Raw genomic sequence first — 72,089 nt, 5'->3', positions numbered from 1 at the left:
TCCAGGTAATTCAGCCAGTCAGCGCAGTCTGGCCTCATGCCGCTTTCACAGCCGGGAGCGTTCTGCACCTGCCCAATAGTGCTGTGCAGGTGTAGTACGCCCCCGGCCGCGGAGTGTGTGCATGCGCACTACACCAGACTGGCTCAAGTACCTGGACTCATTGCAGAAGATCCAGGTGGCGGAGGAACGAGGGACTGATTAGCCTGAAGGGGGCAGGAGGAAGCCCCAGGTATGTATAAAACTTTCATTTCATCTGTCTCAGGTTTACTTTGTTACACAGTAGTACTATACTCTACATACTGTATGCACTCCCCACAGAGCTACAGGGAATGCACTAAGAATGTTGTGCACATTGAACACAGAGGTGTTGTCTATCACCCATAAACCTTGTTCAAATTGTGCATGAAGAATGTGTAATAGAGGAAGAATCTCCTTATTCCCCTGCAGAGTACCTGCACATCACTCTTACATGTACCCACAGTTACATTGCCCAGGGCCTGATAGATGTTCTTTGTTCCGGTCTGTACCTTTTACAAGTACTCTTACCAAGGACTAGTTTTAGTCTATGACTAAAGGGAATAAATATAGCAGTCTACATATCCTTCTTACTTCAGTTGTCTTGTATAATTCCTAAGCGTTGGCAGTTAAAGCGGAATATAACCCTGCATTTCAACTTTGCTCTAAAACATTATTTACAGCAGGGGTGCCCAATGCGTCGATCGCGATCTACCAGTAGATCGCGAAGGACTGCTGGGTAGATCGCGGTCGGATGTTTTAAAATAGTCCGCAGGACGCTGTCAGTGCAGCGCAGGCGTACTATCTAATTGTGCTGCTCTGCTGCGCTGTGCAGAACACCACGTGGCCAGGCAGAGGAGGGAAGAGAGAGGCCTGGCAAATGAGAGCCAGTGTCTGTGGCTCCTCCCCTCCAGACTCCACAGAGGGATCAGCGGGGCAAAGTGAATGCCGAGACAACTTTCTGCACGGAGCTCCAGGAGGGGATGAAGGGAGACTAGACAGGCTGTTAGAAGTGGAGAGCTGCCTGCAGAGTGCAGAGAAGGGTGAGCGAGTGGACACACAGACATCTCACCCCGGCTGGTCTGCAGCTGCTGGCCGATCTGAGTGTCATTAGGCTTCATTAACACAAATATGTCAGCTCAAATACAGAGAGCTGTTTGCAGGAGTTCCTTGGACTGCTTTCTTTGATCGTCTAATTTACAAGTTAATAGTTCAGAGTTCTGTTTGCATTGTTGACTGGGTTAATTAGGAGTTAATAATGGATCCTCTTTGTTAAGGATCTCTGATAAGGTATTGTAAATAGTTCAAAAGATTCCAAATACAACATACTAGCTAGCATGTAAGTTGAAGCCCTGTCTATACTTATTTGTATTTTTGGGCATACGAGGACAGTTTCAATCCTATCTCCACTTGATTATACATTAAATACACTAAGAATTGTAATCAATATTCTACAATTAGCTTTATAGAAATCAGAGGGATTAGGGGATTCTGCAGCCGCAATCTTTTTTTCGGGGGGGGGGGGGGGTTGCGATTGGTGGTCGGTAGATCTCTCGGGCTCTGTAATTGTCAAAGTAGCTCGCAAGCCGAAAAAGTGTGGGCACCCCTGATTTACAGCATATTATATGCAAAAAGTATTTTTTTTTACTAGACCAGCATTGGAAGGGTTAAGCACAGAGGTTTAAAGTTCCGTGGAGAGATATGCAGAAGTTCAGATAGATACATTTTAACTAAATAGAATGTAACAAGTTATAAATGTTACACACTCTTTGGCTGCCCTCCAACTCCTTCTCAGTGAGAGATGAGTCACATTCAACACTTAGATACATTTATGTAAACAAAATGTATCTATATCAGCTTCGAATGCGTCTGCAGAAATCTCCAGGAACTTTAAAGCCCTGTGTAACCCTTCCAATGCTGGTCTAGTAAAAAAAAAATGCTAGTTGCATATAATATACTGTACATAATGTTTTAGAGCAAAGTTGAAATGCAGGGTTATATTCCGCTTTAAGAGACAAAAAGACCATTTCATATTCAACATATGAGAGGAGGAGAAAAGCACGGAACACTTCTCAATAATTATTTCAGGGCTGTGGAGTCGGACCAAAAATTCTCCGACTCCTCTAATTTGCATATTACAATTTTGTTGATTAACAGTATGTAACGTGAAATTTTGGCTTTCCGTTTTCCATCCCTGGGCCTGCTTTCCCTTTCTCTATTTCCTTTTCCTTTCCCTCCCTTCTCTTTTCTATCTTGCTCTCCTTGGTCCTTTTCTTTAAAATGGGTATATAATATTAAGCTGCTATAAAATCTAAATAAAAGCTTTGTAATGAATGAGTTGCGACAATACGATGCGGTTTTGCATATGTTTTTATATGTAGTTATGTGCACTGCATTGGTTCACACCATTTTAGATGTTCATGTCTGTAACTTTAAGGCCATGATGGACACCCACATGGGTGTGGCCCTATATGCTATATAATCTGTGCAATACTTGTATTTGTAAGCTATGATTAAGGAGCCATCTACTGCTCCGATACGCGTGAGCTTTTATCTGTAACATGTATATGGATTAAAAGAATAAAGATTTTTTCACTTTACCCTTCCATCTGGTGTAGCGGGATTTTACCATTATTCTTGGACTCTTTGGGTTTGGAACTCCCTGCTCCCATTTGGGCAATACATGTGAGTGTAGCAGTCTCCTTTTTCTCTTTTTTTACACAATTGTTGTATCTGCCGTTGGATTGGTTATACTTCATATACTGTTCTTGCTGTAGCATATCACCCTACTGGCTATGTTGAAATATACAAACAGTTCCTTGCTTTCTCCCAGCTGAATTAATTATATTTATATTCAAACGTCCAATAGGGCCTTCCACTCGATATTATAATCTTGCACAGATCAGACTCACTGTACTTTCTGACACTTCACCCAATCATGTATATTACTGCAGGTATACAGATCGTTGCATGTATCTCCCACCTCAATCCTGGCATTCCATGTGTGGTTAATTTAGGAGGCCATGCACCCAGTTACTTACAGGACCTTAATTTTCCAGCACTTCATGTGAGGGAGCAAAGCTCAGGGCTCTCCATCTATTTTCGCCCGACGTCATACATCACCTCCCTGCCTCTGCCTGCTGTCGATAATGTTACGGGGGAGCATGTGGATGCTGTACGGATTTGTCGTGAGCGCTCACGTGGTAGAGACCATGCCCGCCTGCTATGACGGTTGCTGCTTCACAGCATGCTGGATATTTTTTTTATTCCATTAATAAATTAAATTTGTACAAGCACAAGTACTAAGGTTTAGTGGATTTTTGAGTAGGTAAAGTGCTGTCCCAGTATTAGTAGCAGGGTGCCCCCGGTATAGGTAGAGTGCTGCCCCCAGAATAGGTAGAGTGTTGTCCCAGTATAAGTAGCGTGGTGCACCTAGTATAGGTAGAGTGCTGCCCCTAGTATAGGTAAAGCGCTGTCCCAGTACGAGTAGCGAGGTGCCCCGGTATATAGGTAGAGTGCTGCCCCAGCAGCTGCATGCATCAGCGAAGAGACCATGGATACCAGACGCCACCACCCCATAGGAGGAATTGGGTGGTACGTATGGTTCCAGTCTCTCCCTCCCCAACTCATTCTCTTCACTGCTCACATGGCCGCACAACCACCGGCACCCAGACCACACAGGCAGGCGGGCATGGCAGCAAAGTATCTGCTGGCTACCGTTACGTCAGACAGACATCTTTGGCTGCCTGGAAAAGGGGGGCCCCCAAGGGCTCTGGGCAATTGCCCCCTTTGCCTTACTTGTAGCGCCGGCTCTGCCCCTCTCACCGCTCCAGACCTGGAATCTGCAGATTTTCCTCAGCCCCACCTAGGGTCTGGAGTTCAGGGCTGCGGCAGGCATCTCTCATCATGTGACTTTCAGGCACGTACAGACATGTACACAGAATGAAAGACGTGGCTACAACAGCCATGGAGACCGGCTGGGAGTGGTGCTGGGGGAGGAGAAGCTGAGCCTGTGAGGGAACCTGGAGAGGTGAGATCTCCACTTACAACTCCGCAATACTGTGGCCGGGGAGGGGTGGCACTCAGGGCTTCTGGCTGGAGGATTACTGGCAAATGATGACCAGGTACAAATTAAATTAACACCAGCTGGGTAGCAACACAAGTCACAGCAGTTATATAAAAGTCTCTTGTATGGCAATTACTTCAAAGGGGGTGATCAGGACAGTGACAGGTGTACTATGCCCTCCTCTGTAACAAAGTATGTCCAGCCCGACCTCTGCTCTGCTCAATATATAACAACAATCACACAATTACCTCTTCCAACAAATGTCTTCTTTCCCGCTCCAGCAAATTCTCCTCCTACCAGTTACATCAGATCCTGTTTTTGGTTTTATTACTTCCTGCCTGTGCGTTCCAACTGCGAGATGTGTGGTCGCCATCTTGTGGTAAGTAGGCTAACTGCAGCATTTATTTTTGGAATCACCTGCGCTCAGTGAGGGAAATCCGTGCAAAAATATTTCAGACATTTTAGGAAACCTCAAGAAGGTTCAGTTTCCTTCTTAAAATGTTCTAAAAAAAGAAGAAGTTTCTCAGTCAACTGCAGCAGTATTATACATATTATTATATTATATATTATTATTGATATTATTGTATAAAAGTTAATGTAAATCGAGAAAACAAACAAACTGATACTCACCTAAGGAGAGGGGAGGCTCTGGGTCCTATAGAGCCTTCCCGTTCCTCCTATGGTCCCCTTGTTCCAGCGCTGCCTGTCACCATTGCACCAATCTCATACCTCCCAACTTTTTGAGATGAGAAAAAGGGACACTTAAGCCATGCCCATACCACACCCCTAATCACGCCCCCAACACAACCCTAGTCACACATACTATAAAGAGTTCATAAGAAAAATATGTTGTTTTATAATTCAAACCACACTGGTCCTTTCTATCATGGTTAATTTTCCTTCATATTAACATTTGAATATAAAAAATATAAAAAAAATGATAAAAATACATAATAATAATAATATAAATATAATAATAAAATAAAAAATATATAAAAATTAGCCTACCACCATGGTCTGATTTTAAGGTAATCACTGAATCACTCTTGGATATCCTTTCAAAACCTTTGCCAGACTACCTGCGATCTGGCCCCTGGCCCCACTAAGTTCATGTTGAAATGCCCTGAACTATTTACACCAGCATTCCACAAAATAGTCAACGGTTCCTTACAAGAAGGGTGGTTTCCCTCTTGTCTGAAAGAAGCAATCATCAGGCCACTACTCAAGAAACCATCCTTAGATCCAGATGCTCTAAACAGCTACAGACCTGTCTCAAACCTCCCCTTTCTGGGAAAAGTTATTGAAAAGTCTGTCTACCTCCAACTTGAAGCCAGGCTCTCCAGAAACAACATCCTTGACCCTCTTCAATCTGGCTTCAGGAAATATCACAGCTGTGAAACAGCCCTCACCCAGATTTGCAATGATCTGCTCATTGCAAGAGACAAGGGTCAATGTTCCATCCTGATTTTGCTCAACCTCTCAGCGGCTTTTGACACAGTCGATCGTGAAATCTTGCTCAACAGGCTACAAGAGTACTGTGGCATAGATGGCATTGTTCTCTGGTGGTTCAACTCCTTCCTGGCTGGCAGAACACAAAGGGTAGCCTTAGGGCCCTTCCTCTCCAACCCTGTACCACTAAAATACGGTGTACCTCAGGGCGCAATATTATCCCCTTTACTTTTCACTATATACATGCTGCCACTTGGAGAAATCCTACAAAAACATGGCCTGACATATCATTGCTATGCTGACACCCAGCTATAATTGTCATTCAAACCTGGCGTCACGGACCCTACTCCACAAATAAATGCATGTTTAGCTGAGCTTCAGGAGTGGATGAATAATAATTGGCTAAAACTTAATGCCGACAAAACTGAGGCTCTTGTTATTGAGGGTCAGGGCCCAACAGCAAAGCAGCCCCAATACTGCTAAGGATAGGGAGCTATGTGCGCAGCCTGGAAGTACTGATTGATGGGAAATTAAGCTTTAGGAATCAAATCTCAGCTGTTGTGAAACATTCCTTCTTTCACCTAAGGAATATTGCAAGAATTAACCACTTGCCGACCGCACGCTTATACCGTGCGTCGGCAAAGTGGCAGCTGCAGGACCAGCGACGCAGTACTGCGTCGCCAGCTGCAGGCTGATTAATTAGGAAGCAGCCGCTCGCGCGAGCGGCTGCTTTCTGTCAAATCACGGCGGGGGGCTCCGTGAATAGCCTGTGGGCCGCCGATGGCGGCTCGCAGGCTAAATGTAAACACAAGCGGAAATAATCCGCTTTGTTTACATTGTACGGCGCTGCTGCGCAGCAGCGCCGTAAGGCAGATCGGCGATCCCCGGCCAATCAGCGGCCGGGGATCGCCGCCATGTGACAGAGGACGTCCTGTCACTGGCTGCACAGGACGGATAGCGTCCTGTGCAGCCCGGATCACTGGGGGGACAGGTAGGAGAGGGAGGGGGAGGGAATGTCGCCGCGGAGGGGGGCTTTGAGGTGCCCCCCCCCCGCAACATGCCACCAGCAGGAGCGATCAGACCCCCCCTGCACATCATCCCCATAGGGGGGAAAAAAGGTGGGCGATCTGATCGCTCTGCGTGCCCTCTGATCTGTACTGGGGGCTGCAGAGCCCACCCAGCACAGATCCCTTCAAACAGCGCTGGTCCTTAAGGGGGGGTAAAGGGTGGGTCCTCAAGTGGTTAAACACCTCATTCCTTCAGAGGATCTTTCAACCCTAGTTCATGCCTTCATCACATCGAGGTTGGACTACTGAAATGTCCTCTACACAGGCCATTTATAAGAAAGACCTACGCCGCCTGCAATTAGTACAGCATGCCGCCGCAAGGCTGTTAACGAGCCAACCCCGCCATTGCCACATAACACCAACTCTGTGCTCACCCCACTGGCTACCGATAAAATGGAGAATTTTGTTTAAGATTGGCTGACTGACATTCAAATCCTTGCACAATGTGGGCCCTGGATACCTGAAGGACTTGTTGCAACTGCATCACACCCCCCACAATCTTAGATCAAAAGGACGCAACACCATGGTCACCCCCAGAGTCCACCTCAAAACCTTTGGAGACAGAGCCTTTTGTCATGCTGCCCCTACACTTTGGAACTTCCTGCCACACACAATCAGGACAGTTCCATCCCTGGAAGCATTTAAGTATAAACTGAAAACCCACCTCTTCAGACTGGCATTCATGAACACCTGACTATCTCCTCTGTAATACAGCTCAGCCTGCAATCCAGTATTGATCTGAGACACAACTATGCGCTTTGAGTCCTATGGGAGAAACGCGCTTTACAAATGTGATTGTATTGTATTATTGTATTGTATTGTATTGTATTGTATTGTATTGTATTGTAAGACATATATCCATTTAGAGGACGGGAATAAAGTTTAGAGTCAATTAAACATATTTTTCATTAGAAACATACAGTACATTTACACAGATCTGTATATCAGTCCTGCAAGAGGGACAAATGAGGGATATGGTACCCAAAGAGGGACAGATGGGAGCTATGTAAAGGTAGTCCCTGGTTAAAGAACGAGATAGGGACTGTAGATTTGTTCTTAACTTGAATCCGTTCTTAAGTCGGGATGTTTGAAACTGCTTCTCCAAACTTCCCCCACGGAAATGACATTATCGCGACGGGATCGGGCTGTTCATATTGGTAGGTCATTCGTAAGTCGGGCATCTGTAAACCTATCTGTATACAATCATTTCATGCACTGTGGAATGAAAGAGACAATGACATCCTGAGCAGGGAAATGACATGCAGAGCCATGTCATCGGATGACTGAAAGCCCCATCCCCCCCTCTCCTCTGGAATTCAGTGACAGTGTGCTTCCCTAAAATAAATGACTCACCAGTGTGTGAAAAGGCACTCAGGGAGCTCACTCAGCTGGACAACGTCACTCTCATCTGCTCTGCAGCACGTGGAGACAGGCTGTCACCCATCCCAGGGGATTTCAGCAACACTTTTCAGGGTCATCAGAAATGAATCTGGCTGCCCATGCACATGTATCCAGTGCAGAACACAGCGCAGGGATTCTTTGAAATAATACCCCTCCCTCCTCTTCTTAGATGGCCACAGCAGTAACAGCATTGGCTGCTGAGAAGTTGCTGCTGCTGCCATTGGCCAGATTCTCCTGCTCTGTGAGGAGGGACTAGTCTCCTAACCCGTGACAAATGCACGCTGCCCAGTGACAGCGTGACAGCTCAAAACGGAACTGCCACGGCGAAATCATGGCATTCGGACTCTTTTTAATCTGCTGCCACGGGAGCTCCTGAAAGAGGGATAAATGAGGAAGAAAGGGGGCGTGGCTTGGCGCGCAATGGTGATGGCTGCTTAATCCAGGAGCTCCCACTTACCCTCCGCTAAAGCTATCCTTTCCACGCTATCCAACTGATCCAGGATGAGTGTTCGCTCTACTAGAAAGCAGCAAGGAACTCTGACCGACCCAGGAACCACTCCTGCGCACACCGGTAAAACGGTACCAGAGATCTTCCAAACACACAAACAGACCCAGCAGGCCGCAAAGATGGCGCCGGCCGGAGGAAACACTGCATCACAGCCGTCTTCCCCAGAGTCCACCGCAAGCGTAAGTAGCAAGAAATCAGACCAGCTACACAGATCCCCCACCCTGGCACACATGCATGCCATGGCAGAGGATATCAAACGCACTTTCCAAGATGCTATAGCAGACATGCGAACTGACATGGCGGGCATCAGTAACAGACTCCTGGTGGTAGAGTCAGAGGGCAAACGAAGAGACACTCGCATAGAGAAACTACAACGATCCTCTAAACAACATGACACTAGGCTTGCCGAACACGCCAGACAATTAGAGGACCTTGACAATAGGGGAAGATGCTGCAACATTAGGGTCAAGGGAGTACCAGAATCTGTGGGAGCAGACCAGATCCCACAGGCCCTGGCGGCCATATTTAACAACCTCCTGCAACGTTCAGAAGATGCACAAATCACATTTGTAAGAGCACACAGAGCTCTCAGACCGCGAGGAGGGGATTCTGAACTTCCAAGGGACATTATCTGCTGCTTAGAATCTTTTCAAACAAAAGAAAACATCATGCGGGCTGCTAGAACCCAGGACGAGATCCTATTCAATGAAACCCCGGTGCAGCTATTTCAAGACTTATCATTGATTACCCTCAATAAACGCAGAATCCTGAAGCCTCTTCTAAAAGCTATCAAGAAAAAAGGGCTCTCCTACAGATGGCGTTTCCCATTCGCTTTAACAGTGCTCTGCAATGACAAACTAATCGCTTTACGGTCCCCAACAGGCCTTTCTGATTTCTGTGACGACATAGGCATAGATCACATTGATATTCCGAACTGGGAAAATACTCCACTGTTCCCCCGCCCGGACATAGCTTCTAACAAAGGGACACGACGAAGCCAGGGTAACACTAACCGCATCAGACACAGATCTACCAGCAGTAATGGAGACGAAGGGAACAAAAGACCCGTCCTAGAGCTTCCAGATCAAGAATCCTCGGGTGAAGACTGAGACAGTCTGCAAATCTCCTGCAGGTGTAACATTTGACCTCCCTCATACTGTATCTCCTGCTCACGGAGGCTTTCTTCTTCTTTTTCCAATATTGTAAAGGTGCAGCAGAAGCGGGACTATATTCCCTACCTCATGGAAATGCAGAACTCACCCTACACAGATGATAAGTGTCACTCCTAGAAGAGGAGAAAAGGACAGCGCTCCACAATAAACAATTACTATAAACTTAGCACCAATGTCACCAGTTTTTTTGTATAGGGGATCCGCACACTTCGCTCGAGTATACACACTCTCCAATCCAAATCAATCCGCCAAATGAGAAGCTGCGATCACAATCCCGACCTCACTGCTGGGGCATAGGATTACCCTGTAAAAAAGCAGGATATAGTGCAATACTGCCTCTTATGAACCACCACGTGATCCACTCCAATAAGTTGTGCAAATAAAGGCCTCCACCCAGGACTATAGAAAAGCAAGGGGGATCTTTGCACCCCCTTAGTGAGTCTCACTCACCAGATTCCCTCTTGAGCTTTATGCATACAAGCCCTCCATCCTGGGCAGCTAGCAGCAATAGCAACAGCAACAGTAATCACCTTTAGACAAAAAGCGGAACTCGCATAGTGTAAAAAACTTTAAGATTTATTGCTACAATGCATAAAAGATCTGCGTACCAGATTGAAGATCAAGACAGGCGTTTCTCTATGTGTGCCAGCACCGCCGCGGTCGGATCTCCGCTGCACGCCACAGTCCCCGCTCTGCTCAATTCCCCCTTCCGTCCTGCGTGACTCCTAGCTCCGCCCTACGCGTTTCGTCATTCGACTCATCAGGGGCATGGAGTCACGTTGGATTAGGACGTTATTTGTATACCTCAGCGTACCCTCCCTCTTCCCCTATCTCCATCCAGTGCCCACCCACCTCATGCATATTCATGCATCCCGCCCTATCCTTAACCACTTGCCGACCGCACACTCATAACGTGCGTCGGCAAAGTGGCAGCTGCAGGACCAGCGACGCAGTACTGCGTCGCCAGCTGCAGCCTAATTAATCAGGAAGCAGCCGCTCGTACGAGCGGCTGCTTCCTGTCAAATCACGGCGGGGGGCTCCGTGAATAGCCTGCGGGCCGCCGATGGCGGCTCGCAGGCTAGATGTAAACACAAGCGGAAATAATCCGCTTTGTTTACATTTGTACGGCGCTGCTGCGCAGCAGCGCCGTAAGGCAGATCGGCGATCCCCGGCCAATCAGCGGCCGGGGATCGCCGCCATGTGACAGACCACATCCTGTCACTGGCTGCACAGGACGGATAGCGTCCTGTGCAGCCCGGAACACCAGGGGGAGGCAGCAGGTAGGAGAGGGAGGGGGAATTTCGCCGCGGAGGGGGGCTTTGAGGTGCCCCCCCCGCCACCCACAGCAGGCAGGAGAGATCAGACCCCCCCAGCACATCATCCCCATAGGGGGGAAAAAAGGGGGGCAATCTGATCTCCCTGCCTGCACCCTGATCTGTGCTGGGGGCTGCAGAGCCCACCCAGCACAGATCAATCAAACCAGCGCTGGTCCTTAAGGGGGGGTAAAGGGTGGGTCCTCAAGTGGTTAATGGCAGGCAACGGGATCCCCGTTCAGTGCGAACACTACAACAAAATTCCCTCCCACCTCCCTCAATTGTTCCCCCACAACCCCCCTCATATATACCTTCAATTCATTAAACATTCTCATATTCTATCCTCCACGTATAGTTCAAAATATCCAATTCCCTCGAGTAATCCCAGAACACCATCTAGTGATCTCTAATAAAAATAACCTCTAAACTTTTTTTCTTTTTTACTATTCCTTATCCTATAGCACCATCTAGTGACCTATAATATTAATAGCTTACACTCTTATTTTCTTCTTTTGGTTTTCTAGCACCCTCTAGTGACCCTTAAATGAATAGCCTTACATCCTTTTACTATTTCATTTCTTATCCAATACTACCCTCTAGTGGCAATTTCATTAGTCAACCTACTATACTTTTATCATGTCTTATAACACCATCTAGTGAATTTGAGTTACATTACATCCCTCCAATATCCGTATATCCTATTACTCTACCTTCACCTCATTTAATTAGACCCCACCACTTAGTGATCTTATATATCATTAACAATATGTATTAAACACATGGAGGTCTCAAACATTTTCCTCCACACAATTCCAAAACACACAATTTAGATCAGAAATTTATATAAAATGTTAAACATGCACAACGAAAATTTCATATAACACGTGATACAACCCCCCTACCTCCATCCCAATCCCAGAAGGAGACTTTTTAACTCTTTGGTACTTTTTTTTATAAAATTTTAGTACTTTTTTTAAAAATTACTAATAAAACAGTTAACATCTAGCTCCACATTCAATCCATATGGGTATGATGAATTTAACTTAAATATCCATTCAGTTTCCTTTTTTGATAATTCTTGCAGCCTATTGCACCCCCTCCAATTCGGTACCAACTTTTCAATGGCCGTAAATTTCATTTGTGAAGGATCACAATTATGTTTTTTAGCAAAATGAGCAGAAACACTGTGATTCTTGTATCCTTTCTTGATATTATATACATGCTCATGCATACGTTCCTTCAATGTCCTAGTAGTTCTCCCAACATATTGTAAATCACAGCCACACTGTATAAGGTACACCACATGATGGCTATTGCAGATTATACACTCTTTTATCCTATATTTTTTGTTTTTATCATTCACTGTTGAACAAAAACTTTTAACTATCTTGGGGTTCACCTCCCGGCAAGCGTAACAGTCTCTGCACGGGAAGTAACCCTCACTCTGCCAAGGAATCTGCCTCTGGACCGGGGGTTCAACACAACTAGGGACCAATTTGTCCTTCAAGTTGGGTGCTTTTTTGTATATAAATTTAGGGTTCTCTGGTAAGGCTCTCTGCAGGGTGGCATCCTGCATTAGTATATCCCAATTTCTCCGTATACTTTTTTCCAGCTGTTTATGCTGGAAAATTAAAGGTGGTGATGAAGGCCACACCATCTTGTACCCTCCCATCCCTCCTATTTCCTCCATATAAAAGCTCCTCCCTCCCCATTTCAGACACCTCCCATTCTACTCTAGCAATATCTTCCCTGGAATAACCTTTATCTATAAATATTTTCGTAAGGATGGGAACCTGTTCCCAGTATTCCTGAATTGATGTACAATTTCTCCTAAGCCTTTGGTATTGGCCTTTAGGTATGGCCTTCAGCCATGTTCTATGATGGCAACTTTCCACTGGGACATACCCATTCCTATCAGTCTTCTTGAAGAAACACTTGCTCACCAATTTTGATTCCTTTTTATATATTTCCAAATCTAAAAACGGTATTCTGTCTACATCCATTTGTGCTTCAATTTTTATATTGGTGACCAGTCCATTGCATTCTTCAACGAAAGCACAAGCTGAGTCCAAGTCTCCATCCCATACTATGAAAAGGTCATCTATGAACCTGTGCCAATACTGTACTCTCTCAGGTTCCAGTACTATGGCTAATTCCTCCCACTCCGCCATATATATATTTGCCAGGGATGGCGCATAGGCCGCCCCCATCGCACATCCCTTTACTTGGTAAAAGTATTCCCCCCCATACCAGAAATAATTCCTTGACAGAGCAAATTTCAAGAGCTCCAACAGAAAAGAGATTTGTTCACCTTGCAGATCTGACCAATTTTCCAATGCTCTTTTTACTGCACCAATCCCCCCCTCATGCGTTATGTTTGTATAAAGTGAAGACACATCAGCTGTAATCAGCATAGAATCCCCCACCCCCTCCATTTTCTCAATCAACTGCAACACATGCTTGGTGTCCTTCAGAACCCTTGGGAGCCTACAAACAATTGGCTGCAAAAATTGATCAATGTACTGGCCCACTCTCTGTGTAATGGAGCCGATACCATTGACAATGGGCCTCCCTGGTGGGGCCTCCATACTTTTATGTATTTTGGGAATCTGGTATATTATAGGGATTTTTGGGGCTTTGGGCAACAGGAACTGGAACTCCCTATCATTAATCAGTCCCTTATCCAGACCCTTTCTCAGTATATCTGCTAATTCCCTCTTTAATTGTCCCGTAGGATTGAAGAATGCAATGGACTGGTCACCAATATAAAAATTGAAGCACAAATGGATGTAGACAGAATACAGTTTTTAGATTTGGAAATATATAAAAAGGAATCAAAATTGGTGAGCAAGTGTTTCTTCAAGAAGACTGATAGGAATGGGTATGTCCCAGTGGAAAGTTGCCATCATAGAACATGGCTGAAGGCCATACCTAAAGGCCAATACCAAAGGCTTAGGAGAAATTGTACATCAATTCAGGAATACTGGGAACAGGTTCCCATCCTTACGAAAATATTTATAGATAAAGGTTATTCCAGGGAAGATATTGCTAGAGTAGAATGGGAGGTGTCTGAAATGGGGAGGGAGGAGCTTTTATATGGAGGAAATAGGAGGGATGGGAGGGTACAAGATGGTGTGGCCTTCATCACCACCTTTAATTTACAGCATAAACAGCTGGAAAAAAGTATACGGAGAAATTGGGATATACTAATGCAGGATGCCACCCTGCAGAGAGCCTTACCAGAGAACTCTAAATTTATATACAAAAAAGCACCCAACTTGAAGGACAAATTGGTCCCTAGTTGTGTTGAACCCCCGGTCCAGAGGCAGATTCCTTGGCAGAGTGAGGGTTACTTCCCGTGCAGAGACTGTTACGCTTGCCGGGAGGTGAACCCCAAGATAGTTAAAAGTTTTTGTTCAACAGTGAATGATAAAAACAAAAAATATAGGATAAAAGAGTGTATAACCTGCAATAGCCATCATGTGGTGTACCTTATACAGTGTGGCTGTGATTTACAATATGTTGGGAGAACTACTAGGACATTGAAGGAACGTATGCATGAGCATGTATATAATATCAAGAAAGGATACAAGAATCACAGTGTTTCTGCTCATTTTGCTAAAAAACATAATTGTGATCCTTCACAAATGAAATTTACGGCCATTGAAAAGTTGGTACCGAATTGGAGGGGGTGCAATAGGCTGTAAGAATTATCAAAAAAGTAAACTGAATGGATATTTAAGTTAAATTCATCATACCCATATGGATTGAATGTGGAGCTAGATGTTAACTGTTTTATTAGTAATTTTTAAAAAAAGTACTAAAATTTTATAAAAAAAGTACCAAAGAGTTAAAAAGTCTCCTTCTGGGATTGGGATGGAGGTAGGGGGGTTGTATCACGTGTTATATGAAATTTTCGTTGTGCATGTTTAACATTTTATATAAATTTCTGATCTAAATTGTGTGTTTTGGAATTGTGTGGAGGAAAATGTTTGAGACCTCCATGTGTTTAATACATATTGTTAATGATATATAAGATCACTAAGTGGTGGGGTCTAATTAAATGAGGTGAAGGTAGAGTAATAGGATATACGGATATTGGAGGGATGTAATGTAACTCAAATTCACTAGATGGTGTTATAAGACATGATAAAAGTATAGTAGGTTGACTAATGAAATTGCCACTAGAGGGTAGTATTGGATAAGAAATGAAATAGTAAAAGGATGTAAGGCTATTCATTTAAGGGTCACTAGAGGGTGCTAGAAAACCAAAAGAAGAAAATAAGAGTGTAAGCTATTAATATTATAGGTCACTAGATGGTGCTATAGGATAAGGAATAGTAAAAAAGAAAAAAAGTTTAGAGGTTATTTTTATTAGAGATCACTAGATGGTGTTCTGGGATTACTCGAGGGAATTGGATATTTTGAACTATACGTGGAGGATAGAATATGAGAATGTTTAATGAATTGAAGGTATATATGAGGGGGGTTGTGGGGGAACAATTGAGGGAGGTGGGAGGGAATATTGTTGTAGTGTTCGCACTGAACGGGGATCCCGTTGCCTGCCATTAAGGATAGGGCGGGATGCATGAATATGCATGAGGTGGGTGGGCACTGGATGGAGATAGGGGAAGAGGGAGGGTACGCTGAGGTATACAAATAACGTCCTAATCCAACGTGACTCCATGCCCCTGATGAGTCGAATGACGAAACGCGTAGGGCGGAGCTAGGAGTCACGCAGGACGGAAGGGGGAATTGAGCGTGCAGCGGAGATCCGACCGCGGCGTGCAGCGGAGATCCGACCGCGGCGGTGCTGGCACACATAGAGAAACGCCTGTCTTGATCTTCAATCTGGTACGCAGATCTTTTATGCATTGTAGCAATAAATCTTAAAGTTTTTTACACTATGCGAGTTCCGCTTTTTGTCTAAAGGTGATTACTGTTGCTGTTGCTATTGCTGCTAGCTGCCCAGGATGGAGGGCTTGTATGCATAAAGCTCAAGAGGGAATCTGGTGAGTGAGACTCACTAAGGGGGTGCAAAGATCCCCCTTGCTTTTCTATAGTCCTGGGTGGAGGCCTTTATTTGCACAACTTATTGGAGTGGATCACGTGGTGGTTCATAAGAGGCAGTATTGCACTATATCCTGCTTTTTTACAGGGTAATCCTATGCCCCAGCAGTGAGGTCGGGATTGTGATCGCAGCTTCTCATTTGGCGGATTGATCTACACAGATGATAGGTACTTCCATGGAGCAACTTCACTATCTCCATCTGCTTTCAAATCCAAGGTTGTTTTTACTATGATATGTTTTAGTTCACTGTTATAAAGAAGGGATTATCTGTTAATATTTCCAAGTTACCCGCAAAATACTGCATATATGCCTAGATATAACCCCTTTATTTGATCTTTAATAATCTTTAATAATAATAGAATGTCTTATTATATGAGGTTAACCTCCCTCGACCTGCCATTGATAATCTACACGATTAGAGGGAATAGAATGTGCATCTAAAGATGTTTGGGGAAAAATTAGACTAGAAAAGATTGATAAGATATGGTGGTTCCTTTAAGTGTTACAGGCTTTATGTGACCTGATGTCCGGGTGTGCTCCCTCCTGGGGTGATGGCTCAATTTAGACAGCTATTATATCATAACCCTTGGGTTGCTCGCTCCTGGGGGGCGCACATGAGGACACTGTATTAAAATTTAAGTGGTTACACTGCATGCTGGCCACCTATATTCCATGGTTCTGCTTTCTATAAATATATTTAGTTTTACCTGCTAGTTTCAAAGCGGAGGTTGCGGCTTCCCATACATATTTTTGCCTTAAACCAAAACTTTATATCTGTCTGACTGTATTGCACAGTTGTATCCAGTCATTACAGATATTGTGTGTCTTCTACACCCCCCCCCCCCACAGTGTGTGTGTTATTTATATATACACTGACCAACCTTCCCTGTACTAAAGTAAGTGTTGATCAATTACATCATTCACACTTACGCTGGGAGTATTCTTTTTTCCTTTTCTGCGCAGATCTAAACAAACTGTACTAACCTTAGCTTGGTCACGCCGACAGGATAGTCCTCCTGATGCAGCGCAGGACTCTTCAACTCTGGGTATCTTTCAATCTATTCTTGCTCTATTCTCAAATACTCTTTCCTTTCCTTTCATCTCCCTCCTTTCATTTCTCATCTCGGCCTATCACCCTTTCCTCAGCGCATAGGGACCTAGTCCTACTATTTCCTAAAATACAGGGAAATCTTCCTCTATACAAGATGCCCGACGCCACAAATACCTACCAGGCCCGAGTGAAGTGGAAATTCCTTTCACTTAACGTGAATGGCCTAAATATTCCCACTAAGAGAACAATAGTATTTGACTACCTCAAAAAAGAAAAAGCTCACTTTGCTTTCCTGCAAGAAACCCACTTCAGAGCAAGCCACATTCCCTCAAGATTTGATGGCCACTATCCAACTGCCATACACGCAACATCCCAAACTACCAAATCTAAGGGCGCGTTGATATTTGTTCACAAAAATGTTCCTTTTCAAGTCGAGGAGATTGAGAGAGATCTGGAGGGAAGATTCTTGTTTGTGAAGGGAAAGCTTAAAAATAGAATCTTCACACTAGCTACATTATATGCTCCCAACAGGCAACAGCCTTCCTTTATAGCATCAACTCTCAATCGCCTTTCCTATTTTACATCGGGCATCTTGATTTTAGGAGGTGATTTCAACATCCCTCTAATACCTCTGACTGACTGCTCAAATGGCTCAACCACTCTATCCTACAGAGCTTTAAAATTTATTACAACTAATTTGGAAAAATTGACACTCATGGACCCCTGGAGAATATCCCACCCCCATGAAAAAGACTACACGTTTTTTTCTCCCATCCACCAGAAATACTCACGTATTGATTATTTCTTTGTCACACAAAGAGACTTGAATCTCATACATACCTCCACGATCGGCACTAAGACAATATCTGATCATTCTCCCATCTCTCTGATTGTAAGCTTCCCTGAGAATGCAAGCAAATCTTGGTGCTGGAGACTTAATCCTCACCTGCTAGCCGACGAATCAAGAATAAATACTATCTCAACAGCCTTAGACAACTATTTCCTTGATCATACAAACACTGACACACCTGCTCTCACTATTTGGGAAGCCCATAAGCCAGTCATCAGGGGACGTCTTATACAGATAGGAGCCAGACTAAAAAGGGAAAGAGAGGAAGACATAATCAAACTCTCAGAAGAGGTCTCTAATTTAGAGAAGCTCCATAAACAATCTCTTGCTACACAAACCCTAGAAACCCTTACTGAGCGCAGGGCTAGACTAAACTCCCTATTATCTACTGAAGCCAAACAAAAAATCCTGTCTTGGAAGAGGATTTTTTACGAACTGGGAAACAAAAGTGGGAAATACCTAGCAAAGGCACTTCGCCAAAAAATGTTGCACTCTCATATCCCCACTATTATTGACTCTAAACAAACCAAACTAGCTAAATCTGAAGAGATAGTAGAAGAATTCCGCAGATTCTATAATACATTATATAATCTACAGGATACACACCCAAAAAAAGACCCCACCAATCTAGAGTTAATAAAATTGAAGAATATCTATCCAAATACTCCTCGCCTTTAAAGATCACCCCAGACGACTTAAAAGACCTTGAAGCCCCAATCTCCTCAGACGAATTCTTAACGGCTGTTAAAAGCTTAAACTCTGGAAAGGCACCTGGCCCAGATGGGTTTAGCTCTCAATATTACAAATTATTCACCAAAAATTTGGCACCAGCTTTCACTTCAGCTTTTAATGCAATTACTTCAGACACAATCCCATCCCCTCAATTTGTGGAGGCCCATATAACGGTGATTCCTAAGCCGGGGAAGGATGCTAAGCTCTGCTCAAATTATAGACCTATCTCCCTCTTGAACCTTGATGCCAAGATCTTTGCTAAGATCTTGGCGAACAGACTCCTACCATACATTCCAGACCATATTAAAACTGATCAATCAGGGTTCGTGCCGGGAAGAGAGGCGAAAGATAACGTGATGAGAACAGTAGGTGTCATGGCCTTAGTTAAAAAGCTAAAGCTGAAAGCTTTTATTCTCTCAACAGATGCTGAAAAAGCATTTGACAAGGTGGCATGGGATTTTTCTCGTGCTGCCCTGTCACATTTAGGCCTAGGTCCTAACCTCCTAAACTGGATAAACCTGCTATACTCCAACCCCTCAGCTAAAGTAAAGGCCAACGGCTTGCTTTCCGGCAAACTTACCATCACTAACGGCACACGGCAAGGATGTCCTCTTTCCCCCTTCTCTATATAGTGACTCTTGAACCCTTTCTTAACGCAGTTAGAGCAGACTCCTCAATCAGAGGAATACAAACGAAATTCTCTAACCATGTAGTGGCAGCTTTCGCTGATGACTTATTATTTTTTCTTCAGGACCCCTTAACATCAATCCCTAATCTAATGAAACAGTTTGAAATATTCGGATTCCTTTCCAACCTTAAAATCAACTTTCAGAAATCAAGAGCGTTAAACATCTTGCTTGATGCAGAAACAGTAAACCACTGCCAGTCCACATTTGCTTTCTCCTGGTCACGAGACTCACTACACTATCTAGGCATAGGCATTCCCCATAATTTAAACAACATCTTTAAAAGTAATTTTATTCCCCTGAGTGTAAAACTTAAATCAGACTTGTTATCATGGGGTACCCAAAAGAATCTATCTTGGTTTGGAAGGATAGCCTCCATTAAGATGACTCTACTCCCAAGATTCCTCTACATTAGTCAATGTCTTCCAATTACGCTACCACACTCCTATATCAAGGACATCCAATCTGCCATTAACAAATTTATTTGGGGAGGGAAACCTTCAAGAACTAAACAATCTACCTTGATACTTCCCAAGGAATTGGGAGGAATGGCACTTCCTGACTTGCACACGTATCACCTGGCTTCCCAACTAAGTAGAGCCGTAGAATGGTCCAATATGCTATCACCCAAGCTATGGGCACAAGTAGAGGGAGAAACTTCAGAAATCCCAACTCCTAATCTGGGCTGGGCAGACTTTCTGACCGCAACACGCTTACAATGGGAGAACCCCCTAATCGAAGCCACCATTAAAAGCATGTGTAAGGTTTTACCACAAAGGGGCTTGGCATCCTTCCCTGGTAGACTTACTACTCTTTCCAACAACCCCGCCTTTTCCCCGACACTAGACATACCTTTTCTTCAAAATTGGCCAAACGACAACTGCCCTAGAGTACAAGACTTTGTCAGAAATGGAGCAATCAAATCCCTTACAGAAATCAACACCTTAAGAAATGATTGCCAACTTTCTCAGTGGCAATTTTTTCAAATTCGCCATTTTCTACAAACCTTTATTAATAAGGTAGACTGGTCTACACCGTTGTCCTTATTTGAAAGGTTAATTTGCAGTAAGGGACCTTATAGACACCTCATATCCCAACTCTACCAAATACTTCTCACAAACCCACAACCTGGAAAACTGAGATTTCAGACAGAATGGGAAAATGACCTACAAAAACAATATTCCTATGAGCAATGGCAAAAAAATCTCTCCCTTAATCACAAGGGGTCCATGAGTGTCAATGTACAAGAGCTAGGATACAAACTTATTACCAGATGGTACAGAACACCACAATTGCTACACAGAATTTTCCCATCATGCTCACCCCTATGTTGGAGATGCAGTCAGTCAGAGGGCTCACTCCTACATATCTTTTGGGAATGTCCAAATATCCAGAGGTTTTGGTTACAGATTCACCCACTAATTGAAGAAATAACATGGGAAAAGGTTGATTGTGCACCTGCCTCGCTTCTTCCCCATGACACCCCAGACCCAACCAAATCCTATAAAAAATCACTTGTAATCCACCTGCTGAACGCAGTAAGAGCGCTTATTCCCATTTTCTGGAAACAAATAAAAATTCTTTTCAGTTAAGGACTGGATTGGAAGAGTGGAGTCTGTGGAGTCTATGGAGAGAATTATCGCTTGTGCCTCTGATAAGATGGATCGCTTCAATTACACATGGGCTCTATGGAGCGAATTTCAAGTCTCTCAAAAATATAAGCTTCTAATGGGCCAATAAATATATGCTCTTAAACACTCATCACTTTCTTAAACTGTCCTCCTTGCTACATCTTATCTTTCCTAAAAATCCCGCCGCCAGAACTCTTTTCTGTCTCATCTACCACCCAGAGTGGAATGAAGGCCGAAACACGGCCACTGCATCATAGGTTATTGCCTTTTGAAACTTGTGACCATTCCTACGCCATTACCTTGTGTTGCATACAAGCTGTCAACTGCAATTGCCTCATCTAAGTTTTTCTATACTTAGGAATATCTCAAAATATTAAGATAAAGTATGCTAACAGTTTGTTATTGATAGATGTTGATATTCATGAATAACTGTATGGATTCATGCTACTTGTCTCATTTTGGATCTATTTGCTAACGCTTATAGATTATTGTTAACACATTTACCTTGTTTTCCTATCTTTTAATAAACTTTAATAGTAAAAAAAAAATGAGGAAGAAAGAGGGACAGGGGAAGTTGGTTCCCAAAGAGGGACTGTCCCTCCAAATGAGGGCCATTGTGAGCTATGGCGTACCGAACACCGAAAAATGCCGAATAGGAGGAGACAGAGTCGGGACAAGGTCCTCCAGCACTCAAGGCTGAGACACCAAAGTGCCATCCCTCCCACCCCAGCCTTCACACACTTATTGATATTAGACTAAGAGGCACCCCAGGGCCCCCAACCCCCTCAACACCTTAATCTCTAGTTCTCTGGCTTTCAGTCACTGCCAGTGCCATGTATCCTTTTTCTAATTTCTCCCTGCTTTAAATACAATAGGGGAATGATAGCTGAGTGCGTTGTGCACCCCTCCTATACTGCGCCCTCTCTCGCCTCTGCCTTGGCCCGCCCATGGGAGGAGAGGAACGAAGCCCAGCACTTGAATCCACTGTGTCTGTGCTCAGGGGGGTGGGGGGGATTGGAAGGGGAGGGGTTGGCGATCCTGGCCGGAAGCAGTGCAATCTCCCATTCTGGTGTCTCTGTAATTCCAGCATGCCAGAGTGTGGAGAAGAAGTGATAGCAGACACTCGTTACACAGCTGTGTGCTTAGGAAGGAGCTGGTACTGGGCTGACTGGGAAAAAGAGGAGATCAGCCCTTTGAAGCCAGAGGTCATGGCAGGGACAGAGAAACCAGCAAAGCAAGAAGCTGCTGCACAGCACAGCATACATGTGTGACACTACTCAAAGCTCAATGCAACTGGGTGCTACAGAGTCCAGGGATAACCAGCAGCTCACAAGTGCTTATTTTATAACCATCTAAGGTCTGGTCCTGATGAAACTTCACAGATTGAGGCAGAGTGACAATACAGGATCTCTACTGGGATATTTCCCAGATAAACTCTCCATGATTATCAACTCCATGTTGCCAGCTGTGGGTCCATGCAATGATCCATTGCTGGAAGGACATTATTATTATTGCATATTCATGCAGTACTGACATCTTCATCAGTTCTGTCCATAGTCATGTCACTGTCCCCAGGAGCTCACAATTTAATCCTACCATAGTCAAAGTCTAATGTCCTACCATGTTATTTATTATGTATTTATATAGCATTGACATCTTCTGCAGCACTTTACAGAGTACATAGTCATGTCACTGACTGTCCTCAGAGGAGCTCATGATCCAATCCTACCATAGACATAGTTGAATGTCCTAACATATTAGGTATTATTATTATTATTATTATTTATTTATATATTGCACTGACATCTTCTGCTGCACTTTACAGAGTACATAGTGAGAGGGGCTCGCAATCTAATCCTACCATAGTCATAGTCTAATGTCCTACCATATTATTATTATGTATTTACACAGCACTGACATCTTCTGCACCACTTTACAGAGTACATAGTCATGTCACTGACTGTCTTCAGAGGAGCTCACAATCCAATCCTACCACCAACATAGTCGAATGTCCTACCATATTAGGTATTATTATTATTATGTATTTATATATTGCACAGACATCTTCTGCAGCACTTTACAGAGCACATAGCCATGTCACTGACTGTCCTCAGAGGCGCTCACAATCCAATCCTACCACAGACATAGTCGAATGTCCTACCATAGTAGGTATTGTTATTATTATTTATTTATATAGCACTGACCTCTTCTGCAGCACTTTACAGAGTACAAGGTCATATCACTGACTCTCATAATCTAATCCTACAGTCATATGTCCATAGTAGTCTAGGGCTAATTTTAGGGGAATGACAATTAACTTATCTGTATGTTTTTGGAAAGTGGGAGGAACCCAGAGTGCCTGGAGGAAGTCCACACAGATATGGAGGTAACATACAAACTCCATGCAGATAGTGCCCGGGATGGGATTTGAACTGGGGACCCAGTGCTGCAATACAAGAGTACTATCCACTATGCCACAGGGCTTCCCACACATTCTAGCCACATTATGCTAGAAAAAGACTAACAACATTATAGAAATTATTAGAAGAAGGCTGTTAGAAGGCTGAGAGCACCATCAAACAGGGATAGGGATGATCAAAGAGATGCAAATTCTTCTAAGTTGATGCAAATTTATACAATTTTTTATGCAAATTTATGCAGTTTGAAAATGGACCAATCAATTTAAACCCAGGTTTACATTGATTGGTTCTTTTTTCAAGATGCATTTATTTGCATAAAAAAATGACATAATTGATCATCCCTAAACAGAGACCACTAGGCGACCAGGGAAGGAGCAGAGCAGTCGGTACACCCAGATAGGCATCCAGTACAACAAGTTAGAACTCTTTACTGAAGAGAAAACATGCAGATATATATCATGCACCACCATCAGGTAATTCAGGTTACATAGAACATTGAGGAACACAGAACGAATACAGGAAATCGCAATACCATAGAGATCATTGCAACACAGTGACATCTTGTGGTTACTTTACTACACTGCAGTTTTGGTATATACAACATTAAAAGCTCACTCTCTAATCCCTAAACCCTATCTACAGGCTTGGGCTACCCTGCACTACTATTACAGCTAAGCTAACCTAACTGAACTCCTATACCTATGCACACACTGACTACACTACACTGACTGACTATCAATCACTAGCTAACACAAGAGGAATCAGGTAGCTATGTAGGCAATGTGGAAAATAGTGAAAATGCTTTGTTTGGCATAGTAAACACACCTGCTTTCAGACATATAACACTGGAGATGCTCTCAGTGTAAAGTCACCCAGCAAGGAGGGAGCTCTAAGATGGCCACTGCCCCTGGTTAGGGTTACAACTCATAATTACAAATTGTAACCTGGAATTACGGGCTGGATCTGAATACAATTACGGATGCATTCCAAATCACCATCCGTGATTGCGGCCGATCACAGATGGTGATGATTCCGATTCCTTAAATGCTCAAATCAGCCAGTAATTATGGGATAGCCATAATTACGAGGTCGTAATAAGCAACGCTAGGACCGATCTTTGCCTGGAATTGGATACTCTCTTGCCTGCTTCCTGATTACTGTTTGGATTAATCTTTTTTGTATGACCCCTGGCTAGTTCAGGAGTTCTGCTCTCTACTGTACAACTCCCGGCACTAATTACTGTAGCTTGTATGCCCTGCTCATCATACAGAGGGTGGGATCATCAGGAAGCAGCAGAGGACTGTCATCACACAGCGCTCCCAGGAAGTAAGGGAGATGCTGGGAACTCTGGAATTCAGGCTGCCGGCAGTGTGTGCAGAGCAAAGCAGGGCAGCTGCAAACCAGTTGAGATGATATACTTTGACATGTGGCCTCTTGTCTCTCCTGAGTCCTGCCACCCTTCTGCTTTTTCCACCCAAGGCCATGGCCTTTCTGGTGTCCCCAGAAATTTAGCCCTGCCAATCCATTCCAGTGTCCACTATTTGTAATCTTGTTATAAGGCTTGCCCGAACTTTGCACAAATTCCTCCTCCCACCATGCCAAAGTTAGCAAAAATCTGTGCCACTGAAGTCCCCAAAGAAACTCCGGACACTTGCTTATACCAACAGTCACTAAGCTAAAAATGCATTGTGGGAAAATATAAAGCACAGAAACTCACAAGGAAAGTCAGTCCATTGTTCCTCTTTCCCGTTTTAGCAAAAATACCTTCCCACAGCAAATACCCAGAGCTTGTGGAATCCTGGTATACAAACTTAAATAACCTCCTTGGGACTCAGTGTGGGCTATTTAATAGAACAACCACATAAATTATTGCGGGATATCAACCAATTAGATAATTGACCACTCTGCCTCACCTATTAACTTAGTACAATTCCAACAAACACATATAGGGAGCTGAGATGTCACATTAACATATTTATTAATCAATTAGCATATATCAAAAGCACATAATTGTATCCACATAATTAAAATCAATTAAAACTCATGACCTATAGGGCAACCTACGCAGGATATATATTCAGGGTAATTTGGTGCACCAATTATACCGGTATATGCATATATATATATATATCTCTTCGGGCCCCTTTAATCCTGTTCAGTTGTACTATAGAACGTCATCCAAGCAAGAAAAGCAGTATCTTCAATCCACCTTGTATAAACTTATTAATAAACAAGCCTCTATTCAATTTGTACGATACGCCCCCATTACATGCAGCCAGCGGCTACAAAACCTTGCTCGCCTTAGACTACCACCAGAGCCTCAGCAGATAAAGTAGCTTTAAGCAGAGTTATTTTGACTGCAACAGGGATTGCTTGGCTGATTATTCAGAGGCGCATAGCATTGGGTCGGGTCGGCCAACCAAGCCTGGTAAAATTAAAGATATAGTACAAAAATTGCCATCTTTTGTGATGGATACAAAGGCTGTGTTGGCTGCGATCGACGGTGTGCATCTGGGGGAGGACTGGCTCCTTGTAGGCCTGGACGTGGAGTCCTTATTCACGTCCATCCCTCACCAAAAAGGTTTGGAAGCCCTGGGCTATTACTTGGAAAAGAAATATGGTGAACAACAAGGCCACTCTGATTTTGTTGCTGACATGATGAGGCTGGTATTAGACCATAACTATTTTGAATTCAAGGGAGAGCTGTATAGACAGAAAAGGGGCGTGGCTATGGGGGCGGCATGCTCCCCGTCCTACGCCTGCCTACACCTCGGCTTCTGGGAGAGGTTCGTGGTCGGGGGCATGCGTGGGTACCGGGAGCACGTCGCCCTCTGGCTAAGATATGTGGACGACATTTTTGTCGTCTGGAAGGGCACTGAGAGTCAACTTCATGAATTTGTGGGAGAGTTAAACAACAATGAGAGAAACATCTTCCTGACCTATACATTTAGCAATGTTGAGATTTCCTTTTTGGATTTGAGAATTAAAAAGATGGGGAACTCCCTGGTCACGAGCACATTCCGTAAGGAGACTGCAGGGAATACCCTTTTGGCTGCAAAAAGTGCACACCTGCCAGCACAAAAATGGGCTGTACCAATAGGACAATTTATGCGACTGCGTCGCAATTGTAGTGACATTGAAGACTTCCTCCTCCATGCCTTATCTCAATAGGGATCATACATTTTCCTTATAGGGATGGGTAGAATCTGCTGAAATTGTACATAGAAAAGATCTTCCCCTTCTAGCTCATGTAAGACCACCTGTATTTAATGGTTATGTGAGATGACAACAAGGTTTCCCATTTTTTCACCAGTACATCTGTGTTAGATTTGAACCACTGCAAGTCCTTCCTTCCTTCTGTAACAAACTTACCTGGTATTGTCTCTGGAGGCTGCTCTGAGCAGCTGTAGGAAGCTTCCTCTTCCTCTTTGGTCGGTCGCATCCCCGGCTTCCCTGTAGACGTGAGTCAGCGTGTTCGCATCACCGGCTCCCATGTAGATGTGGGTCAACATGTTATTTCTGGCAGTCTCTCTAGGAGGACGCGCACAGCTCAGAACTGCCTTTATAGGTTAAGGAGGCGTGTCTGAAGTGTATCAGCTGATTCCTGTGGCCAGCTGACACTTGCTGCAGGGATGTTGCTGATTGGTCTGATTTTCCTGGGGGCTTGGTCTGTGCTCTATTCCGGCTATATAAACCCTGGGCATTCAGTTACTCACTGTCCGTTTCAGTTCTCTGAGCTCTGGACCTTGCTATACTACTGAGTCTAGTTAGTGATCCGCAGAGCTACGTATATATGCAAACACTGCCGATATATACTGTACGTACTCTAGTTAGTTCAGTATTGTATATTGTATATTGTAATCATCCTGATTGTTATTCTGTGTATGACCCGGCGTGCCCTCCACTTTGATTAAAGTCTCATCCTTCTGTACTATAGTCATCTGATATTCGATATTGACCTCAGCTAGCCTAACAACCCTGTCTCTGTCTCATCCCTGTTTGTACCTCTACCATCTGATCTTATGTGTATGACTTCAGCCTGTTTAACGATTTAGCACCTGTCTCAGCCATTTGTACTTTAGCCATCTGATTACCAGTGTATGGACTTAGCATGTTAACTGACCTAGCTCTGCCTTAATCCTTTTGTACCACATATTTCTGACCTCATGTGTATGACCTCAGGTGACGATCTGACTTCGAGTTATAGTATACTCAGTGTACACTTATACCAGCGTTACACCTTCCTTCCTTCCTATAGATCAATGCCTTAACATCAGACAGAACTTTTTTTTATATCTGTTTTTACTATTAACATTTAATAAAGGAATCCATCTGGTGCTTGACCTCCTTGCTTACATGTTTGTACTCTATACCGACACAAGGACAGCATCCCACCCCCCTGCAGTGTCCGCTCTACTAGCAATTATCTCCTGTCTTCTTCTCTAGTCACCTCTTCTCACTCCCACCTGCAAGACTTCTCTCAACCCTCTCCTCTCCTCTAGAACTCCCTCCCTCAACACATCGCCACTCACCCACACTTACCCTTTTTAGGCTGAACCTGAGAACTCACCTCTTCAGGCAAGCATGCTCTCTTTTTCACTCTTAGGACACCCTGGCAACTGACCACCATCTTACCATCTCATACACAGCTTCCCTCTATTTTACGATTCCTTAACTCTTTAGACTGTGTAAGGCCAATAGGCTAGGGATCTTTTCCTCCTTTGTGTCACAATGGCCTCAATTCTGGTAGGGTTATCAAACAAATTACCTCATGTGAGGTAATTTACCTCATGAGGTAATGACATTCAGCAATTCTGGTAGGGTTATCAAACAAATTACCTCATGTGAGGTAATTTACCTCATGAGGTAATGACATTCAGCAATTCTGGTAGGTTTTAGTCATGTTTTACCTCATGCGGTAAATTATGAGGCCATTGTGTGGTAATTTGCATTACTTTTACCGAAAATAGCGATTCTCATGGAAATTAGGGGGCATGTTAGCACATCATTTACCGATCAGTTTATGACCTGCCTGTGTCTGGAGGTAAAGTCAGTTTGTATGCATTTTGCAGTTTTTAGTGGAGTTCCTATTGCTGTTTTAGTGGAGTTCCTATTCAGGCTGTGTAATAGAAAAGAATAGAAGAAATAAAACTCCAAATATTTACCAGATTTTTTTTTATAAGGGATGCCTGTAAATATACTTTTTATAGGTGGCTACATAATCAAATGCACCTTCTCCTCTCAAAAAAAATAAATCTTCCAAAGACTATTCTAACTTATGGAAGACAATGAAAGACTACTGTTATTTATTTATTGCATTCTTACCACCGAAATACCTCATGTTTTACCGTACATTATGCATATGGAACAGGTTTTACCGCATGTTCGGAAATGCAGAAAAATCTTTCAGAATTGTAAAAAAAAAAAAAAGAGGAAAATAGCACATGAGATATTTTACTTACAAAAAAATATTTACCTCAAATAGCTACCAGAATTGAGGCCAATGTGCGCAATGTGCGCGATGTGCGCGCATGTCTTCCACTATTATTGGCTGAATGGTGTAATGGTTAAGGGCTCTGCCTCTGACGCAAGAGGATAGGGTTCGAATCTCGGCTCTGTCTGTTCAGTAAGCCAGCACCTATTCAGTAGGAGACCTTAGGCAAGTCTCCCTAACACTGCTACTGCCTATAGAGCGCATCCTAGTGGCTGCAGCTCTGGCGCTTTGAGTCCGCCAGGAGAAAAGCGCGATATAAATGTTCTGTGTTCTATTATGTAAAAAGATGTAAGTGATTTGTTCACTGCATAAGACAATTGTCTTGTACTGCTAGCTGATGTATTGTTTATATTGTATTGTATTGGTATACCCTGCATTCTGTTGTACAGTGCCATGGAAGATGCTGGCGCTATATGAATCAATAATAATAATCGAGGCCAGGCTTGATTGGCTGGCATTTATGGCTTTCAGAACCTGAGACAAACTAGGCCGGGCATTTAGTGAAAAATGTAGGATCATTGCCTGACGTGGGTTGTGACCCCAACTTGGAGCCATCTTGGTCTCTTGCCAAAATTTCTGGAGCTTTTTTTACTAGATCTGACATCCGGGGAGTCAGCATTTCAGCTCTTACAGGAATCCAGAAGACTTTGGGGTTGATTCAGTATTGACAGCGCAGCGAAACGTTGCCAGTAAGCTACTGTTATGCACGCTAGTCAATCACTGCAACTTAATGAGTGCTCTCTGCATGCTGCATGTACTAGTGGCAGCATAGCGTGCGTTACCTAGCAACAGCTGATGCCTTAATTTTCCGTGTGGTATTGATGAATCACTGCCACGAAACTTCACTAGCGTGGCTGGTACTATGCTACCATACTAGTTGCCACGCTAGTAAAGTATCGCGGTAGCGATACATCACAACTACACTGCAAATTAGGGCATCTGTCATTGCTAGGTAACGCACGCTATGCTGCCACTATTGTGCGTGGCGTGCAGGGAGCACTCACTGAGTCGCAGTGATTAACTAGCGTGCATAACAGTAGCTTACTCGCACTGTTATGCTGCGCTATCAATACGGAATCAACCCCTATGTGGCGTAATCAATGTAAAAATGACAGCAGTAAGGCCTATTAGTTTCAATAATTTTTATTGGTATTGAAAAAGTTATATAACATTAAATGACTCTATGGGGCTGATTTAGTAGACATCGGTACCGCACGGAGTATGGCAATATTACTGTTACTTCCGCGCATAAGTACCGCGAGATACGCCAGTAGTGTGACCTGCAAAAAGTAGAAAAAGAGGCCTTGCACATCCCTGAATAAAAACTTAGCTTTTATTAGAACAAAGTTAAAAGGCATACATTACTTATCCCAAGCAAGGCAGAGAGAGGTACAGGAGGGTGGGGAGGTCCCCACCCGCCTGTACCTCTCTCTGCCTTGCTTGGGATAAGTAATGTATGCCTTTTAACTTTGTTCTAATAAAAGCTAAGTTTTTATTCAGGGATGTGCAAGGCCTCTTTTTCTACTTTTTGGATTCATAACTCTACTCAGCTTGTTGCACTCCCTCAGTGATTCAGCCTCCTGTGCATGGTCATTTTCTCTATTTCTCTATTGATATATACTAGAAGTGTGACCTGCGGTACTCCAGTAGTGCGCATGTTACAATGGTAACCTGCCGCTACTGGAGCACGTGGGTCACACTACTAGTGGAAGTAACGGTAATAATGCCTTGCGCTGTGCGTCCGTGGTAATATTACCGATGTGTAATGAATCAACCCCGATAATTGCAAATCAAAAATAAAGTATCACATTTTGCATATAATTTGAGCAGTATTACAGAACATATACATATCAAAGGTCACAGTAATTATTAACAATTCCATCTTCCTTAGTGGGTCTGTAATGGGGGCGTTACCATGGTACCTGGGACATTGCCCTACTATTATGGGAAACCATGGTTTACATCCTTCATGGGGGAATCAATCACAAGGAAGGATTGGATTAAACGCATTTTCTATCATTCTAAGCAACACATAACACTCAAACTGCTCACACAAATGATTAATAGCCTATGTGCTGGCAAGGCCAGCATCCTTTAACTTAATAGGCGTTTGTATAATTATCCTCGGTAATTGAGCAGGTATTGAGAAGAATTTATCTAAATGGTTGAGCCAAGTGGCTAAATGAAGAGGGAACAAATAATAGAGTAAAGAAGGAACACTAGAGAGTATTGAGGAGATACTGGGAACATCACTGGGGCAGGGGGAGGGCCTACACAAGGGGCCCCAGAGATGGCATTGTAGGTGGGTGGTTATAAGCTACAGATACATTGGGGCGCGCTAGGGCACTGCCCCCCCCCCCCCCTGGAAATCACTGTGCCCTGCTGAGTGCCCCCCGTGGTCAGTAACATACAGTTAACTGTTTCCAGGCTCCAGCAGCATACAGCGAACATGATATAGTCTGTAAAAAACGCTCAATGACAGTCTATGTAGGCATTAACCACTTCAGGACCACATGCTTTACCCCCTCTAAAGACCAGGCCATATTTTGCAAAATAGGCCACTGCAGCTTTAAGGCCTTGCTGCAGGGCCATACAACTCAGCACACAAGTGATTCCCCCCTCTTTTCTCCCCACCAACAGAGTTCTCTGTTGGTGGGGTCTGTTCGCCTCCACAATGTTTATTTTTTTATATAAATATTTATGTAATTTTTTTAATACAATTTTATAATTTTTTTTACATTTAGTTACTCAGTCCGCCCTCCCTCCCCCCACTAGCGAATCCCTGTGATCAGCTGTCACAGGCTTCAGCCTATGACAGCCGATCACTCCTGATCCACTGGAGGGGACAGCCATGTCACACGGCTGTCCCCAGTACAGTGCTGCCCTGGATTGCAGCACTGTACAAGCTAATTAGATGGTGGTTTTGCCTTCTAATAGTCTCCTAGCGAGGCTGAAGGTGGAGCAGAGCTCCACCTACCAAGCGGAGATACGCGCGCATCAGCGCATGCAATCTCCTGCAAAAGAGGCCCCAAGGACCAATCGGCGTTAGGCGGTCCTGGGGCTGCCGCTGTGGCCATGCCCACTGGCTATAGGTTAAGTAGACCAAAGGCCTTATCTATTTGCCACAAATACCTCACAATCCTTGCAAGATCCCTTATAATGAATGTATCTGGGTGACACTTATATTTGCAAAAAAATTATCTCTACCTCCTTCTGATCTGTTTGTCTGTCTGTTCTAACATTTTCAGTCAACAGGAATAGAGTCTTAAAAATTCTTACAAGCTGAAAGCTTACCGTTTTTATTTTCAATTAGCCAAACTAGAGTTTGTATTTTACAGGCAAGAAGTTTTGAATCCGTATAATAATCCTGATTCAAAAACTTCCTGTCTATAAAATACAAGCTCTAGTCTCTAGCAATGCTTAGCTACTAAGAGAAGAAATAACAGTTATGTGTTTATCTCCCTCCTACCTCTTCCCCCTCCACTTACTTGGAGAGTGCTTCGACACAGGCTGTGGGCTGGAATGATTTGTCTGTGATCTGTTCACACAGGAGCAGCTTGCTAGCAAGTAAGGATTAAAGCATGCCAGCAAACTTGCCAAGTAAATCTGTAGGTTTTCTTCCATGATGGCACCATCATTTAGACAGTCTGCTCTGCTCAAAGCCTCTGAATTCTGTTTGTGATGTTTACATTTGGTTCCTATCATTGCTGAACTCAATTGGGCAAAAAAAACATCTAACCCTTGTCCTACAAACATCGATTTTGATCACCCAAATGGGACCCACCAGCCAGCCATCATGCCCCCTTGGTGACACACAAAAATTTGAAGCTGGAGCCGCTACTGGTGATAAGCCATTAGAATTAAGTCTACTGTAAAAGGGGAGTATTCCTAAAGTTTTCAATCAAGTCAAAAGTAACAGTAATATATCTTCTTCACATACATATTAAAAAAGGTTCAGTCCCTAAGGTAACTATTTCTGTATTTTTTTTAAATTGTATATTATTATAATTTTTTTTCAAACATTTTTTTTGGGGGGGAGGGGGGTAACTATTGGGGAGTGTGGGAGATAAAGGGTTAATTTTAAAAAATGTATTTTAATGAAAAAAAAAGTTTGTAGATGTAATTCTACTATTTGGCCACAAGATAACTTGTGCATAACTTTAATTTGCATAGTATTACTATGCAACCCGGAAGTAATGTGTGGACGTGTAAGTATCGGTTCTTATGAATGACGCGCCATCTCATTGATTGGCGGTAGTCATTCATGAACTCAGTGAATCCAGCGCAGGAGACTTGGGCGCAGCCGGCGCCACCATAGGCAGTAATAGGAATTACGGCACTGTCAGAAGATGGAACTGAAGTTACTTTTAAAACACAATAATTCGGGTTCCAGCAATTGCCGGAAGCTGAATAATGTTATTCCCCACCATCCCTGGCGGCCTGGGTACCTGTGTAGCAGCAGGAATCAGCCATATACCGGCTGTATCCTGTCCCAGGTCTCCAGCGCCGATTCCTCTCGTACGTGTCATTGATACGGGTACTTAGATCAGTGAATGGGAACAGTGTTCCCATTTATTGATCTACCGTAGTGATCGGTGGCGGTAACTGCGGCAGGAAGGGACAAGTACTAATGTCTCTGCAAGAAGATATGGGGAAATGCAGGGATGTAGATACTCAAGGGGGAGGTGAGGTGGTTAAACCTCACTCAGAATTAAGAAGTTGCGCACCGTAGATCATAAGAAGGGGTATCACCCCTCCACCTAGGGTGGACTCGTACAATCTGCAGGTGATCAGAGGCACCAGTAGAATAAAAGTAGGGAAACACTTCTAAAACTAGAGGAGGTAGCAGTGCTCTTACCTTCTCCAAGTAGACACAAAATCGTATTGATACGTGTTGCACAGAACCTTGGAGGGTATTATAAAAATTTCTCTATTGATTTAAATCAATAGAGAAATTTTTATAATACACTCCAAGGTTCTGTGCAACACGTTTCACAGGATTATCCCTGCTTCACCAGGCAATGGGGTAGGAGTATATAGCAATAGCAGGTGAGCCAAGTGCTTGGCTCAGACATAGACCTGCTATAGCTATATACTCCTACACCATTGCCTGGTGAAGCAGGGATAATCCTATGAAATGCGTTGCAAAGAGCCTTGGAGTGTATTAATACCATTTCTATATTGATTTAATATCAATACGATTTTGTTTCTACTTGGAGGAGGTAAGCCCACCGCTACCTTCTCTATTTTGTTTTTTAATTTTTTCGCTAATTGTATTTTACTGGAGCCTCTGTTCACCTGCATACAAACATTGTAAAAGAACACCTATGGCCAAAACATTTCCCACACTCAACACAAATGTCTAACAAGGCTTGATTTATGCGCAAAACATTTCCCACACTCAGCACATGAATAGGGCTTCTCACCAGTGTGAGATCTTTTATGCATTACAAGCTCTGCCTTCTGAACAAATCATTTCCCACACTCAGTACATGAATAGGGCTTCTCACCAGTGTAAAATCTTTTATGCATTACAAGCTCTGCCTTCTGAACAAAGCATTTCCCACACTCAGTACATTAATATGGCTTCTCACCAGTGTGAGATCTCTCATGTATGACAAGGGTTCCTTTCTGACTAAAACATTTACCACACTCAGCACATGAATAAGGCTTCTCACCAGTGTGAGATCTCTCATGTGTGACAAGATGTGATTTATGCGCAAAACATTTCCCACACTCAGCACATGAATAGGGCTTCTCACCAGTGTGAGATCTCTCATGTCTGAGAAGATGTGGTTTACGCCCAAAACATTTCCCACACTCAGCACATGAATATGGCTTCTCACCAGTGTGAGATCTTTTATGCATTACAAGCTCTGCCTTCTGAACAAAACATTTCCCACACTCAGTACATGAATATGGCTTCTCGCCGGTGTGAAATCTCTCATGTGTGACGAGCTCTGACCTCTGAACAAAACATTTCCCACACTCAGTACATGAATATGGCTTCTCACCAGTGTGAGATCTCTCATGTATGACAAGATGTGCTCTCTGTCCAAAACATTTCCCACACTCAGCACATGAATAAGGCTTCTCACCGGTGTGAGATCTCTCATGTGTGACAAGATGTGATTTATGCGCAAAACATTTCCCACACTCAGCACATGAATAGGGCTTCTCACCAGTGTGAGATCTCTCATGTATGACAAGACTGGATTTACACTCAAAACATTTCCCACACTCATCACATGAATAAGGCTTCTCACCAGTGTGAGATCTCTCATGTGAGACAAGACTGGATTTATAACCAAAACATTTCCCACACTCAGCACAGGAATAGGGTTTCTCACCAGTGTGAGATCTTTCATGTGTGACAAGATGTGATTTATGCACAAAACATTTCCCACACTCAGCACATGAATAGGGCTTTTCACCAGTGTGAGATCTCTCATGTGTGACAAGATGGGATTTATGCCGAAAAAATTTCCCACACTCAGCACATGAATAGGGCTTCTCACCAGTGTGAGATCTCTCATGACTGACAAGTTGTGATTTACATCTGAAAAATTTCCCACACTCATCACAAGAATATGGCTTTTCACCAGTGTGAGCTCTCTCATGTTTGGTAAGAGTTCCTTTAGCTCCAAAACATTTCCCACACGAGGCACATGAATAGGGCTTCTCACCAGTGTGACATCTCTCATGTATGACAAGCTCTGACTTCTGAACAAAACATTTCCCACACTCAGCACATGAATAGGGCTTCTCACCAGTGTGAGATCTCTCATGTTTGACAAGATGTGATTTATGCCCAAAACATTTCCCACACTCAGCACATGAATAGGGCTTCTCACCAGTGTGAGATCTCTCATGTTCCACAAGGTTTGATTTATGCCCAAAACATTTCCCACACTCAGCACATGAATAGGGCTTCTCACCAGTGTGAGATCTCTCATGTGCCACAAGGTTCGTTTTATACCCAAAACATTTCCCACACTCAGCACATGAATAGGGCTTCTCACCAGTGTGAGATCTCTCATGTTCCACAAGGTTTGATTTATGCCCAAAACATTTCCCACACTCAGCACACGAATAGGTCTTCTCACCAGTATGAGATCTCTTATGTGTGACAAGAGTTCGTTTCTGAACAAAACATTTCCCACATGTGGAACAGGAATAAGACCCTCCAGCAGGGGCAGAGCTGTGCTGGGTATGAGGCCCCTCAGGGTTAGACAGATGAGGGGAGTCTGGGGGAATATTTTGGGTAACCAGAATATCTGCAGGAGACTCTTGTCCAATGTCATCATCATCCATTGTACAGTGTGTGGATACAGAGAGACGATTCTCTGAGTGGTTCCTGATGCCGGGACTCCGTGCTGCAAATAGAGAAACATCATCACTTCCTGTTAGAGAATTCTGAGGGGAGGAGCAATTATCATTAGGGATGGTCAGTGAGCTGCTGAGAATTCCAAGATAATGCAACGTTTATGCAGATTGGAAATGGACCAGATGCAGCAGCTGCATAGCTTTGCATATAATTAGCATACAATCTGCATATCACTGACCATCGCTAGTTATCAGCAAGGCAGAGAACTGCACGAGGTTGAGCTCAGTACTGGCGGCCAATCACATGACTATAACTTTTGAATGCAAATTTAGTGTATCTTGGAATTCAGCCAATCAAATGCATTTACTAACAAATATGATTAGCTACATACAATTTGCATTATATTTGCACAGAAGTTGGAATTATTGCATCTCAATGACATCTAAAGCATTGGCGATACATGGAAAAGCAGTAAATTGTAGAGCTTGGTGAGACAATGGAAGCAATGTGTTACTCCTGTGACAACAGACCTATATGTACTTATAGCAAGAGATCTGTGTTATGTTTGTAGAGCAATGTGGTGTCACTTACACATTCTTATTACCATTGTATCCTCCTGTCACTCATATGCCCCTTGTAATGTACCTCTATCTCTCTCTTGTTCCCATTTGTGCACATAAAGATATTGTGATATTACACAACATAAATTATAGGAGCTGCGAGGTGGAAGAATTATCCCTTTACTTCATGGAGACCCAAAACCACTGATACTTCTGTAGCTGGGTATAAGTACATACATATATGTGCCTATATATCTTGTTACCACTGCAGCTATGTACACACACTACAATACTCCATAAAGATCCCCAACTTAACCATTTCCCACCACACTTTTTTTCTCTTAAAGGGAAACCGAGGTGAGAGGGATATGTAGGTTGCCATATTTATTTACTTATAAACAATGCCAATTGACTGGCAGCCATGCTGATCTTCTGGCATAAGTAGTGTCTGAGTCAAAACCCTGAAACAAGCATAAAGCTAATCCTCAGGCAGCTGAATCAGAACTCCTGATCTGCTGCATGCCTGGTCAGTGTCTCTGGCTAAAAGTATTAAAGGCAGAGGATAAGCAGGACAGCCAGGCAACTAGTATTAGTTAAAAGGAAATACATATGACAGCCTCCATACCCCTCTCACATCGGGTTCCCTTTAAAACCAAGAGCAATTTTCACATCACACTCCTCCCATTAATTTTCCAATAACTTTATCGCTACTTATCACATCTAAATTACCTATCTATTGTGTTATTTACCACAAATTAGGCTTTCTTTGGGTGGTATTTTTGGCTAAGATTTATTTTATTTTATATGCATTTTAAAGAAATAAAATAAAAAATCATTATTTCTCAGTTTTCAGCTATTATAATTTTAAAACAAAATATGCTATTGTAGATAAAACTCACATTTTATTTGGCCATTTGTCCCAATTATTACAACATTTAAATGTTATCCCTAGTACAATATATGGTGACAATATTTCATTTGGAAATAAAGGTGTTTTTTTTAGTGATTTTTCTATACTATATCATTAATTACAAGCCTTTATTTACAACAATAACAGTATTATACCCTTATGACATACATATTAAAAAGCCCTTAACCACTTTATCCCCCGCGGCACGGATTTCTCCTTCCCTTTTTCCACCCTTATAAAACCAAGGGACGGAGAAATCCATACCTCCCATGCTACCGCCACTGTCCGCGCTCCCGCCTCTCGTGCGCCCGCTCCCGCCGCTCGTGCAAGCCGCCGCCCGCTCGCCCGGTGATAAATGAACGGGAAAATCTATTCCGGTTCGTTGATCTAAGCCCCCGCAATGATCTGCTGCTTCTATGAGAAACAGCGCAATCATTGTGATCTTCCCAGCCCCGTAGTGCTTCCTGTAAGCATCCTTCTGGACGCTTACAGGTCGCAAGAACACAAACTCACTGTGGCCATCTTGTGGCCAAATAGTAAAACTACACCCTAAATCATTTTACATATACAAATACATTAGTTTTACACAATAAATTAACTCATTACCTCCCACACTCCCCAAATTATTATTTTTTGTAATTTAAAAAAAAAAAATACAATAAAAAAAAACCATAGATAGTTACCTTAGGGACTGAACTTTTTAAATATTTATGTCAGGAGGGTACAACACTGTTACTTTATAAACTATGGGCTTGTAATTAGGGATGGATGCAAAACTGAAAAAAATGCACCTTTATTTCCAAATAAAATATTGGTGCCAAACATTGTGATAGGGACATAATTTAAATGGTTTTATAACCGGGACAAATGGGCAAATACATTTCATGGGTTTTAATTACAGTAGCATGCATTATTTAAAAACTATAATGGCCAAAAACTGAAAAATAATAATTTTTTCCCCACATTTTTTCCAATTTTCCCATTAAAACACATTTAGAATAAAATAATTCTTGGCATAATGTCCCACCTAAAGAAAGCCTAATTGGTGGCGAAAAAAACAAGATATAGTTCATTTCATTGCGATAAGTAAAGATAATAAAGTTATAGACGAATGAATGGAAGGAGCGCTGAAAGGTGAAAATTGCTCTGGTGTTCAAGGGGTAAAACCCCTCAGTGGTCAAGTGGTTAAGGTAACTTTTTTAAATGATATTACTTTTTTACAAGTTTTATTTTGGTAACTATGGTGTATGAAATTAATTAAAAAATGTATTTTCTATAGAATAATGTATGCGGGTGCATTTTTTACTTTTTGGCCACTAGATGGCACTACACTTAATTCCTGAGTACTGTAAACAGTACATGGAAATTTTAAGTGTAACTGTTTTTGTTTCACTTTGTGAATGAGAGGCTGTGTCTCGCTGACGCTGACTTTCATTCATCACAGGCACTGTGATCAGGTTTGTGAACAAGCTGTTGCAATTCACGATCATGGAATGGCGGGACTGCGATGGAAACAAATGGCAGTGGTTCAGCAGTCGGGAACAGTGAGGTAAATAAAGGAGTCTGTATATCTACACCCCTGGTTGTTAAAGTGAACCTCCAGACTAAAAAATCTACTCGGCAGCATAGAAAAGGAAAAGGCTTGGTGTTTCTTTAACATTTACACAGCATCAGAGCTTTGTTTTTCTTACCTAAGCCTCTTTTTTAGCTGCACAGAAACGAAGCTCCGCCCCATCAAAGAAAACTGCCCGGGCATTTTCCCCTGATACTGTGCAAAGCATGATGAGATTTCCTATGTTGTAGTTCTTGTTGCCTAGTGTGCAGCTGGGAGGGGTGATCAGGACACCGGACAGTTGGAACTGTGTCTCCTGCTCCCTGTCACCTTCTTTCAACCAAAATGATGGCTGCTCTCATGAAATCAAATATTTGCCTGTTCTTTTAAAACAGGGTGGGTAAGAGATTATGTTACCTATCTATTTTAATTAACATAACTAATGTAACTTAATGACAGTATGTTTGTTTAGGCTGAAGTTCCTCTTTAAGTGAAGCTTCCAGGGATGTAAATATACATACCAGTGGTGGGGTAATGGTTAAAAATGGTGATCTGTGCACAATAATCTTTTTCAACTTTTTATAGTCTGTTAACACCAATATACCCTGTACAGGACTCCAGGGATCGGTACTGGATGGGCGATATGTATCACCAGCTTTTCATGTATGTTTTTTTTAAGACAGCCCCAAAGCTGGGAAATAGGGGTCCAGGGTTTTTGTTGTTAACCAGAAGGTGGCCAACATCTTTTATTTCTTTTCCCAGAGCCTGGATCCTGGAATAGATGGAAGGTTGGGTGGGTCCATCTATTCCTCCCAGCAAGGGGGGCTGGACAATGAAGGTTGGTGGGAGAGGTTATAAATGCACAGCCAGTTTGTGAGCTGTGAGGATATGTGAGCTAAGGCTGGAGTCTGTACTGTGCTGCCCAGAGACCTGTGGATTACAAAGAGCTCTTCAGACTGGTAAAGAGTACCCATGCAAGTGTGCTGGACTGTATTCTGTGTGTTGTACTGAAGAGAATCTGTTTTGTTGCCTTATTGCTGAAGATAAGCTGCTGTTTTTGTTTGCTGGCAGGAAGCCAGTTTGTTTAACTACTTCGCCCTATCTGGACAGATATATCCGTCCAGATGGGCACTGCTGCTGCAGCCGTGTGGTGCGCGCGATCGGGCGCGCGCTCCCGCTGCCTCCCGCTGCCCCCCCGATCAGTGAATGGGAATATAATTCCCATTCACCGATCTAAATCTCTGGCAGAAATGCCGACGCTTTCTCATCAGAGAGCGCGGTATTTCTGCCCCCAGGAAACATCACCTTCTTCTTATAGTTCCTAGATGCGAGATCGTTCGCATCTAGGAATTTTTTGAATGTGGCCATCTTGTGGCCAAATAGTAAACTGCACCCACATACCTAAATTAAATTAAAAAATACATTATATCACATCTAAAATTAGCTATTTACCTCCCAAACTAAAATTACCCAAATACATTTTTGTATTTAAAAAAAAATAAAAAAAATTACAATTAAAAAAAAAAAAACTATATAAATAGCTACCTAAGGGTCTGAACTTTTTAAATATACATGTCAAGAGAGTATCTTATTACATTTTTTAAAATTATAAGCTTGTAAATAGTGATGGACGCAAATTGAAAAAATGCACCTTTATTTCTAAATAAAATATATAATAATAATAAAATAAATTGTGATAGGGACGTAATTTAAACGGTGTAATAAGCAGGACAAATGGGCACATAAAATGCATGGGTTTTAATTACTGTAGCATGTATTAATTTTAAACTATAATGGCCAAAAACTGAGGAATAATGATTTTTTTCCATTTCTATCTTAATCTTCCTGTTAGAATGCATTTACAGTAAAGTGGCTCTTAGCAAAATGTACTACCCAAAGAAAGCCTAATTAGTGGCGGAAAAAACAAGATATAGATCAATTAATTGTGATAAGTAGCGATAAAGTTATTGGCGAATTAATGGGAGGTGAACATTGCTCGGATGCTTAAGATTTTCGACGCTGTAGGCTGAAGTGGTTAATAACCAATAAATAGACTGTTTTTGAAACTGTACAGCTGCCTCCCTGTGTTTGCATTGATCCCCAAAAACCCCTGCATATCACAAGTGGTGGATGATGCGAGCAAGCCGTTAAATTAAAGGAATAAAAATATGTTTTTTCTGAAAAACTGAAATTTAAAGGGCCAGTATCATACTTGCAATGGAGGAGTTGGTGCGACAGTTGGCCTTAGCTATCGTGCAGTTGCAGCAAAGCATGAGGCACAGTTGGCAGCCCTCCGAGAGACTACTGAAGCGCAAGCAACTGCCTTGCGGGAATCCACAGCGGCTCAGTCCAAGATGCTGGCCGAGGCAGTGCAGCAGCTATTTCAGGGGCAGAGTCAACCTGTTGTTGCCCCTAGCAACCAGACATCTATCCGGGCTAGTCATTTCCTGCAAGAGCTAGCACCCTCTGATGATGTTGAGGCATTCCTAACCACTTTTGAGACAACTGCAGAGCGGGAGCAGTGGCCTGAAGAGCAGTGGGCAGGCATCATAGCGCCTTTTCTAACTGGGGACTTAAAAGAAAGCCTACTTTGACCTACCACCAGAAAAGGCTAAGGAGTATGATGTCCTCAAGATAGAGATCTTAGCCCACCTGGGCATAACCACAGCAGTCGGAGAACAGCGTGTACACAGCTGGAGGTATATTCCAGATATGCCCCCTTGGTCCCGAATGCATGATTTAATCCAGCTAGTGAAAAAGTGGCTACAGCCGGAGACACTGACTGGACCCCAGATGGTGGAGCGCATTGTCCTGGACCGATACCTGAGGTCCCTTCCTGGTGCATTGCAGCATTGGGTCAGCCACGGGGATCCCCAGTCTGCAGATCAGCTGGTCGACATGGTGGAAAGATTCACTGTTGTGGAGGAGTTGCTGGGACCTACCAGACACCGGGACTCTCCTGCTACATGGAGGACAAAGCCATCCACCGCATATAAGGAAGGACCTCCACAGAATCCTGATCTGGGCATGCGGCCTGGCAACCGTGAGGACCTCAGGCATTTGCTTTACCCAGGAAAGCTGGCCCTGTGCAGTGCTGGAAGTGCCCCTGGGGAAATACTAGTGCTCAGTGCCCCTTGCAGGATGTGCCAATCCAGTGCGATGCTGCTCGCCGTGTTTCTTTCTTTGCAAAGTTAGCTTGCACGGCATGTCCTGAGTATGAAGGGCAGTTTGAGTGTGCTGCATTAATTAATGACTTACCTGTAAATGCCTTACTAGATTCGGGGAGCATGGCAACTCTGGTACATGCCCGACTAGTGAGGAAAACTGAACCAGCAGGAAAGACCCTCCGGGTCATTTGCATACACTGTGACACTAGGGCATACCCCCTGGTGTCAATCTCTGTCTCCACTGCTTGTGGAAGTGTGACTCATAATGTATGATTTGATAATAGGACGTGACTTTCCTTTGTTTCATGAACTCTGGGGAAAATCCAAAAATGTCTTAAATGATTTGGGTTGTTGTGATGATGTAAACAACACTTCCCCGGTTCCTAGGCTAGACCGGATGAAACTGTCAACCTCGAATGATGTAAGTGAGGTTGGTCAAGAGGTTGTGTTATACTCTGAGGATGAGTAAATTTCCCCTTTACAGGTGATGATAGGGGAGGAGGAGGAGGAAGCCTTTCCCAATCTCATATGTCCAGGTCTCAATGTTTCTAGAGGGGCCTTTGGCACAGCTCAAATGCGGGATCCCACTTTAGTTCACGCTCGTGACCAGATTTCTGTAGTGAATGGGGTGCCACAGAAGCCTGGTGCTGAGCAGAGGTACCAGCACTTCTCTATGGATTCTGACTTGTTATATCGTGTCACTCAGGGGCGCTCAGAGGTGGTACAACAATTACTGGTTCCTCAGCCCTACCGAAAGATAGTCCTAGAAATGGCCCACAATGAGGTATTAGGGGGACACCTAGGGACAGAAAAGACAGAGGCAATAATTGCTGACAGATTCTACTGGATAGGGTTGAGGGCTGATGTTAAGAGGTATTGTGCTTCCTGCCCTACATGCCAATTAACTGCTCCCGTGTCTCACTTCCATAGCCCCTTAGTGCCACTTCCCATAATTGAGGTGCCCTTTGAGCGCATTGCGATGGACCTGGTAGGCCCCTAGTTAAATCAGCTAGAGGTCATCAGTATATCCTAGTGGTTTTGGATTAAGCCACTAGGTACCCAGAAGCAGTACCCCTGAGGAATACAGCTTCTAAAACTATCGCCCGGGAGTTATTTCATATGTTCAGCAGGACTGGGTTCCCCAAAGAAATCCTTACTGATCAGGGCACCCCTTTCATGTCTAGGTTGATGGCAGACCTCTGCAAGCTTTTCCAAATCAAGCTGCTGTGGACGTCTGTCTATCACCCACAGACAGACGGATTGGTGGAGAGATTTAATAACACCCTTAAGTCCATGTTAAAGAGGGTGGTGCAAATGGATGGTAAGCAGTAACGTACGGTAAAACATGCAACTCCAGATGGCAATCAGATAAAATCCCTCGATCAACACCACTGGGCATTACCGCCCTCCATGCTCCCCCCTCAGATGCAGAGTGATTAGCGCAGCAGGTAGCGCTGTACACAACTACTCACCTCCCTGCGTTCCACTCGCCGCTCACTAGCCACCGATCTCCTCTTGGCATAGACTATGATACACACGTTGCTTCCTGTTTAGCAGGAAGCAGCGTGTGTATCAGAGTCTATGCAGAGAGGACTGGAGGAGACCGGCGGCGAGTGGAACGCGGGGAGGTGAGTAGTTGTGTACAGCGCTTCCTGCTGTGCTAATCACTCTGCATCTGAGGGGGGAGCACAGAGGGCAGCCCGGGGAGAGGGAGGGAGAGGTCGGGCTGCCCTCCCAGCGGCTCCGGCTCCCCCCTTCATTATGGGGGGGAGGGGACCTACCTAACCTATACTTGGGGAAGCGGCCTATCTAACCTATACTGGGGTGCACCTACCTAATCTAACCTATACTGGGGGACACCTACCTAATCTAACCTATACTGGGGGGGGGCACCTACCTATCAAACCTATACTGGGGGCACTTACTTATCTAACCTGTATTGGGGGCACCTACCTACCTAGCCTATACAGGTGGCAACTATACTAGCTACCTATATTGCAGGCACCTACCTAACTAACCTATACTGGGGGCACCTACCTATCTAACCTATGCTGGGGGCAACTATTCTGGCTACCTATATTAGAGGCACCCACCTAGCTAACCTGTACTGGGGCACCTACTTATCTAACTTCTACCGGGGGCGCCGGCCTATCTAACCTATACTGGGGGCAACTATACTGGCTACCTATACTGGAGGCACCTACCTGGCTAACCTATACCGGGGGCAACTATACTGGCTCACCTATGTCTGGCTACCTATACTGGGGGGACCTATAGCTGGCTACCTATACTGGGGTACCTATTCTTGGCTACCTATACTGGGGGACCTACACTGAGTGCAACTAGACCTGGCTAACCTATACTGCGGGCACCCATACCCTGCTCTGGGGGGGGGGGCGCAATTTTTACACCCTCGCCCTGGGTGCATTTTAGCCTAGAAACTGCACTGGATCCATTGACCACAACTCTTTGTTTTCTGTCCATTAGCCAGCACCCTATCCAAGCACACAGACTCTTCCCCAGTCCTTGCATCCTCAACTTTTGCACCAGACTGTTGTGGGGAACAGTGTCGAAGGCCTTTGCAAAGTACAAGTATATCACATCTACAGCATTCCCAATATCCACATTAGTGTTATGACATTCACAAATTGATGCAGATAAATTGACAGCAATAAAAACCATCAGTGTTCAGTGATAGTGATGGTCAATGATGAGATGCAAATCATTTCTCCTTTACGGTTTCATGTAAATGTTGTGCAGCTTGAACTTGGACCCAATAAAATGTTCAGAAAGTTATTCTGATTGGTCCAATTTCAAACTGCAAATAATTTACATGAAATTTGAATAGGTGAAATGATTTGCATTTCATTGACTATCTCTAGTCAGTAGTTGTAAGCCCGGGACTCCATAGCTTCCATAGAGCTCCACACTAATCTTACTTTCAGGACCAGCAGTCACATGGTTCAGCACATGGTTGCAAGTCAGCTAACTGTCAGAGCCCAAACACACTGATTAAGTACATTGCTGCCATGTGATCCTCCATACTGCTTTCTAGTTTACAAGAAATGAAAGTCTCCTCTTACCTGGTGATGTCAGGGGCGGCTGATTCTCCATCATGGTGTCCTTGTAGAGGTCCTTGTGTCCTTCTATATACTGCCACTCCTCCATGGAGAAATAGATGGTGACATCCTGACACCTTATGGGAACCTGACACACACATTGATACAGTCACCACCAAGACACACCCCTTGTTGTTACTGGATAATGTCCCATAATTCCCAGCCCTGCTCACCTCTCCGGTCAGCAGCTCCATCATCTTTCTAGTGACTTCAAGAATCTTCTGCTTGTTGTGTCTCTCAGATATCAGGGGTTGAGGTGGGGGCACAGTGATGGTCACATGATCACCAGACTTCACTGCTGGAAAACTCTGTAAGAAAAAAAGACCAAAAATAATGTTATCCACAGAAGAGGTTGGCACCATCCATTTATATTATATTTTATTTGATTTAACATCAGGCTGTCACAGTAGTACGATGATTCAGAGTATGGACTAGCTCCTTTCTAAAGTTGTGACAGTCTAATCGGCTTTACATACATCAGCAGCTTTTATAACAGACTATGTGTAATTCTAACTAATCACATGCTGCATGTGCCCAGCAGCCAATTACAGGTCACCGCTTAGTGCTCAGAGGGTGGAAGCTTTCATAAGACAGTATAACATTGCGATCAGTCGGTTTAATGTATAAATCGGTATTTAATTTACCATCTGCCAGAAAAAACATGCTAACTATCCAAGTAATTCATGTTAATGCTGTCACAATGCACTGTCAGTCTGATCTCATCAAACTGTGGGCTTGATTTACTAAATCGTGATAACTCAAATATCACATCTTATCAAGATATCACACCTTATGAAAAGATCTCACACCTTATCAAAGATATCACACCTTATGAAAATATATCACACCTTATCAGAGTAGCACAACGAGTGATACGAACCCGCAGGGGCTCAGGGCAGGATGAGTGCCATTGCCAACTAGCAGGCATAAGTTCGTAGCGCTTGCTATGCTACTCTGATAAGGCGTGTCAACTTTGATAAAGTGTGATATCTTTTCATAAGGTGTGATATTTGAGTTATCATGGTTTAGTGAATCAAGCCATGTGAGTGTAAAGCGGCAATAAACTCCATTAGGGCTGAATGTGGCCTCGCCCACATGCAAAATATGTAATATGCTGTCCTATGAAAGCTTTCATCCTCTGAGCACTAAGCGGTTCATTCCTAAAAGTCAATTTCAAAGAACAGGCTGCATAGTTGGTGATGGTAGCAATCAAGAGTCCTGCTTTGATGAACTGTCATGTACATTTTTGAATAGATCTTATCCTGCTGATTTGGTTGAGGATGCACACAGAGAAGTTACCATGCCAACCCCCCCCCCCCCCCAAAAAAAAACAATTTCCACAGGGGGGGGGGGGGGGGGAACAGACGGATAGCTTTTGTTTCTAGGTACAACATTTTGAGTGCTTCCATTGGTAAAATTGTAAAAAAACATTGGCATTCCCCTCCATTGTGGAATTTCGAAATTCTCCATTGTTGTCATACAGAAGGGCTCCAACTCTACATGATCGTTTACCGCATGCGGAGATGCGGACACTTGTGAGACCTCCAAAAGGATGCAGTAGGGGCACCTTCCCCTGATTAAACTGCGTGCAACTGCCTGAATTGTTCTAAGGGTATGCTTGAGCTTATGTAGCAGTTGGTACAGGTGGATTTAACTGAAATTGATAAGAAAATTAATGAGATATTGAAATCACTAGACATGGCACAAGACCATCCATTATTTATAACAAGAAACAACAAATTAAAGTCTCATATAGAGAAATATAATAAGGAGATTGTCACTAGAAAAGATAATAAATTTGAACGTAACAAAACTGCCTACAAGCTGGGATACGCCTATAATTGGGGCAAGTTGCCCAAAGGCAAAAAAACCCATACCTGGCAGAAATCCGCCAAAAAATCAATTACCACATCCACCTGTCAAGACTCCCGTAAGCTCTAGTGCAGTGGAGGATTCCGATTCATCGGTTGGAAGCAAAAGTGGTGCTTCAATATCCTCCACAGGTCATAATCCACAGGTTCCCAATCGCCCTCTGACAAGATCTGTCACAGGAGGCAATCTACCTAATACTGGTAAAGACAGGGATAATAAGAAAAAGAAAGACAAAGACAAGAAAAATAAACCACAAACAGGCCCAATTAATAAATATTTGAAGCTAGCGCAAGCGCAAGTGATTCACAAGAGGACGAGAGTGGGTCTGAATTAGGAGCATGCGCTTCTTCAGCCTCACAGTCCTCCTCTACTGTTTTTTTAGGGGAGGATGTGGGACCGATTGCTTAGATGTGCTAGGTCCTTCACTCACAAATCAGTCCAATAGTCAAGCCAACATGCAAGTTGTGAATATATCGGGATTTGATTTTTCGCGAGGCACCACTGACCTTTTATCTAAGGGCCTTGGATTCTGACCTAATAGCAATCTGGACAGATTTGAATTCGTGAAGGACCTACACCTTTTTGGATGAAATTTGACTTTAAAAGCATTACATAAAAGGAGAAGTGAGTCTCCATTAGGAGGAGTTATTAAAGACTGGAAGGATTGGTCCAGTCAGGACTATCGGGCCCTAATGGACCTGGTCAAATTGAGTGAAGAGGGTGATCAAGAGATAGAAGAGGACCTTTTTGGCCTAAATTCATCAGGTAGTACTGTAAGTGAACAGATCAACAAACAGTTCAGACCCAGGTCTGCCTCGTTCCCCCCCCCCCCCCCTTTACTGTATTCCCCAGTGTCCACACATTTGTCTCCATAGTGGAGGGAGACATTAGAAATGTCCACATTGTGGATAGACAAGAATAAAATAACAAATCTTTCGGAGAGTGAAATTCCTCGTCGACTACCTGTGCCACATTGTGTCGTGGCACAGGTACATTGACGACGTGGTCATGTTCTGGATGGGTGGGAAAGCTCTGTTGGACGAATTTATAGTCATTTTGAACCAGAATGACTGGAATCTTAAATTCACCATGGACTGTAGTCAACAATCCATTTCCTTTCTAGATTTAGTGATTAATGTTAGCGACGAGGGATTCCTATCCACCCAGCAATATTATAAACCGACAGCGTCTAATGCCTATCTGCATGCTAGTGGTGCCCACCCAGAGCATACGATCCGTGGAATACCGACGGGCCAATATTTGAGATTGCGCCACAACTGTACAGATGAATCCATGTTTGAAAAAGAGGCTAGGATTCTACGTTCCCGATTTAGGGACAGAGGATACAAAGACAGATGGCTCAAGAACGCCTACAAACGTGCAAAGGCAACCAACCGCATGGATCTGTTGAGAAAAAAGATCAGAGAAATTAATAAGAATGGGACATCACGTCTCATTACTCGATTTAATGATCAAAATGGCGAGGTGGATGGGATACTCCATCGACACTGGCATGTTCTAGTTAACGACAAAATCATAAGAGAATTTGTAGGCCCCACCCCTCAGGTAACTTATAGATGCAACAAAACATTGAGAAATATGCTGACAACAAGTCACTATTGGGGTAAAGGTGGACCCCGTAAACACTGTACTGTGACTGAGACGTATACATGTGGGGGATGCATCTACTGTCGATACCTTGAGATTGGCAAATCGGTGATGTTACCCAACGGTCGTAGATGGTGGCTGCGACATTTTGTCAATTGCAACACGGTGGGCGATATCTATCTGCTATATTGCAGATGTGGGTGTTTCTATATCGGGAAAACATCTCGCACATTTAAAGAAAGAATTGAGGACCATGTGGGCGACATCACAACATGCAATTTCAAGTCCCCAATCTCCAGACACGTGCACCTTGAACACAGGGGAGACCCTAGTTTTGTAAAATTTACAGGCTTGGATAGAATACATCAACATCCAAGGGGTGGCGACATAGACAAGGCCTTGTTAAGACCGGAATCCAAATGGATTTTCGATCTCAAGGCAACTGAACCAAAAGGACTTAATGATATAGCATCAAATATCGCATTTTTCTACCTGAATAGATGACATTATCTGGTATCGACTGCTCTGCATTTGATTCTATTGCCCTCCACAGTGGTGCACGGAAGGGGGTGTTCCGGGTGTCTGGGACACCCCCCCCCCCCCTGCACCGAGACTGGAAGTGGGGCTGCCGCATGGCCCGGCCGGCTGGGGAGAGAAGAGAGAAAAAAATGATGAGGCACCAATAAGGGATGCGGGAGCCGGCTTTATTCCTCGCTCCCTCCCTCTGAATGCCCCCACCTGCTGTGAATGTGTGCCCGGCTACCCCATGAGTGTGTGCGCAGCGGATCGGTAGGTCCTCTTACCGCAGATCAGGCGCACCGGCAACTAGTCTCCTGCTTCCTGTGACGTCATGGTAAACAGGAAGCAGGAGACTCCAGTTGCCAGTGCGCCTGATCTGCGGTAAGAGGACCTACCGCTCTGCTGCGCACACACTCATGGGGGAGCCGGGCACACATTCACAGCAGGTGGGGGCATTCAGAGGGAGGGAGGGAGCGAGGAATAAAGCCACCGGCTCCCACATCCCTTATTGGCGCGGCTGGCGCCTCCATCATTTTATTCTGTCTTTTCTCCCCAGGGCAATCTTCTCCCCACACAGGGGCACCTTCCTCCACCTATCTAATCTATACTGGGGGACATTTACCTATCTAACTTATACTGGGGGACATATACCTATCTAATCTATACTGGGGGGCATATACCTATCTAACCTATACTGGGGGGCATATACCTATCTAACCTATACTGAGGGGCATATACCTATCTAACCTATACTGGGGGGGGGGGGCATATACCTATCTAATCTATACTGGGGGGCATATACCTATCTAATCTATACTGGGGGGCATATACCTATCTAACCTATACTGGGGGACATATACCTATCTAATCTATACTGGGGGGCATATACCTATCTAACCTATACTGGGGGGCATATACCTATCTAACCTATACTGGGCATATACCTATCTAATCTAGATAGGTATATGCCCCCCAGTATAGATTAGATAGGTATATGCTCCCCAGTATAGATTAGATAGGTATATGCCCCCAGTATAGATTAGATAGGTATATGCCCCCCAGTATAGATTAGATAGGTATATGCCCCCCAGTATAGATTAGATAGGTATATGCCCCCCAGTATAGATTAGATAGGTATATGTCCCCCAGTATAGGTTAGATAGGTATATGTCCCCCAGTATAAGTTAGATAGGTAAATGTCCCCCAGTATAGATTAGATAGGTGGAGGAAGGTGCCCCTGTGTGGGGAGAAGATTGCCCTGGGGAGAAAAGATAGGTATATGTCCCCCAGTATAAGTTAGATAGGTATATGCCCCCCAGTATAATCTATATTGGGCATATAACCATCTAATCTATATTGGGGGACATATACCTATCTAATCTATACTGGGGGGCATATACCTATCTAATCTATATTGGGCATATAACCATCTAATCTATACTGGGGGGCATATACCTATCTAATCTATACTGGGGGGGCATATACCTATCTATTCTATACTGGGGGGACATATACCTATCTAATCTATACTGTGCATCTACTTATCTAATCTATACTGGGGGCATATACCTATCTAACCTATACTGGGGGCAACTATATGGGCTACCTATACTGGGGGGGGGGACCTATAGCTGGCTACCTATACTGCGGGCACCTATACCTGTCTCCACGTTGGGGGCGCATTTTACGCCCTCACCCTGGGTGCAATTTAGCCTAGAAACTGCTAGTATTTGGCTCCACCCACACCATGTTTTGGCCACGCCCACAAGCCGCTTTCCGGAATCCCCCCCACCCACCCTTGGAAATCCTGGATTTGCCCCTGCTCCATCATTTGGTGTACACTTTTGCTAGGATGCCTCTGATTAGTGCATTCCTGTTACTATACTTCTCCCATTTGTTGCAATTTTGTTGACCTTTTTCATTGTTAACCTGGGGGGTTCTTTATACTTACCCAGTTTTCATTTATATTGATCTGTGTCCCTGCCTTGGCTGCACATTATATGTATTGACGGTGATGTGATGCCTACCCTGTTCTCGCGACCACTCATGCACGATGTTCGTGTATGTGAAGCTGTTGTGACTGGGGGCGAGCTTTCCCATCACTTTCCCATCACGTTTAGGTAAGGCTCTAAACGTACGCCTGTAAAGGTTACAACCATTCATCAAGCCAAGCCAGACTACAGTACTTGTCAGTTTTTGATATTAGCTCTTGATATACTGTTGATTGTATGAAGACTGACTCTATGAATTTGAAGAACCTCTTTTAAGATTTTTTGCTATATGTGTCAATAAAGTTTTCTAAAAATGTTTTTTTACTACAAGATTGCACCTCAGTTTTTTCAATATAAGTCCTTTTCTAAAGTAATATATTGGTTAGAATTACACATGGGGCTTGATTCACAAAGCGGTGATAACCCAGTTATCACACCTAAAAGACTTTAGGCGTGATGACCTTTTCACCACTGAGTTATCACCGCTTTTTCCTGCTCTTCGCGCAAAGTTACCGCACGTACGCGCGTGAGCGCGCGCGCAAAGTCCCATAGGGCTTAATGGGAGCTTCGCGCGAAGCGTCGGGTGCTGCGCGCGCACTTACGCGCGTATGCGCGGTAACTTCGCGCGAGTTTCTTCTTATCATGCCTAAAGTGAGTTTAGGCGTGATAAGGGCCTTTTCACCAGCGTGCAAACACTTTGCACCGCTTGGTGAATCGAGCTCATGGTCTGTTATAAAAGCTGCTAATGTATTAAGCCATTAGACTTTCACAACTTGAGAAAGGAGATAGTCCATACTCCAAAACGTTGCACTACTGTTACAGCCTAATGTTAACTCACAGTGGCGTAGCTAAGGAGCTGTGGGCCCCGATGCAAGTTTTACAATGGGGCCCCCCTAGCACTCTATACATAACAATTGATACGGTGCACCAAAACCTGCCAATGGCAACCACAGTGTCAGAGGTGCAAGAAGGAGAGGGGAACAGTTTGTTAATGATTACCACTATTCAAAGTATCTATAGAAGTGATTATTATGAGCACAGGACCAATAGAGAGCTAATACTGTAGTTGAGGGAGGGCCCTTCGGGGCCCCTCTGGCCCAAGGGCCCCGATGCGGTCGCTACCTCTGCACCCCCTATTGCTACGCCCCTGTTAACTCAAATAAAAGAGCATATTATAAATGGATGGTGCCGGCCTCTTCTGTGGATTTGATTCTTCCCGAGTGGTGTTCCGGGCAGCCGTGGGGCATTCTACCTTTCATTTTCAGGTGTGCATTCACCTTTACAAAATGTTGTTCTGTGACATCCCAGAATCCTCCTCACCTCTCTGGTCAGCTGTGTGTTTTATTAACCCATTCGCGTTCCGTCGTTTTCACTTGAGAAATGTTCACCTCCCATTCATTAGCCTATAACTTTATCACTACTTATCACAATGAACTGATCTATATTTTGTTTTTTCTGCCACCAATTAGGCTTTCTTTGGGGGGTACATTTTGCTAAGAGCCACTTTACTGTAAATGCATTTTTACAGTAAGAATAAGAAAAAAAGGAAAAAATTCATTATTTCTCAGTTTTCAGCCATTATAGTTTTAAAATAATACATGCCTCCATAATTAAAACTCACGTATTTTATTTGCCCATATGTCCCGGTTATTACACCGTTACAATTATGTCCCTATCACAATGTATGGCGACAATATTTTATTTGGAAATAAAAGTGCGGTTTTTCCGTTTTGCATCGATCACTATTTACAAGTTTAAAATAAAAAAAATATAGAAATATTTCATCTTTACATTGATATTTAAAAAGTTTAGACCCTTAGGTAAATATTTACATGTTTTTTTTTATTGTAATGGTTTTTTTTTTTATATTAAACATTTTATTTGGGTCGTTTTGGGAGGGTGGGATGTAAACAATAGGATTATAATGTAAATGTGTGTTGATTTTTATTTTTTTTTACTTTTAGTTGTAGTATTACTTTTTGGCCACAAGATGGCGGCCATGAGTTTGTTTACATGACGTCACTCTAAGCGTAACATACGCTTAGAGAGACACATGGGGGAGGTAACAGCCAGAAAAGGCGCAGCTTCCGAGAGAAGCTGTCACTTCTTCAGCGGGGGAGAGGAATCAGTGATCGGGCACCATAGCCCGATTCACTGATTGCCTGGCTAACGAACCATGGGCCGGAAGCGCGCGTGCACACGCGCAATCGGCCGCGGGAGCACGCATGGTTCCTGGACGTAGTTTCTACGTCCAGGAACCAAAATAGGTTAATAAAGAGAAGAATAATGTAATGTGACCTTCCAGAATCCCCCTCACCTCTCCAGTAAGCAGGTTGATGATCTCCAGGGTGAGGCTAAGAATTGTCTCATTCAAATCAATATTCTTTTGTTCCATTTTGACACAATTGAAACTTGTCTGATTTTCCATCATGGCATCCTTGTAGAGGTCCTTGTGTCCTTCTATATACAGCCACTCCTCCATGGAGAAATAGATGGTGACATCCTGACACCTGATAGGAACCTGACACACACAATGATACCGTTACCACCAGGGCTGTGGAGTCGGAGTCGAGAAGTCAGAGTCGGAGCAATTTTTGGGTACCTGGAGTTTGAGTCGGGGAAAAATGCACCGACTCTGACTCCTAATGAATTTAAACTATAATTAAAATAGAAAATATGATAAAATGTTTTATTTCTCAGATAATAGTCATCATAAATAATTTATATATACAGTAATAGCTGTGCTTAGTCCACAAAAATGAAATAAACTAATCAAAAAATAGTTACTTGTGCTGCTTCAATAAAGCAGTCCCTGTATTTTTAAAGTCAGATACACATATCTGATTGTGTACAGTATATATGATGTGTACACAGGAATCTCTTATATATACTAAATAACCTCTATACTGTAAGTATAAAGCCTGATGTGTAGCCATGTCACTAATAGAGATGGTCAATGAAATGCAAATATTTCTGCGTTGATGCTGGTTTATGCAAATATATGCACTCCCTTTGCTCATGAAATAAAATAATTTGATAAGTTGTTAAAATTTGGTTTGGTGACTATGAATTAAAGGGTACCTGAGACGGATGAAAAGAAACGTTTTATACATACCTGGGGCTTCCTCCAGCCCCCTTCAGGCTAATCAGTCCCTCGCTGTCCACCTCCACCACCTGGATCTTCTGCTATGAGTCCTGGTAATTCAGCCAGTCAGCGCAGTCCAGCCGCATGCCGCTTCCACAGCCAGGAGCGTTCTGCATCTGCTTAATAGTGCTGCGCAGATGTAGTACTCTCCCGGTGGCAGAGTGTAAGCATGCGCACTGCGCCCAACTGGCTCAAGTACCTGGATCCATAGCAGAAGATGCAGGTGACGGAGGAGGACAGCGAGGGACTGATTAGCCTGAAGGGGGCTGGAGGAAGCCCCAGGTATGTAGGTATGTATATAACTTTAATTTCATCTGTCTCAGGTTTACTTCATTACACAGTAGTACTATACTCTACATATGCACTCCCCACAGAGCTGCAGGGAATCCACTGAAAATGTTGTGCACATTGAACACAGAGGTGTTGTCTATCACCCATAAACCTGGTTCAGATTGTACATGAAGGATGTGTAATAGAGGAAGAATCCCCTCATTCCCCTGCAGAGTACCTGCACGTCACTCTTACATGTACCCACAGTTACATTGCCTAGGGCCTGATAGATGTTCTTTGTTCCTGTCTGTACCTTTTACAAGTACTCTTACCAAGGACTAGTTTTAGTCTATGACTAAGAGTCTTAGAGGCAGAAGATCCACCGGATAAAATATGGCAGCCTCCATATCCCTCTCACTTCAATTGTCTTTTAAAAATCCTAAGCATTGGCAGTTAGGAGATGCATTTCATGTTACATACTTTCAATCAACAAGATTGTAATATGCAAATTAGAGGAGTCGGAGATGGTGGAATCCTAACCTAAGGAGTCGGAGTTGGTGGATTTTTGTACCGACGCCACAGCCCTGGTTACCACCCAGACACTACCCTTGTGTTACTTACTGCATAATGTTCCATAATTCCCAGCACCACTCACCTCTCCTGTCTGCAGCTCCATCAACTTCCTGATGACTTCCAGAATCTTCTTCTTCTTCTCTGGTGTCAGGGAATTTGGCATCAGGCAGTAACGAGTAGACACTGGGATGGGAGACTGTGTGTGCAGAGGGTCCCGTGGAGTTAATGGTTCAAAAGATGCACTTTTTGGTAATTTACACCCCTAGTAAAAGAAAGAACATAAAGTTGAGGCCGTGTTTTTACAAGAATATTCAATTTTGCATGCAGTTTTCCGTAAGGAAATTGTCAAGCTGGTTTATTTTTACTATTGTTGATTTATAAAGCACCAACATATTCCATAGTACTGTACAAATAAGAAACAAACTGGGTATAAAATAATACAGACAATGGTATACACCAATATACAAAATACAGATTTGGTACAAAATAAAGAATCGGTACAAAATACAGAATCCTATATAATAAAACCCCAGGGTCCTCCTGTGTCCCTGTATCTTTTTCCAGCGTGCATGCGCAGCATGCGGACAGACATTGGGCAGTACAGGAGGACAGGGGCAGGGGGCACGTGTGTGCATGTGCGTCACAACATGCAGGCACGTACGTGTCCTGGATGAGCGCACCACGGCCATGTGCACTGACAGTGCAGACATTGCTGCGCAGGGCCCTGAGGGTCCTTAAGTGGGGGGTGCTCAAATTTAAAAAAAGAGCCCCCCCCCCCGAAGTGCACAGTACCTCCCCCCCCAACCCCCTTGCCATGCAGTGACATGTGACCTTCACACACCCCCCGGCTCTCCTCCAACTGTCCCAAACCATACCCCTGAACCCCCTCGCTTGACACACATTCAGTCACAGAAGCGCTGGCTGCATTCAGTGGTGTGGAGTCAGTCGGACCTGTCACAGGTGGCCGCACATTCCCCCCTCCTCATTTCTGGCCTGGGGGGTATTGGTTGTCATGTGGGTGCTGAATGCTGAGGCTTGGTGTCATGTGGGTTCTGGCTATGGGTGGGTATCGGGTGTCATGCAGGTGATGATTGCAGGTACTTAGTGCCATGTGAGATCTGGGTGCGAGTACTGGATGTCATGTGGGTGCTGGGTAGTGTTGGGTGAACAGTGTTCGCCACTGTTCGGGTTCTGCAGAACATCACCCTGTTCGGGTGATGTTCGAGTTCGGCCGAACACCTGATGGTGTTCGGCCAAACTGTTCGGCCATATGGCCGAACGTTACTCGAACGTTCGGCTAGCGCTGTGATTGGCCGAATGGGTCACGTGTAGTGTTGGGCAAACATCTAGATGTTCGGGTTCGGGCCGAACATGGCCGCGATGTTCGGGTGTTCGGGCCGAACTCCGAACATAATGGAAGTCAATGGGGACCCGAACTTTCGTGCTTTGTAAAGCCTCCTTACATGCTACATACCCCAAATTTACAGGGTATGTGCACCTTGGGAGTGGGTACAAGAGGAAAATTTTTTTTTAGCAAAAAGAGCTTATAGTTTTTGAGAAAATCGATTTTAAAGTTTCAAAGGGAAAACTGTCTTTTAAATGCGGGAAATGTCTGTTTTCTTTGCACAGGTAACATGCTTTTTGTCGGCATGCAGTCATAAATGTAATACAGATGAGAGGTTCCAGGAAAAGGGACCGGTAACGCTAACCCAGCAGCAGCATACGTGATGGAACAGGAGGAGGGCGGCGCAGGAGGAGAAGGCCACGCTTTGAGACACAACAACCCAGGCCTTGCATGAGGACAAGAAGCGTGCGGATAGCAATTTGCATTTTGTCGCCATGCAGTCATAAATGTAATACAGATGAGAGGTTCAATAAACAGGGACCGGAAACGCTAACCCATCACAGATGTTCATTGTTCATGTTACTTGGTTGGGGTCCGGGAGTGTTGCGTAGTCGTTTCCAATCCAGGATTGATTCATTTTAATTTGAGTCAGACGGTCTGCATTTTCTGTGGAGAGGCGGATACGCCGATCTGTGACGATGCCTCCGGCAGCACTGAAACAGCGTTCCGACATAACGCTGGCTGCCGGGCAAGCCAGCACCTCTATTGCGTACATTGCCAGTTTGTGCCAGGTGTCTAGCTTCGATACCCAATAGTTGAAGGGTGCAGATGGATTGTTCAACACAGCTATGCCATCTGACATGTAGTCCTTGACCATCTTCTCCAGGCGATCAGTGTTGGAGGTGGATCTGCACGCTTGCTGTTCTGTGTGCTGCTGCATGGGTGTCAGAAAATTTTCCCATTTCAAGGACACTGCCGATACCATTCCCTTTTGGGCACTAGCTGCGGCTTGTGTTGTTTGCTGCCCTCCTGGTCGTCCTGGGTTTGCGGAAGTCAGTCTGTCGGCGTACAACTGGCTAGAGGAGGGGGAGGATGTCAATCTCCTCTCTAAAGTCTCCACAAGGGCCTGCTGGTATTCTTCCATTTTGACCTGTCTGACTCTTTCTTCAAGCAGTTTTGGAACATTGTGTTTGTACCGTGGATCCAGAAGGGTATAAAGCCAGTAATTGGTGTTGTCCAGAATGCGCACAATGCGTGGGTTGCGTTCAATGCAGTCCTAGGCCGAAGAGGTCATAGCCTAGGGTCACAAAAACCTGTTTATTTGGGCAATTTCAATGGTAGTGATGCTGACGTACATAAATCTCAGCCATGGCCGTTAGCAACGTCTGAATTTCACGAAATGTCTCATGCAGGTAGAAGACATGTTGTTGGACTTGGATTCCAAAGATGGGGTCCCTACATCTCTGCAAACCAGAGTTACAGGGGTCCAAAATTGGTAAAATCCCCCATAGGCTTTCATTGCCTCCCTATTTCACTTTCCAAAATCTCACATCTTTTCAAAGGGCAATTGCTCAGCAGTGGCAAATTTTCTAGCATTGTAGGGACCCTTAGGGGGAACATGACTGGTGAGTTTTGGGCCCCTAGGCCGAAGAGGTCATAGCCTAGGGTCACAAAAACCTGTTTATTTGGGCTATTTCAATGGTAGTGATGCTGACGTACATAAATCTCAGCCATGGCCGTTAGCAACGTCTGAATTTCACGAAATGTCTCATGCAGGTAGAAGACATATTGTTAGACTTGGATTCCAAAGATGGGGTCCCTACATCTCTGCAAACCAGAGTTACAGGGGTCCAAAATTGGTAAAATCCCCCATAGGCTTTCATTGCCTCTCTATTTCACTTTCCAAAATCTCACATCTTTTCAAAGGGCAATTGCTCAGCAGTGGCAAATTTTCTAGCATTGTAGGGACCCTTAGGGGGAACATGACTGGTGAGTTTCGGGCCCCTAGGCCAAAGAGGTCATAGCCTAGGGTCACAAAAACCTGTTTATTTGGGCAATTTCAATGGTAGTGATGCTGACGTACCATGGCTGAGATTTATGTACGTCAGCATCACTACCATTGAAATTGCCCAAATAAACAGGTTTTTGTGACCCTAGGCTATGACCTCTTCGGCCTAGGACTGCATTGAACGCGACCCACGCATTGTGCGCATTCTGGACAACACCAATTACTGGGTTTATACCCTTCTGGATCCACGGTACAAACACAATGTTCCAAAACTGCTTGAAGAAAGAGTCAGACAGGTCAAAATGGAAGAATACCAGCAGGCCCTTGTGGAGACTTTAGAGAGGAGATTGACATCCTCCCCCTCCTCTAGCCAGTTGTACGCCGACAGACTGACTTCCGCAAACCCAGGACGACCAGGAGGGCAGCAAACAACACAAGCCGCAGCTAGTGCCAAAAAGGGAATAGTATCGGCAGTGTCCTTGGAGTGGGAAAATTTTCTGACACCCATGCAGCAGCACACAGAACAGCAAGCGTGCAGATCCACCTCCAACACCGATCGCCTGGAGAAGATGGTCAAGGACTACATGTCAGATGGCATAGCTGTGTTGAACAATCCATCTGCACCCTGGCTTCAACTATTGGGTATCGAAGCTAGACACCTGGCACAAACTGGCAATGTACGCAATAGAGGTGCTGGCTTGCCCGGCAGCCAGCGTTATGTCGGAACGCTGTTTCAGTGCTGCCGGAGGCATCGTCACAGATCAGCGTATCCGCCTCTCCACAGAAAATGCAGACCGTCTGACTCAAATTAAAATGAATCAATCCTGGATTGGAAACGACTACGCAACACTCCCGGACCCCAACCAAGTAACATGAACAATGAACATCTGTGATGGGTTAGCGTTTCCAGTCCCTGTTTATTGAACCTCTCATCTGTATTACATTTATGACTGCATGGCGACAAAATGCAAATTGCTATCCGCACGCTTCTTGTCCTCATGCAAGGCCTGGGTTGTTGTGTCTCAAAGCGTGGCCTTCTCCTCCTGCGCCACCCTCCTCCTGTTCCATCACGTGTGCTGCTGCTGGGTTAGCGTTACCGGTCCCTTTTCCTGGAACCTCTTATATGTATTACATTTATGACTGCATGCCGACAAAAAACATGTTACCTGTGCAAAGAAAACAGACATTTCCCGCATTTAAAAGACAGTTTTCCCTTTGAAACTTTAAAATCGATTTTCTCAAAAACTATAAGCTCTTTTTGCTAATTTTTTTTTCCTCTTGTACCCACTCCCAATGTGCACATACCCTGTAAATTTGGGGTATGTAGCATGTAAGGAAGCTTTACAAAGCACGAAAGTTCGGGTCCCCATTGACTTCCATTATGTTCGGAGTTCGGCGCGAACACCCGAACATCGCGGCGATGTTCGGCGAACGTTCGCGAACCCGAACATCTAGGTGTTCGCCCAACACTAGTGCTGGGTGCAGTTACTGGGTGTGACATGGGTGTGAATACTTGGTGCCTTGCCTGTACTGGGTGCTGGCTGTGGTTGGGCATTGAGTGTCAAGTGGGTTTTAAATGCTGGTATTTTGGATTTGGCTACTGGTTAAGTGGCTGCTTGGTGCAGATAGTGGGTACTATGTGGCGGCTGTGTGCAGGTGTGAGTACTGGGTGCAATGTCAGGCCTGGGTGCAGGTACTTGGTGTAATGTGAGTGTGAGTACTGGGTGCCAGCTATGTGGGCAAGGAGTGTGGGTGGATGTTTGGAGAAGTAGATGTCAGTAGATGTCAGTGTGGGTGCTGCAGGAAGGGGAAATAATTGGGGATGCTGGGGAAGGGAGAGGTCGCTGGGGGTGCTGAGGGAGGGAGAGGTCAGTTTAAGTGCTGAGGGAGGTCACTATAGGTGCTGATGGGGACAAGGAGGGTGACATTGGGGGAGAGAGAGGTCACTGTGGGTGCTGGGGGAGGCAGGATCACTACATTGTTAATGCTGGGGAAGGAGAGGTCAATATGGGTCCTAGGTGGAGGAAGGAGTCACTGTGGGTGCAGGAGAGGTCACTGTGAAAGCTGGGGAGGGAGAGGTCACTGCTGTCAGAGAGACACCATCTTACTTGCTCGGAGGCTCCAACACAGCTGCAGGGGATGGTTACACTAGGAATCCTGTATGGGACCTTTACTCCAAAGTGTCCCGGATGGTGGAAGAGCTTCCTTTGGGTGGAAGAGCTTCCTTTGGGTGGAGGGTGGGGGTTATTTTTTGCAGCCAAAGGGGCCTTTTTATTGGTATTTTAAAAGGGGTGTGTGTTGGGCACCAGACCCCCCCCCCCACCACCACCTCCTCCTCTGCATGTGCCTGATTACAGCTCTGACCCCTTCTTGCAATGACTGGATTCAAGCCATAAACCTAGTCTTGCCTCTTAAAGTGGACCTGAACTCTTGCACAGCACAGATGGAAAACAGTGAGAAATGCACCCTGTATGTATTTAAAGAGTTTAGCCTGTTTAATTGCCCCTCATTTGTGTCTAATCACAAGTTGTAATTTGATCTCTCCCCTGTGTCACATGACTGCCATGGCAGAGATGGCAGATAAGCTCATTTGAAAACTCAAACTCCAAACTTTATTCCTATCCTTTAAATGGATATATTTCTTACTTTCAAATGTTAATCTGAAGAAAAACTAGTGATGGTAGAAAGGACCATTGTGGATTGAATTCTAAAATTGCATCTTTTGGTTAGAAATTTTTAGTGGTATGTGGTGGTTAGAGGTGTGGAAGGGGCGTGTTTTAATAATTTGTCCATCTTGCTCATTTAAAAAAGTTGGGAGGTTTGAATAGAGATTAGAGAGATGTTATGTGACCTCCCAGAATCCTCCTCACCTCTCCAGTCAGCAGGCAGATGATCTCCAGGGTGAGGTTGAATATCCTCTCAGTCATGTGACTTTGGTCCTCATCCATCCTCAGTGATGTGGTCAGGTAATCTGTACAGGATGCTGCTGTCTTTTGATAGATAATAAGGGGAGGATAATCTAGGCAGTATAGTTGTCAGTGGTGAAACTAAAAATACAGGTTCCCCCCTCCTCCCAGCACTCCCCATTGCTGTCACTTGTGGGTGGTAGGACCATACAGAGTATCACAGGAAAGCATAAAAAGTTGGCATATAGCTTTCTGCTCACTATACTCACAATCTAAACAATTGTCAACACACTGCGCCACAGTTCGCCGATAATAAATCACAAAATCACAGTCACTGGGATTGCTGCAGGTAATCCACACGCTGGGTAATAAATTCAAAGTTGCTGCTGCGCTCTCCAGACCTGAAAGAGATAAATCTCCACATAGGGCAATATCGTTCAGTCTGAGTAGGTCCACTGAGGCGCTACACCTGCTACTGCTGGAATTCTGCCTAGACACCCCCTACAAGAAGCGCACCGATTTACACCCTGCAACCAAGGGAGGAGGCGTAACGGGAGAGCACGGATCTATCCAGGTGCACCCGGACACCAGACGGAATTCAAACGGATGGGCACTGGCAGAGGCTTATGTATGACATGCGCAGAACGCACTTGAAGGCGTAAGTGAAACTGAGTTTTTGCGCATAGAAGCATCTTAAACTGTATTACGCTTTGTTGGTTTTTTTTTTTATACTTTTATATTAGAGCGAATTTTAAGATTGGAATAAAAAGCAAGTCCTTGAAAAGGCTGTCCAAAGGATCCAGGAGTGTGAAACTTGTTTGGCTATAACATACAGCGCAACTTCCACCTGGAATTAGAGGTGGGCTGCATCTGGTGAGCAGTGTGATTTGTAGCACATCGGATTGGCACTATCACAGGGTGATTTTAAGGACACACGGTGGAATTAATGTTTGAAGTATACTGAGTTTTGAACTGTATTACCCTATGTGGAGATTCTTCCCTCTTTGCAGAATCCAGTGAAGTGAAATATAACCATATTTCGTATGATCCACCTGAATGCTGGGGTGGTCAGAATCTGGTGAGCATTTTAGTGAGAGGGGACGAGGGACACAGAGTTGGTTGATATTTGGGAGAGCACTTCACATGTGACACGTGGAATAAGTGGAGGGATGACCTACTCAGACTGAACGATATTGCCATTCCTATGTGGAGATTTATCTCTTTCAGGTCTGGAGAGCGCAGCAGCAACTTTGAATTTATACTCACACCCTGATGCAGTCCTGTCCTCCCTCTGCCTCTTCTCCAGCTGGCCTCCTCTCCTCTCCTCACATCCACCACCCACTGTTACCATTCCTGGCAATGCTGGGGGACACAGGGGGACATGGCTATACTGAAAGAAATGGTGTTACTGCGGTGGCAGGACATTACATAATGGAGAATAATAGCAATGTTAGGTAACACGGAAGGACATTGCATATACTGGGAAAGGAATTACATTACTGGGTAATGCTGGGAAACATAGGGGTGGGAGGGGACATAGGTATACTGGATGGACATGCGGACCCCCCAACCATCCCATTTTCCCCGAGACATTCCCAATTTTAAAGCTCTGTCCCACTGTCCCAGGGCACTGGACGAATGTCCCGGGCATTGGGATAACCCTACGCCGCTGGGGCTGTTTGTAGGTTGAGGACTTTTTTTTTTTTAGACAAATGTTAAATAATGAATTACCTTCCCCCCAACTAACCTCTCACACTCCACGCTACATATATAGGCAGCAGGTGGGTGAGGGGGGACTATTTTCCCACCTGTCTGCTGCCGTTGCATTAATACCTCCTTGGCCAGCCCAACAATATATCTAAAGTTCCAGTGAGGGAGAATTGTAGTTTAAGCTCTGCCCACTTGCACAGCCCCACCCACATTTCCAGCTAGTCCCACCCATATCCACACCAAAATGAAAAAAGGACACAGCACTCAGGGAGCTGTGAGCAGCAACAAGCTGTATTGGAGAATATGGATACACACTGGCTAAAACCAGGAGGCAATACACAGTATAATACAGTATGATACACCTGTCTCCGGGCACTTTCTACAGGCAAGTCATGCTGTGACGCAATTGAGTTGGTTCATTATGGATGCAGCTCAAAAGAGGTGGTGATAGGGATATATTGTTCTTTCAGGAAGAAGCAAAGTGGATTTGGAAATTTGATTGTATTTCGCCAAAGGGACTCAATGAGAATAATTATGCATGTTTCCTCTGATTTCTTTTTTCGGGGGATGCTACTGATGAATAACCTCCTGTGCGTTACGGACGAGCTCAGCTCATCCAGTAACGCCGCAGGGCACCACTCAGGCCCTGGTGGGCCGATTTGAATATTTTTTTTTCGAAACACGCAGCTAGCACTTTGCTAGCAGCGTGATTCTCTGATCGCTGCTGCTCGACACCAATCCGCCGCGAAAGAGCCCCGCCCCCCCCCCCCCGCAGACCCCGTGCGCAGCCTGGCCAATCGCCGCCAGGCTGTGCTATGGAGTGGATCAGGACTCCCTGTGACGTTACAACGTCGATGACGCCATTCCGTTCGTCGTCATTGCGACGGGGGAAGCCCTGAAGGAAATCCCGTTCAAAACGGGATTTTCTGATGGGCTTGATCGCTGGCGGTGATCGGATGGGTGGGAGGGACGCCGCACGGAGGGGGCAATCATGTAGCTAGTGCTAGGCTAGCTATATGATAAAAAAAAAAATTAGGTTAAAAAACCCTCCCGCTGCCGCACGGCCGCGGGAATCAAAACGCCAGGGAGGATAATGGACTCTTCAGACTGATAAGTGTCTTTGATTCAGATGTGATTAGATTAAGTGGAGTTATATAGTCTTTTTTTATCTTGTCTACACTGTCCATCTAATCCGACTGAGCTGGAGCTGTTTTGCAAAGAAGAATGGGCAAGGATTTCAGTCTCTAGATGTGCAAAGCTGGTAGAGACATACCTTAAAAGACTGGCAGCTGTAATTGCAGCAAAAGGTGGTTCTACAAAGTATCAAATCAGGGGGCTGAATAATTATGCACACCCCACTTTGCAGTTATTGATTTGTAAAAAATGTTTGGAATCACGTATGATTTTCATTCCACTTCTCACGTGTACACCACTTTGTATTGGTCTTTCACGTGGAATTCCAATAAAATTGATTCATGTTTGTGGCAGTAATGTGACTAAATGTGGAAAACTTCAAGGGGGCCAAATACTTTTGCAAGCCACTGTATAGATGTTTCTTTATTTGAATAATTTTACTTGTGTATTGAATTCTCTGCTAGACTACACACAGGTGTTTGTTTCCTCTTTTTTTTCAGGGTAGACATTGGTGTGTAGTTCCCTGGTTGATTATGTAACATTTTATATATATGTTGGGAAACTTTTCTTTTCCCATATCCACACCCAGTCCCACGCACACATGCTAGGCTCCTCCCCCTGTTTGCTGTGCAGGTTAGGAGAGAGCCACGAGTGGATGGGAGACTTCTGTCAGGTAAGTAGTTTGTTTGTTTTGGTTTTTTTCCCCTTCAGGGTCCAAGTGACCCTAGCTAGCACCCCGACACCCCCACTTGCACCCAGGAACCTTACCCAACACCCAGACACCCCACCTACACCGATGTACCCCAGCCAGCACACAGACTACGGCACCTGCACCCCAGCCAGCATGCAGGCACCCAAGACAGCACCCAGACCCCCGCCAACACCCAGAAACTCCCACCTGCACCAAGGCACCCCAGCCAGCACCCAGACACCCCTACCTGCACCCCAGGCGGCACCCAGACACCCGACTGCACCCAGGCACCTCAGCCAGCACCCAGACACCTCCACCTGCACCCCAGCCAGCACCCAGGAACCCCAGCCAGCACACAGACTCCCCCACCTGCACCCCAGCCAGCATGCAGACACCCCCACCTGCGCCCAGGCACCCAAGAAAGCACCCAGACCTCCGCCAACACCCAGAAACTCCCACCAGCACCCAGGCACCCCATCCAGCTTCCAGGCACCCCATCCAGCACCCAGGCACCCCATTCAGCACCCAGGCACCTCAGCCAGCACTCACACCTGCACCCAGGCACCACAGCCAGCACCCAGACTCCCCCACCTACAGCCCAGCCAGCACCCAGGCACCCCAGCCAGCACCCAGACACCCCCAAATGCAGCCAATCACCTTAGCCAGAACCCAGACACACCCACCTGCACCAAGGCACCCCAGCCAGTACCCGGACTGCCACAAAAGCACCCAGACCTTTTAGCCAGCAACCAGAAACCCCCAGCCAGTACCCAGACACCCCCACCAGCATCTAGGCACCCCAGCAGGCACTCGGAAACCTCCCCAAAAGCACCCAGACCTTTTAGACAGCAACCAGAAACCCCCACCTTCACCCAAGCACCCCATCCAGCCCCAAGGTACCCCCACCAGTCCCCAGCCACCCGCACCTACACCCAATCACCCCTACATTTACCAAGACACTCCAGCCAAAACCCAGGCATCCAAGACAGCACCTGAACATCCTCATCAGCACCCAGGCACCTCCATCTGCTCCCAGACACCATATTTAGCACCTGAACACCATGCCAGGTGGGGGTGGCTCAAGGCCACACAGGGGGCATGGCTTAAGTGTCCCTCTTTCTTGTCTTAAAAAAAGTTGTGAGGTATGGACATACGATATAGTCATGTCTCTGTTATGTGACTGAAGTGAATTATTACTAGGAAGGTGAGCTGCTATCTACAGTATAAACTATAGCACATGTAGGGGAACCACTAGAAAACTTGCAAACAAGTCACAGCAGTTACTCTCTTTCCCTGAAAATAAGACATCCCCAGAAAGTAAGCCCTAGCAGGAATTTTGAGCATGCTTGCAATATAAGCCCTACTCCGAAAGTAAGCCCTAGCTGCAGTAAGGGGAAAAAGTATTGCAACGTGTCTTTCTACTGGAACCGACCGATGGTCTCTCAGGCAGGAACATTGCTTCGGCATTGGGTCAATCAATGCACTTGCTGCTATCATGAGAACTTCCCCATAGGCTGAAGATTAGGGACACAGTGGCATGGAGGTGGGGGAAAGAAGAAGATGCAGGGGGACATAGGAGGACACGGGGGACAGTGTGGCATGGAGCTGGTGGTAACAGGAGGATGCAGATGGACATCGAAGGACATGGGAGACACCAGCAGGTCAAAGGGGGGCACAGGAGGATGGGATAGTGGAGGACACAGAGACAGAGGAGGAAACTAGGAGGACACTAAACGTACAAGAGGTCTAGGGACACACAAGTGGTGGAGCCAGCAGAGGGAGAGGTGGCTCAGTGGGGAAGACAGAAGGATACACAGCACACTTGTGTGTTCACAGAAATATAAGACATCCCCTGAAAATAAGCCCTAGAACAACATTTGGAGCAAAAAATAATATAAATACACTGGGCTTTATTCACAAAGCGGTGCTAACCCAGTTAGCATGCCTAAAAGACTTTAGGCGTGATAACCATTTCACCACGCTGGTGAAAAGCCAGTTTAGGCGTGATAAGTTTAGGCGTGATAAGTTTGGGCGTAATAAGTTTGGGCGTAATAAGTTTAGATCGCGCGCAGAGTCCTGTGCGCAAAGCAGCGCCATTAAACTCTATGTGAAGTTCACCAGACTTTGCTAGCGCAAAACTTTTGATCAGCTGTGCACTGCGGTGCTAACCCAGTTGGTGCTTAAACTTATCACACCTAAACTTATCACGCCTAAACTTATCACACCTAAACTTATCACGCCTAAACTTATCACGCCTAAACTTATCACGCCTAAACGTATCATGCCTAAACGTATCATGCCTAAACGTATCATGCCTAAACTTATCATGCCTAAACTTATCACGCCTAAACTTATCACGCCTAAACTGAGTTTAGGCGTGATAAGGGGCTTTTCACCAGCGTGCTAACTGTTAGCACCGCTTTGTGAATCAAACCTACTGTCTTTTTTTCGGGAAAACACAGTATATAAAAGTCTCTTGTATGGCAGTTACTTCACGGGGGATGATCAGGATAGTGACAGGTGTACTATGACCTCCTCTGTAACAAAGTATGTCCACCCTGACCTCTGAATTTCTCCTTATATAACAAGAGTCACGCATTTACCTCTTCACACAAGGTCACCTCTGCGCCTCCTGCAACGTCTCCTCCTGCTGTGTTACATCACTTCCTGTTTTTGGCTTTATTCCTTCCTGTTTGTGCGTTTCACCTGGGTGAGGTGTGCTGAATATGCCTATTGCAGCCTTTGTTTGTGGAATTACCAGCACTCAGCCCTATAAGAATATTAATAATAATAATGTGCATTAGTAGACTTGTAATATTAGTAGTACTGGCAGACTAGTAGACAGCTACCACTATTAGCAGACTACTAGTAGACTTCTACTACTTCTAACAGTACTATCAGTACTAGACAAGGCAAGACACACAACATTTATATTGTGCTTTTCTCCTGGCTATTCAAAGCCCCAGATGCACACTCTACAGCCAGCGGCAGCCTCTATAGGTCTCTCACCTCAGGACCTCACGTTCCCTCAAACATTGTTAGAAGATAAATAACTCTTTTCTTATCTACTGGACTTTGTGCATTCAGCTCAAAACTCTTCCTGTTTTCTGAATATAAAACAATCATAGAGAGGGAGAGAGAGAATAGAGATTTCCTTTCCACCGTTCTAACAATCATTAACTCTTTGCAATCAAGACGCTCACTGCAGGCTGGAATATTTCCTGTGATTAAAGTGGACCTGAACTCTTGCACAGGACAGAAGGAAAACAAAGAGAAATGCACCATGTATGTATTTAGAGAGTTTTGCCTGTTTCAGAGAGTTTTGCCCGTCTACTTCCCCCATATCGGTGACTAATCACAACTGTAATTTGATCTCTTCAGCTGTTTCAGCTCAGGAATCTCCTCTGCAATGGCAGCTAATTTATAAACACAGGATGTTAACCCTATGGCTGCTTCCATGAAAACAGGAAGGAGACACACTGCAGCTTTATTGCAAAATTTGTATCAGTTGTAACAAAGAAATGTTTTTCTTTAACCACTTGCCAACCGCCCACAGCCGATGGGCGGCGGCAAAGTGGACGCCGAAAGGACCGCAGTACGCCATTCGGCGGCGGCTCCTTTCGGCTCTGCGGGGCAGCGATTGCGTCACTGGTGGCGCGCGCTGCCCCTGGCAACAGGCTCCGCCCACCCGCGACGTCATCCCGCCGGCCGGTAGTAAGAGCCGGCGGGATGTAACTACTCGATCGCCTCATACAAAGTGTATAATACACTTTATAATGTATACAAAGTGTATTATACAGGTTGCCTCCTGCCCTGGTGGTCCCAGTGATTGAGGGACCACCAGGGCAGGCTGCAGCCACCCTAAGTCACACCCAAACACACTGATCTGCCCCACCCTGCCCTCTGATCGCCTACAGCACACCTCAGACCCCCCCCCTGCCCACCCCCCAGACCCCTGTTTGCACCCAACCACCCCCCTAATCACCCATCAATCACTCCCTGTCACTATCTGTCAGCGCAATTTTTTTTTATTAGGTCCTAATCTGCCCTCTGGGGTCTCCTGATCACCCCCCCCACACCCTCAGATCCTCCCCAGACCCCCCCCCCCCCTGTGTACTGTTTACATCTATTCTCTCCACTAATCACCTGTCAATCACCCATCAATCACCCCCTGTCACTAACACTGCCCCCTGGGGGCTCCTGATCACCCCCCCACACCCTCAGATCCTTTCCAGACCCCCCCTCGTGTACTGTTTACATCTATTCTCCCCACTAATCACCTATCAATCACCCGTCAATCACCCCCTGTCACTAACACTGCCCCCTGGGGGCTACTGATCACCCCCCGCACCCTCAGATCCTCCCCAGACCCCCCCCCAGAACCACCCCATGGACTGTATACATCTATCCTCCCCTGTAATCACCCGTCAATCGCCCGTCAATCAGCCATCAATCACCCCCTGTCACTGCCACCAATCAGATCAGACCCTAACCTGCCTCTTACGGGCATCTGATCACCCGCCCGCACCCTCAGATCGCCCGCAGACCCACCCTCAAAGTGCATTGTTTACATCTGTTCTGCCATCTAATCACCCACTGATCACTTATCAATCAATCCCCTGTCACCGCTACCAATCAGATCAGACCCCTATCTGCCCCAGGGATCCCCATTAACCTGCCCACACCCTCAGAACACCCTTAGACCCCCCCAGACCTCCCCCCCTGTGTACTGTATACATCTATCCTCCCCTGTAATCACCTGTCAATCACCCCCTGTCACTGCCACCCATCAGATCAGATCAGACCCTAACCTGCCTCTTACGGCATCTGATCACCCACCCACACCATCAGATCGCCCACAGACCCATCCTCAGATCACCTCCAAAGTGCATTGTTTACATCTGTTCTGCCATCTAATCCCCCACTGATCACCCATCAATCACCCCCTGTCACTGCTACCAATCAAATCAGACCCCTATCTGCCCCTAGGGCACTCAATCACCCGCCCACACCCTCAGAACGCCCTCCGACCCCAGCCCTGATCACCTCGCCAGTGCATTGCTTGCATCTATTCCCCCCTCTAATCACACCTTGAGACACCCATCAATCACCTCCTGTCACCCCCTAGCACACCTACCCATCAGATCAGGCCCTAATTTGCCCCATGTGGGCTCCTGATCACTCGGCCAAACCCTCAGATCCCCCTCAGACCCCCTTCCGATCACCTCCCCAGTGCATTGATTGCATCTATTTTCCCCTCTAATCACCGCCTAAGACACCCATCAATCACCTCCTGTCACCCCCTAGCACTCCTATCCATCAGATCAGGCCCAATACAACCTGTCATCTAAGAGGCCACCCTGCTTATGAGCGGTTCCACAAAATTCGCACCCTCATAGACCATCTGTCATCAAAATTTGCAGGTGCCCCCACAAGTGACCCCATTTCAGAAAAAAAGACACCCCAAAGTATTCCGTTAGGTGTATGACGAGTTCATAGAAGATTTTATTTTTTGTCAAAAGTTAGCGGAAATTGATTTTTATTGTTTTTTTCACAAAGTGTCATTTTCTACTAACTTGTGACAAAAAATAAAATCTTCTATGAACTCACCATACACCTAACAAAATACCTTGGGGTGTCTTCTTTCTAAAATGGAGTCACTTGTGGGGTTCCTATACTGCCCTGGAATTTTAGGGGCCCTAAACCGTGAGTAGTCTAGAAACCAAATGCCTCAAAATGACCCGGGCCGTGAATAGGACGTTGGGCCCCTTAGCGCACCTAGGCTGCAAAAAAGTGTCACACATGTGGTATCACCGTACTCAGGAGAAGTAGTATAATGTGTTTTGGGGTGTATATTTACACATACCCATGCTGGGTGGGAGAAATATCTCTGTAAATGACAATTTTTTTATTTTTTTTACACACAATTGTCAATTTACAGAGATATTTCTCCCACCTAGCATGGGTATGTGTAAAAATACACCCCAAAACACATTATACTACTTCTCCTGAGTACAGCATTACCACATGTGTGACACTTTTTTGCAGCCTAGGTGCACTAAGGGGCCCAACGTCCTATTCACAGGTCATTTTGAGGCATTTGGGTTCTAGACTACTCCTCACGGTTTAGGGCCCCTAAAATGCCAGGGCAGTGTAGGAACCCCACAAGTGACCCCATTTTAGAAAGAAGACACCCCAAGGTACTCCGTTAGTAGTATGGTGAGTTCATAGAAGTTTTTATTTTTTTGTCATAAGTTAGTGGAAAATGACACTTTGTGAAAAAAAAAATCAATTTCCGCTAACTTGTCACAAAAAATAAAATCTTCTATGAACTCACCATATTACTAACGGAATACCTTGGGGTATCTTCTTTCTAAAATGGGGTCACTTGTGGGGTTCCTATACTGCCCTGGCATTTTAGGGGCCCTAAACCATGAGGAGTAGTCTAGAAACCAAATGCCTCAAAATTACCTGTGAAATCCTAAAGGTGCTCATAGGACATTGGGCCCCTTAGCGCAGTTAGGGTGCAAAAAAGTGCCACACATGTGGTATTGCCATACTCAGGAGAAGTAGTATAATGTGTTTTGTGGTGTATTTTTACACATACCCATGCTGGGTGGGAGAAATATCTCTGTAAATAGACAATTGTGTGTAAAAAAATCAAAAAAATGTCATTTACAGAGATATTTCTCCCACCCAGCATGGGTATATGTAAAAATACACCACAAAACACATTATACTACTTCTCCTGAGTAC

At 44.7% G+C, this 72,089-nt stretch overlaps 2 protein-coding genes across 2 annotated transcripts in view; both read right to left on the bottom strand.

Moving 5' to 3' along the window:
- The window catches only part of LOC137537113 (uncharacterized), a 162,792-nt gene extending 158,385 nt beyond the window's left edge, over positions 1 to 4,407 (bottom strand). Inside the window, exon 1 of the mRNA XM_068259248.1 lies at positions 4,330 to 4,407. The gene's annotated coding sequence lies outside the window, so the exon portion shown is untranslated. The remainder of the gene's footprint in view (positions 1 to 4,329) is intronic.
- Positions 4,408 to 34,081: 29,674 nt separating this feature from the next.
- LOC137535294 (zinc finger protein 420-like) lies at positions 34,082 to 68,415 on the bottom strand. The gene is made up of 8 exons (XM_068257120.1): positions 68,343 to 68,415; positions 67,937 to 68,103; positions 61,763 to 61,882; positions 55,622 to 55,801; positions 53,869 to 54,072; positions 45,735 to 45,869; positions 45,526 to 45,649; positions 34,082 to 36,302 (listed from the first exon to the last, which is right to left on the bottom strand). The coding sequence occupies exons 3-8, from the start codon at positions 61,838 to 61,840 to the stop codon at positions 34,504 to 34,506; spliced, it is 2,520 nt and encodes an 839-aa protein (XP_068113221.1). The 5' UTR covers positions 61,841 to 61,882; positions 67,937 to 68,103; positions 68,343 to 68,415; the 3' UTR covers positions 34,082 to 34,503.
- Positions 68,416 to 72,089: the final 3,674 nt, after the last annotated feature.

This window comes from Hyperolius riggenbachi, chromosome 10 (assembly GCF_040937935.1).
Source record: "Hyperolius riggenbachi isolate aHypRig1 chromosome 10, aHypRig1.pri, whole genome shotgun sequence".
Lineage (NCBI taxonomy): Eukaryota > Metazoa > Chordata > Amphibia > Anura > Hyperoliidae > Hyperolius > Hyperolius riggenbachi.
This window is presented reverse-complemented; position numbering and strand designations above follow the sequence as displayed.

Excerpts from the sequence above, each read along its gene's own strand:
- LOC137535294 (XM_068257120.1), bottom strand. The coding sequence starts at position 61,840 with ATGGATGAGGACCAAAGTCACATGACTGAGAGGATATTCAACCTCACC. Across the intron at positions 55,802-61,762 it reads TCTGCCTGCTGACTGGAGAG|GGGTGTAAATTACCAAAAAG; the intron begins GTGAGGAGGATT and ends TTCTTTTACTAG. Across the intron at positions 36,303-45,525 it reads GCCGCCCCTGACATCACCAG|CACGGAGTCCCGGCATCAGG; the intron begins GTAAGAGGAGAC and ends CTCTATTTGCAG.